The sequence below is a fragment of the Panthera pardus genome, unplaced genomic scaffold, assembly GCF_024362965.1.
Source record: "Panthera pardus isolate Hobbes unplaced genomic scaffold, ASM2436296v1 HiC_scaffold_15, whole genome shotgun sequence".
NCBI classification, from domain to species: Eukaryota; Metazoa; Chordata; class Mammalia; order Carnivora; family Felidae; genus Panthera; species Panthera pardus.
The window spans coordinates 75,369,576-75,441,664 of NW_026526710.1; the positions used below are offsets into that span (position 1 = coordinate 75,369,576).

Here is a 72,089-nt window from a genome sequence, read left to right on the forward strand (position 1 = left end):
TGTGTCTCAATTTCTCAACCATGCAAGTAGGTAAATGGGACTTCATATTAATAATCAAATATACATACTCATTCTGTTTTTCTGCATGTAGATGACAGTGAACTCAAAAGTCACTTTTCTACTGAAACTCTTTTTACTAAGACCCCTGTAATTTTCAGGCTGCGAAAAAGAATGTTCTTTAACATCTAGGGTGTGGCTCATAGAGGTACTCAAGTAGCCTCAGAAACCATCTACCCAAAATTTCATAATGGTCAAGGTTCAGACACAGCCTGAGTAATCTGTCCACAAGGAACTCAGGGGAAATGGCCTATGTGCTACCATTCTAGGATAAGTCTAAAATTATTTGACTCCAGAAATAGGTTTAGAACCAGAAATGTTAAAAATGTAGAAGATGCAATGCAAAAAATGGAGCTATGGCCACAAGTGATATGGGTACTGAGATATAGTTCTCAAAGCCCATGTGGGAATCCAGTGTGATAAAGTACCCATTTATCATCAACACTATACTTCTATACCATTGGGTCATGTATTTTATCAAATTATTTAAAATACTTCCTCAAAACAAATTCTAGATTTACAAAAAATTCTGGATTTCAACTATTAATTATAATAACATAGTTATGTGAATTCTCTTAGTATAATTAATAGCAACACTATATAATTCCAAGGCTGATAAAGAATATAAATTATCTTACAAGGCAGCCACAAAGAATTACGTTAGTCTGCCAAATTAATTCCAAACTCTCACAAAAAAGTTGCCGAAGAATGGAGTTTTCAGGGATACATTCTTACTTAATGATTTCTAATGATTTCTTTGTACGTAATCCATTCAGATACTATTTTCTTCCATACAGGAGATCCCAAAATAAAGAAGCATACACAGAATATAGCCAATAGTAGGTTATATCAATTTACTTCACTAAGAACAGCTTATTTCAGGCCTATGATTTCCATTTAGTATCAACAAAAACAATCTGTACAGAAAACCGAAAGGCAACCAGAAAGCATTATATGTAAAATGTGCAAATATACTTTAAAATGCGAGTTACTCTATAGCATTTGCAAGGTAGAACTTTACAGTAATTAAGGAACCTATCTCATTCCAGCTAATGTAATAATCCTTTTGCATATATAGCCAATGCAAATGCACAAGGCACAACTTAGTGTTGATGCTAAAGTGTCTAACATACACCCTCAGATTATTTATTTGAAGATATTAAAATAACGTATCATGTTTGTATTTTATTATTTAATGAGACATTAGTTCATTTCTAAAGCTTCACAAGCATTATACTGATAACATATGTGTGGCCAAGACAAACTATTCCCTGAACTTAAAAGGTAAAAGATAAAACCCTTGGTAGCCTATATTAAAAAAAAAAAAATTATATATATATATGTACACACACACCCACAAGAAACTTGCCACAATTCAAAGGGAGGCCATTCCTTTTAGCAAAGGTTCCCATTATAGCATTTCATGACAGAGTTATTTAAAAAGTATGTATTTATTTGCCATCTGTTTTGGTCAATCTTGCTACAAAAAGACACTGAAATAGACAATTTTCTTCTTCAAGATAAAGACAATGCCTAATTTAGAAAGTCTTTCTTTTGAGACTGCACAGTGAAAGGTATTATTTAATTAAATATAGAAGCCCATTGTTTTTAAAGAAATTACTGAAATCTACACAAAGAAAAATGTCAGCCTATCAAAACTCAATGAGACCCGGCTAGAACACAATTCAAAATCTTTCAAGCCCAATCACAGTGCTCTTTGCTAGTATTGCCCATCCCTGAGAATAAAGATTCTATCATTTAATAAAGTAAATAAATTTTACATTGAAGCAAATGATGCTTAAGAATTTTTTTTTCAAAATATAAAATAAGCCCTATTACATTCTGGTAAAAAAAAAAAGAGAGAGAGAGAGAGAGAGAGAGAGAGAGAGGAAATAAAAAATAAATGCTCTTTGTAAAGACCACCCATCCTAAATATTGGTATCTCAATCAATTTTAATCCTCTTCTTAACTGGGCAATTCCTATTTTTTGCCATTCATATATCACCGATCTCTTTATAATCCATTATTTTATCATTTTTGTTAACAGGAGCATTTAACTGGTAATGGAGCAAAGGTACATATAAAATTAAAGGGACTCTGGAGTGAGATCTGTATTTTCCTGTGGTAAAAGAGTTTTACTGGAAACAATCTGAATGCCATTAAGAAAGGCAAAAGTACCTACGAAGGAAAGAACACACATGGTAAACGTCCTCCTTGTTATCTTTGGTTTAGCCTTCTTGGCCAAAATCTTCCGTAAACTTCTTCAATTTCAACAAGTCATGTTCATTGACTGTGGGCTTTGTGTTAGACAGTGACCGTAACATATCCGACTGTCAGGGAAAAAGAAGGGAGGTGTTAGTAATAGGTTTAATCAACTAAAAACCATTGTGTCATCATTATTACTACTGACTTTCCATCTAAGGTTAAATCTAAGTATTTGCAGTGTGCCATAAGTTATTCACAACAAACTCTCTTATTCTTCTAGAGAAAATCTTTGATCATGTTATTCTTTTGCACAGCAGCTTTCAACTGGTTGCCTTGTTCTGACCACAACTTTCAATGGCTCCCCACTACCCATCAGAAGTACAATCCTGTTAATAAGCCTGAGGCTCTCCAGAATAAGGCCCTCCAGAATATGTCCCTGATCTCTTTCCTAGTCTTACCTGTTTTTCTTTCTTAAACAAGAGAGTTCACCAAGTGCAATTCAAAAGGAACATAATCATTCACTTACAGAAATCATTCACTTACACTTATGTGAAACACAATACCATTTAATTAAAACCAACTATCAGAATTTTTTAGCTATTAGTCAAAATTATGATCAAATGGTAAGAAAATATGCTAATATCAGGGAGTCATTAAAAAATTAAGTTCTAGGCTATGTCTCTTATATGAAAAAGGATCTAAAGAACAAAATCTTTAAAAAATAATATAGCAAGGACTGCAACAACTGAATAACTTATCAGAGAAGCAGTATGGTTAACACATAAATATATCCACAGACATACTTATGTACTTATAGAGGTACATGTACGTCTATAGATATAGAGTATATACCATGTAAGTAAGTTTTTTTTCTGGAAGTTACTGTTAATTCTGACACAAAGCTCTTTGCAAATATGTAACTGAAGTAGAAGATTTAAAAAAAACTGAACATTCACCAATAAGAAAACATAAAAACAGTAAATGTAGCTTTTCAATCACAGTAAGCTTCCTATACGTTACAAAATAAGTCTTACAAATTATTTTAATTCCTCCAATAAAAACTACAGAAATTTAATTTTTTATCATAAAAACTTGGTTTCAGGATTTTTTTTCAAGCACTATAATATTTAAACTTTCTATGAAGCCTGAAGAAGTAAAACAAAAATACCATCACGAATACTATGATACATGCATTAGGGTTTCCAGATATTTTACAAAATCTTAGAATCCCCGGAAAAGAAATTTTCAACAATTCCACTTTTTATTAAGTCTTGACAATAATTTATAGATAAGTCTTTTGGTGATCGTATCCCAGCTGTAAGACCTATAAACTTAGAAACCTGTTTTTGAAAAATAGCTTTTTCACTTAAAATTAAATTTTCCTTAAAGCCCAAGAAAATATTTTAAAGATAATTATTTGTTACATTTTAAGTTTAATTACCTTTACAACTTTTTAACTGAATAGTTAGTATTACACACACTAACAATTTCCTAGCTAATTTTACGTAAAATGTTTATCTTTGTCTCACAAATTACGAATTATGTTTTAAGTTTTTTGTTAAAAGCAAACAAAATGTCAAACCATGCAAACAACTGGCTCCAGAAGTTTATCCCCAGGGACGTCCATCCATGTCATTTCAATGGCACCAGGGTCACCTGGAGAACACGGTGTTAGCAGATCATCTACTATTTTGTTAGGATCAGCTCGTGAAGGTCCGCGAACCTGGAATAAATAGTAATCTGAAATATTTACTTGAACAAATTAACAAAATTAAGGTTTAGGCCATTATCAGGAAATGTGAAAATGTACCATTCTATACTTTGTTAAAATGTTGACTTCCACAAATAAATAGAATATACAACAAAATGTAGCTAGCTGTCTTTGGGTGATGGGATAGGTTTTGCTTAGTTTTAATTTTTTTCTTGATGCTTTCCTATAGTCTGAAATTTCCTACCATAAATTACTTACATGATCACAAGGAGAAAATGAATTAAAATTAAAAAACAAAACAAAACAGGTACCCGTGATTAAGAGTTTTCTTTTCTTCTCTAATGCTTATTAAATGCTCTTAGAGACCAAAAAAAAAGTATCCTCAATAATTCTCCTAAGTTTCTCTATTTTCTAAAGCTGAGAAAGTTTCTGTGATATTTAGATTTATTAGTGTGAAATCACCGAATCTTTGTCTTTTTTAACAAAAATTTCTTCTTTAAATATAAGCACAAAAATAAATGCTAAGTATAATTTCAGTGCTATTTTGTGATTCATAACTAATTTAAAATAAAATTTTAATAACACCCAGAGAGAGAACCTTTGTGACAGAGTCACACGCAAGTATTTTTTAGATGGCAACAAATCTATACCAGTTGGGAGCTGCTTTCACACTTATTTATTTGATGATCAATCTTAAGTATTATCCCAGGATTAGGGCAGGTGCAGAAAAATAAACATTCTAACTTCACTTATTATGTCTATTTTATTGTCTGTCTTTCCCCACCAGCCTTTCAGCTGCGGGGATTTTTGTCTGTAGGAAATGTGGTGCCAAAGAGAGCACAAGGGATTTTTGTTTTGTTTTGAATTTTTTTTCTTAATGTTTTTATTTATTTTTGAGACAGAGAGAGACAGAGCATGAGCAGGGAAGGGGCAAAGAGAGAGGGAGACACAGAATCGGAAGCAGGCTCCAGGCTCTGAGCCATCAGCACAGAGCCCGATGTGGGGCTCGGATTCACACACTGTGAGATTGTGACCTGAGCCGAAGTCGGACGCTCAACCGACTGAGCCACCCAGGTGCCCCGGGATTTTTGTTTTTGACTGTGGTGCTTCCTGACTTACCAGTACTTTAGACATTTGACAAAATAAACAGGCAATCTTGTTTTTGATTGAAATAATCATCCTTCAAAATGGGAGTAAAGCATGGAGCCACGGAGAGCTCTACCATAGCTGGTGATGCAGAGAAGGCCTGGTGTTAACCCTGATTCGGCTGCTTTGCCTTTGTCCTCCTAGTAAGGACCTGGCTTCCGGGTCGTGTAGCCTGTCCCGGTAGTAATACAGAGAACGGAATGAAAACTTCTGGGCAAGAAAGGACTGGATTCCTAAAAATCTATAGTTTCTAAATGGCAAAGAGAATTTAAAAGAAAATAACAGTGGCTGAGACTAAACTTGACCCTGAGCCTCCTGTATTTCCCTCAGTGATGAAATGGCTGAAGAAGTGGAAAGAGCCGTTTCCTGGGCTGCTCAGGTACCAGGACAGAGATGCTGCGTGAGAGCTGCTTCACTCCTCTCGCACAGAGCACTTCGAGGCAGTGTTGTCATCTCCACTTTAGAGAAGATACAAATGAGCTTGAAACGGGTAACAAAATGTGCTCAAGGAGATGTGACAAGCAAACTGTGAACTCAGGCTTTAAATTCAGGTTTTAATTCCGGTTCATCCTTTTCTTAAAATCTTATTTCATTGTGGGGTTAACAGACATACGTATGTAACTTACTCATGATGTAGTAGTCTTGTCATAGATTGCTGGATTAGGTTTACTAATAGTTTTTCAGGATTCTCACATCAATGTTCATGAGTAACATTGGACACTGCAGCCCTTAGGAACAGGGTTAGTCCATATTACCTACTCCACTGTTACTTACAATGGACGTCCCAAGACCATGGTCGTTGGACAAAACACTATATGCTCAACTCATTCATGCAGACAGAATGGTGTATGGGAAGCAAGGCTTCGCATTCCGAAGTACACGTGACCTAGAGAAAAATCACACCTCTGCACCCCTCCGGTTGTACCCCGGCAAACCGGGTCAGCGTCCAAGCCCCAGTTTTATCATGTTAACACCTACGTCTCAGATTAATGATCAACAGGTGGCGAAAGGCACCTCCTGCAGAGTTTTTGTGAGGACCCAATGCAACAGTAAGATAAAGAATAGAACACAGCGCCAGGCATGGGAATATTTAGTATCAGCCATTATTATTTTTACCCCCTTTTTTTTTTTATGAGACAGAGAGCACAGTGGGGGGAGAAAGGCGGAGGAGTGGGGGAAAGGGGAGGGAGAGGAGAAGGGAGAGAGGGAGGGAGAGAGGAGGAGAGAGAAGGGGGGGGAGAGAGAGCGAGAGCGAGAGAGCGAGAGAATGAATCTCAAGCAGGCTCCACACTCAGCGCAGAGCCCATCGCAGGGCTGGATGCCACGACCCCTGGGACCACAGCCTGAGCAGAAGTCAAGAGTTGAACACTCAACTGACAGAGCCACCCAGGCGGCCATTTTTGTTAATGAAGTATAAATGCACCAGGTTCTGCTCAAAGATATTCCTTCTAGTTACATCAAAGGTAACTATATACTTAAAAGTATATACTTTTAAGTACTCATACTTTCTATACTTACATCAAAATAATAAGTACTTAAAAAAATCACTGCACATAACATTTTAAAATACTTTAAGGCTATTAATAAACTTTGCGGGAGAACTTATTTGCAATGAAATGGAAATGTCTATTCTATAAACGCACTTTAGTTTACAGAACTGAAACCTTCCTGAAACTCTCTGAAGACAAATTAATGATGGCCTGACTTTAAAAACCTATGAAAGGGTGGATCAAAGTTCCTTACCTTTTTAAAATGAGTAGCTGACTGTACTTTTCTAACAGGCTGCATGAGCGCATCACGCACAATGATACTTATGTCTGCTCCCGAATAACCATCGGTTTTCTTCCCAAGTTCTCGGAAGTCTGTTTCCGTTAGACTGTTCTGAGTGGTGCCCAAGTGCAATTTAAACATTGCTGCTCGGGCATGGGCCTCAGGCAACGGAATATAAATTCGTTTCTCGAATCTTGAAAGAAAAATTATACCAAGAATATTACTACATATATTTAATTTCAGTTGAAAATTCAGATTTTTCAAGAAGAAACAAGATACTCAGATGGTCTCATATATACAAAGCTAAGCTGGTTGATTTCTATGTGTCAGAGCTAAAGATATATATTTTGGTTAAACAGTGGGAAAATATCCAGAACATGTTAACAACTAACAAGTAAAACCAACATAGTCAGAGAACCAGTTTGGAGTGATTTAATCTTTCTCACATGATTTTTGGGTTATTTTGGCCATAGTCTTTGTATGTCTAGAGGTCACAACCTGGTATGTCTCACAAGATTAGCTCCCCATAGATTTATACTCTGAACTCCTGATCAAGGGATTATGGTTCATCATATGAAATAAGAGAGGACAAAATAATTCTCCAAATCCGAAACAGTAAAATTACTCAAAATCTTATATAATAAGCATATGTTGACACAAAATGTCCACTTTATCATAATAGGTACATTCAGAATAAACAGTTATACTATCTCATAAACACTGTTTTATTAAGAATAATTTTGCTTGCCTTCTTAGACAGCATTTGGAGACAGGAAGTAACAAAGGCCAATTTAAGTGGCTGTGAAGATTGTTCTCCCTTTAGGTAACTCTCTGTGGCAGTAAGAAGTTTAAGTTTCCATTATCTACAGACATGCATTTAGAACTAGACCAGTTTGCAAAAGTAACGGGCAGATTTCCTCTCTTGATACTGGACAGTAACCTAGCATCTTGGCAAAGCATCAAGTGAATGGGGTAAAAGCGGCAGGAACTGATGCTAATTTTTACCATGCAAAATTCAGTGACTGAAATAGGGAACTATGTGCATGAAAAGTAACGAGACTAGGGGCACCCGGGTGGCTCAGTCGGTTAAGCGTCCAACTTCGGCTCAGGTCGTGATCTTGTGGTTTGTGAGTTCGAGCCCCACGTCGGGCTCTGTGCTGACAGCTGAGCCTGGAGCCTGCTTCGGATTCTACGTCTCCTCCTCTCTGTGCCCCTCCCATGCTCATGCTCTGTTTCTCTCTGTCTCTCAATAAACATAAAAAAATAAATAAATAAATAAAAGTAACAAGACTATATACCTTCCCTGTAGCTCAAGTTTCGTATGCAACTTAAAAATTATAGACAAATTTCTTTTAATTACTTCCTTTTTAATGTTTATTTATTTTTGAGAGAGAGACAGAGCGTGAGCAGGGGAGAGGCAGAGAGAGAGAGGGAGACACAGTATCCAAAGCAGGCTCCAGGCTCTGGGCTGTCAGCGCAGAGCCTGACACGGGGCCCGAGAACCCACATACTGCGAGATCATGACCTGAGCCGAAGTCGGACACTCAACCAACTAAACCACCCAGGTGCCCCATAAACGTAAATTTTTTTATGAAAATATATCTTGGTTATCTATCATACTTTAACCTATGTAACTGTCATTTTGCTAAAATTTTGTGTGAAAGTTTTCCATTGAAATATCAAGCTATATTTGTAAATTTTAGAAGCATCAGTGCCCACTAAGCATAGTCTGAATTACAAGTTAAGCATTAGGTAATATATGTTCCAATGTGAAAGATTCGTAGGTGGCTATCTTGTAACTTTAATATAGCAAGCAAACAAACGCCTGCCTCTCTTCCTCCGACACTGGGGGTCAGCAGGACTAGGGCACACCAAAAAAATTCTAGGGGCGCCTGGGTGGCTCAGTCGGTTAAGCGTCTGACTTCGGCTCAAGTCATGATCTCGCGGTTCGTGAGTTCAAGCCCCGTGTCGGGCTCTGTGCCGACAGCTCAGAGCCTGGAGCCTGTTTCAGATTCTGTGTCTCCCTCTCGCTCTCTGACTCTCCCCCGTTCATGCTCTGTCTCTCTCTGTCTCAAAAATAAATGTGAAAAAAAATTTTAAAAAAAATTCTGAAAAGTTTTCAGAATGCCTCTTCACTAGACAAAAAGGGAATTGCTACTGACTTGTTACATCTGTAGTTAGAAATAAGATCTTCACTATATTTTCATACCTTCTTCTAATGGCAGAATCCAGAACCCAGGGGATATTTGTAGCTCCCAGAACCAAAATTCCATCATTGTCTACACCAACGCCTGCACCAAAATAAGTAATATTTTAAATAATTTTCCGTTTTAGTGTTCTTTAAACATTGCCTATACGTTCTGTTAAGAATGTGGGGTTTTAATGTTATAGTGCCCCATCTTGAGAGAGTCTCTTTGAAAAATCAAATATCACATTATTAAAATATAATGCAAATATTCCCAAGAATCAAATCTGCTAGACTGTGGGCAAATACTACTAATATTCTTTTCAAAATATTTCTTGAAAGATTTCATTTGAAGTCTACAAATTCCTTTTGCTGATACTGTTCCTGGTATGATGTAAGTGAATATGCAAATCTTCCTGTTTCTGCCAGAGTACTGCAAGATGATTACACCATGGAGGACGACCGGAATGAAGCTTGGCATAATCAAACATGTGGTCTGCTAAAATGAAGAAATTCAGCTAGAATTTCACTGTTTCATTATTGTGATGATAATGGTGATACAGTAACAGAAGCTATGTGAAAAGCCAGTCAGCCTACCTTGCATTTGAACTAAGAACTCCGTCTTAATTCTACGGGCAGCTTCACTTTCGTTTTCGCTTCTTGAGCCACACAGAGAATCAATTTCATCGATGAAGATGATGGAAGGTTTACTCTCTCTGGCAAGCTGAAATAAGTTCTTAACTAGCCTAAAAATAAGAAAAGCTTTCAGCTTCTTAAAAGAATAGTAAATGACAAAGGACTTAATGAAAAAAAAAAAAAACACAACACATATACAGTATTATAAGAACTCTACAGATTAAAAGGTCCAACTATGTTTTGGTCTAGAAAATAAGAATACTACAACTGGATGATTCACTTTATGATTTACTAAACTATGCTATATATAACTATACATATGCTACCTTTTTCCTATGAAATAAATGTCAAACTAGGGACTGATCTGACAACGAAATGAATACTTATTTCATATTCAGACACTTCTCTGAATGTCTATTCATGATGTAGGAAGCCTCTTCCTTTATATACTGATATAGTGACTACCTGGCAAAGAAAAACTAAAAAGCCAAAAAAACCAAAAAAACAAACAAAAAAAAAACCCCCACCAAAACAACAACTTACTACTTACTTTTCACTTTCTCCTAGCCACTTAGAGACAAGGTCAGAGGAAGATATTGAAAAAAACGTTGAGTTGTTTGCTTCTGTTGCCACAGCTTTGGCTAAATAGGACTTTCCTGTTCCCGGTGGGCCAAATAACAGAATTCCCCTCCAAGGTGTTCTCTTGCCTAAAATTCGCATGAGAAAAATAACATGAGAACCTAAGACTGTTAATTTCAGTTACTAGAGACATCACCCATACTGAAGAATACTGTGGAGAAGTTTTCACTCTGCAGCTAACAGTAGTTTTTTTTTTTAAATAAATCAATCTAAGGTAAGTATGTCTTAGAAGTATTGTATTTGCTTTTTCTAGAGACCACTTTGTCCAATGGGTTTACATAGATATATAATCCTTCTAATAGGAAGCTCAACTGCTTGCTCACTCATTCATTCAGCCACTATGCACTGAAACCACAACGTACAGACGGAGAACTGTGAATACAAGAGGATCTTGCAATCTAGTAAAGGCAGACTCGTTCAGCTAAAACGTACTACCTGATGGTCTACTGTGTATGATCCTTAATACCAGAACACTGTAGGACAAACTATATCCGTAGGGCAAGGGCAGCTGGAAACATTTTCTTTTAAATATTTGACGCTTGGGGGAATGAAACTAACACAGTTTGGGTGATCCCTCGCAAAGTTCTATTCAGTTCCTGATTCCACAAGGAGGCAAAGGTTACTATTACAGAGAGCCTATTCTTGTATTCTTGTTCAAGCGGTTGGGTAACGATAAGGGGACTCTACCTGAAATCCTAGTTTTGCCAAAATATAACAAGTGAGCAAATCAACTCTGTATTTCGATTTTCCTAATGAGAAATCATAACACTGCCTAAAATAAAACAGGCTGAGTTACATCTGGCAAAAAAATATTAACTATACACTTAAAAAACTTCTAGGTGCAAACTGGATGGGTACATGGTATCCATAGGAGAATGGCATGTGGGGCGCCTCGGGTGGCTCAGTGGGTTAGGCATTGTGGAAGCTTGATTTCTGCTCAGGTCATGATCTCACGGTTCATGAGATCCAGCTCTGTGTCTGGCTCTGTATGTGGAGCCTGCTGGGGACTCTCTCTCCCTCTCTCTCTGACCCTCACCTGCTTGCATGCACTCTGTCTCTCAAAATAAATATATAAACTTAAGAAAATAAAAAAAGAATAAAAATAAAAGAATGACATGCAGATTACTAATGACAAATCTGAGTATTGTTACATAAGCCTCATCTTTGACTTGAATTCTATCTTCCTATTTTAAATGTCTACAATTGTAAGTCAGTGTTCCCTTAAATGTGGTACATATAATTAGTGGCATATGAAGTGCTTTCTATGCAGCACACAAATACTTTGTATTTAAATAATTTTTAAATATTAGAAAATTATTAATTTTTTTCCATTTATAGCAGGCACAAAGCAATCTTTTAAAATGAAGTTAATACAGGGGCGCCTGGGTGGCTCAGTCAGTTACGTTGCAGACTTTGGCTCAGGTCATGATCTCACGGTTCATGGGTTCGAGCCCCATGTCAAGCTCTGTGCTGACAGCTCGGGGCCTGGAACCTGCTTCGGATTCTGTGTCTCCCTCTCTCCGTGACCCTTCCCCATTCATGCTCTGTCTCTCTCTCTCTCTCAAAGGTGAATAAACGTTAAAAAAATTTTTTTAAATGAAGTTAGTACATAAAAATAAGATGACTTAAAAGTTCAAATACAGACAAAACAATCTACGGTGTTAGAGGAGTCAAGAGAGTGATTACCTTTGCAGAGGAAAGATTTGGCAGAGGGAGACTTCTGGGTTATTGGTATTATTTCTTGATCTGTGTGATGATGATTACATAGATATACTTACTTTCTGATAACTTATGAAGCTGAACACTTACAGGTTCCTGCTGGTCTCTGTATATTTAGGCTATACAAATTTGCTCTATAAATGAGTGATTTAAAGAAAAATTTAAAAAAATAATAATGGTACACATATATGGAAACAATCATAAAGAAGATACATAAATGACGTGTTTGCAAAATAGTGATGTAAGTAATATAAAATGATCTCAACCATACTTTTGTGCCTTTATAGAATCATGATGTCAGCTTTTAATTAAAAAAAAATTTTTTTAATGTTTATTTTTGAGAGGGAGACAGAGTGCGAGAGGGAGACACAGAACCCGAAGCAGGCTCCAGGCTCCGAGCTGTCAGCACAGAGCCCGCCGCGGGGCTCAAACCCACAAACCGTGAGATCATGACCCGAGCTGAAGTCTGACACTTAACAGACTGAGTCACCCAGGCGCCCCCACGATGTCACTTTGACACTGTTAACTTCCTATTTCTGAAGTTAGGTTGTAAGTCATACCTTGCTAGGTGGACCGCTGGGGGCCCACGGGTTCTCTGCCCGTCACTACTCTATACGACAGTACCTTCTGGAAGTGTTCAGCTTGAGGCCAACAGCACAGATCCGCTCTCTACATAAACCAGCTTGCTTCTAAAAGGGAAGCCCTGTTTCACTGTGACACTGTGGGTACAGCCACAGCACAAACACAGGCAGGCTCTCGGTCATACACAGGACGAAATGAAGGAAAGGTGCAGCACAAATCACCTACTGCTGGAGCTGTAACTTCAACGACACCCAGACGGCTGGCTTAGCGATATTCTGTCACAGTGAGAAGCAGCTGTCCCTAGAGGTAGGTACTTCATCCGAAAATGGTAAATAATTCCTATTCCTCTTTTCAAGAAATGGAAGAACTCTCATAAAACTAGTGCGTGGCCATTGCAAAAACTTCAGATGAAAGTTCAAAGAAGTCAAAATCACCCCTAATCTTATCACCCAGGCATAGCCTTAACATTTTGGTCGGTCTACTTTTACTTCCCTGCACACACATTTATTTAACAAATATAGAGACATACCACACACGTTTATAACGTGGGATTTGACCTTTATCATACACGTGGGCATGCCTTCATGTTAATAATGTAGATCTGTAAATGTGCCCTATATTTTAGTGAGCACACAGCACTCCACTGCATGTCGGTGATCACCCTACTGGTTGACATTTACATTGTGTGGCTATATATCTATATATGTACATATTACAAATATGCGTATGAAATAAATACCTTTGTGTAAAGGTGTATCACCACCTCATAACAGAACTGATGTAAGCTGTTACCTTATAATACGGCGACAAAAATTCACAACACTCTACTTCAGTCATCAATGACTTTTTAAACAATGACCAAAAAAATATTTAACATTCATCTCACCTGTAAAAAGATGAGGAAATTTAATAGGCAAGATCACAGCCTCTTTCAGTGCCTCTTTGGCTCCTTCAAGACCAGCAACGTCGCTCCATTTCACATTTGGTCGCTCTATAACAATGGCACCTACAAAAACATTATGTCACCTTTAAATTAAGGAAGACTATTCTATCAAATGTAGAATACAACACGAAATAATGACGTTCAAGAAACACGTTATAAAACTGTCTGGAAAAGTTTTATCTATTAAGAACCTTTTAGAACTCGTGTGACAAGGAAGTAGTTATTAGGGCGGAGTCAACAGGAGTCTGGAAGCTGGGGTGGGCGACTAGATCACCTCGGGGAGGTCACTTAGCTTTTCTATTTCCGCTTCCTCACTGTAAAATGGAAATAACACTATCTGCCCAAACTACTTAAGATGGGCTAGTGTAAGGATCAAATGACATAATGAATACTAGAGTGTTTGGAAAATCACCAGACATTACAGCAAGTGGCGGTCATGTTTGAATGCACTAAAGTATCGGAAGTACTTGTTCAATGGGGGCTGATCTACTAGTTCTTTTTTTTTTTTTTTTTTTTTTAACAAAAACACCCAGTGATCTAATGCTCTCCTTAACCACAAAAAGAAAAATGTCCTCAAAAGTTTTAACTGATGACAGACAGATGGATGCACAGATAAATAGTAGGGAGAAGGGAAGGGAAGGGAGGGGATGATGGAAGAGAGAGAAGTGTGCTCTTGTAGATTTGCAGTATTTTCCTAAGATTTGCCAAATTTTCTTTTTGGCTTCTAAATAGACCTACTTAAAATTTTTGTACATTAAAAAAGCTATCTAAATGATTTAGTTTTTCTGTATAATATATTCAAAGGCGACACTAATTGTTGCAGTAAGAATCCACAAAAGATTTCTTCTAATATAGCTTATTGGCAAAACTTTAGTTATTCTTTTATCAAAAGCTTTTCGAAGGCACCTTTGTGGCTCAGTCGGTTAAGTGTCTGACTTCGGCTCAGAGCCTGGAGCCTGCTTCTGATTCTGTGTCTCCCTGTCTCTGTGCCCCTCCCCTGCTTGCATTCATTCTCTCTCTCTCTCAAAAGTAAACATTAAAAAAAAAAATAACAACAAAAAAGCATTTCCAAAAGCCAGTTCTAAGGTGATATATAACTGTTTTAAGTATAACAAAATATTACCACTTACACAGTCTGCTGATTACCAATAAATTTAGTTTTATGGCTATTTCTTCTTGTTAGGAAAGATCATCTATTATTCAAAAAGTAATTATATTACACAACCTACTTAAATTATGAAAATCTTTAGCTATAGATCTAAATTAAATGAAACTGGGGTGCCTGGCTGGCTCAGTCAGTGGAGCATGTGACTCTTGATCTCAGGGTTTTAAGTTCGAGCCCCACGTTGGGTGCAGAGATAACTTAAAAAAATAAAATCTTGGAAAAAAAATTGAAATGAAACCTTAAACACTTTCTACATTCTAAAAGTTTACAGTAAGTATAAGGTAAAGCCAATTCACTTTTTCTTTTCTATGTTCCACTCAGATTAGTAAGGAAACATTTACAACACCCCATAGGATTTTGTGATAGGTAAACAAAAGTAAATTTACTTTAAATTATGTAAATATCATCTGGCCAATTAAAGTTTTTCCTAAGTATGAATTTTCTAAATATGCCATAATTTATCTTAACACTTAATTAATACTTTTCAAAGTTGAAAAGTGACTTTGGAATGTTTAGTGATAAAAAATTCAGATAAAAGTAACATTGACAAAAGTAGTAACTAAAAAGGAGGAGAAGGATTATTGGGAATACAAGCCAAATGATTTGTTTTCCAATTATATAAATTCATCCAGTCTTTGACTCTACTCTTTATTACACTAATGTTATTTAACCTCAAAAAAAAAGTCCGTGAGCATCAAAACAGCTAACAGAAAACTCAAATCATAAATTATTTAATTTTAATAATCAAATATTACATTTAAAATCATAACTTAAAACAGAAGTAAAAGATTTAAAATACTCTTTCAGGGAAAAGAGGCAAGATTCAAGAAAGGCTATTTTACAGTGAAATCCATGAGCAACTCTTAAATGAAAAGACGGAAAAAATGACTTAGATATGAAAGGATAGGATTTCATACTACACTTCATCCTGAAATTCCAAATAAATGTTCTCATTTATGTGTTTTCAGCATTTGTATTTTTGTACATCTCTGGTCCTTATCATTACTGGTTTTTTTTTTTTTTAACGTTTGTTTATTTTTGAGAGAGACAAAGACAGAATGGGAGTGGGTTAGGGGCAGAGAGAGAGGAAGACACAGAATGGGAAGCAGGCTCCAGGCTCCGAGCTGTCAGCACAGAGCCCGACGCGGGGCTCGAACTCAGGAGCTATGAGATCATGACCTGAGCCAAAGGTGGACGCTCAACCGACTGAGCCACCCAGGGGCCCCTATCATTACTCATTTTTAAAGAAAAATTCCCTATTAAAAATTGGCTTGTATCTTTTCCAAAACTAAAGATACCATCCAGTTTTTACTTTGTGGGGGAGAGAGGGGAAACAAAAGCAGGACAGAAAAAAATGTCTTTTGCCACCTGGCACAGACCACGGGGTTGTCCAGCAGAGCTCACCGAGTAGCAAGCGTGTGCTCGCACCGCTCCAGGCAGTGCTGCTGTGGCAGCAGAAACTCGGCCTTTGCTTTTTGATTTTATCCACCACTCAAGCTCTCAGACGTACAAGTATCCTCACTAACGGTAGCATTTCCAAGGTGTTACCCTTAGAGTATTCTCCTAGATGTCCCAGTGCGGTTAGTAAGACAGGTAACAGAATAAAAATGAAGAGACCAGTTAGTGCAGTAAGATTAAAAGACTGGCCAAGCAGGGTGCAGTCACCATTCACTCACCAAGGCTGTGCCTATATAATGGAAATCCTTCCCAGCTATGCATCTATTCGGTAAGATCCAAATTAACAAAATACATAAAACTCAATCCAAAAAGTCATCAGCTAACATATCAAATGATGATCAAATCTCAGTATATATAGTCAGCAATTGAGTAGATGCCATTTTAGATACACAGAATGACTACCATTTACTGAGGCCCTAAAATTTGTCAGATATAACATTGTCAGGTTTTACGCTGCCATAATCTTTTAATTGCCCAGAAAAGAAGGTATTGTTAATTTCCATACTAGAGCTGGGGTCTTCTACTCTGAGAGGCTATGGAACCTGCCCAAGATTAGACAGCTTTTCAGCAGGAGGCCCTGGAGGGGAATCCAGATCTGAATGGAACTAAAAATCCATACCCTCCCCATCACACCGCTATACTACGAGCACAGGAGAACGAACAGGCTTTTACAGGTGTGGAAGGTAAAAACAGAAAGCTGGAAGAGATTAATGTAAATGGCAACACTGAAACAGAATAAGAAGCTGATGCGAAAGGTCTGGAAACATGAAATAAACCATCAATGAATACGCTACGGCAACAGCACTAAAAGCCAAGCGTGAGTCCTAACTCCTTCGGTTCCTCTGACAGTTTGGGAATTTTAATACCATTAGATTTTGCAGCATGCTACTAGCGTAAATGCGACCTTCTCTAGAAGGGGGCAAATAAGACAAAATGAAAACGAGTAAGTTGACGGACAGGCTTCTAAGGCACATATAAAACCAAACAATATTTGACTACATAGAAAAAACAACCTAGCTGAGATCCTACGGAGCAAATCCTGTGAAAATGGCCTACACAGAGCCAGCATGGGGCCACTGGGAACCAAAGCCAGTTCTTGAACCTCATTTGAATACAGGTGGAAAAAGCAATTCAGATAGACAATTCACTATGAGGTTTTTTAAAAAAATATAAGATAGTAAATTTAAAAATGAAATCTAAAGCAACCTTGAAGTTGATTCTGTAGTTTCTTTTTTTCAGGATCATCAGATTCTCCTTCCCCATCACTGTCATTCCTAATAAAAAGAATTTAATATATTCAAATGATCACTCATTGCTATCAAAATAAGGCAAAAATGAAGGAAAAATTAATCTGAAATATTTGTACTTTAAGTGGCAAAATAAGACATTCGTATTAAAAGTTATCCTTATTTTATTACTTTTAATAAGAATATATTAACCAAAATAGTAAGCAGGCATGTTATCTGTCAATATGGAATCATGAACAGGAAAGGGGCAAAAAGACCAGAATGAAGTCAGGAACCAGCTCCAAATTCCCATGACATACCTATGTATGTGCACATTTATAAACGCATGCCCCACACCTCATTCCACAAAAGACTTTAGATGAGTTACAGGAGAGTTGTAAACAACATAAAAACACCAAACCAGGCAAACTATGTATCAGAACAAGAAGCCATAACCAGGAGAGAAAAACCCCGAATATTAATTATTTAAGGTATCAAGGTCTGTAATCCTTAGGTTGGGGGGTTCCAAAGAATAGATGAAGCTTTTGATGAACATGAACTGAGACCAAAAGACAAGTAAATCAATCCAGATATTTCATATCTAAGAATTTATCCTGAAAAAATAATTTAAAATAAGTTTAAAGAGTTGACGACAAGGATAATCACGCCCACACTGTTCCCAAAGGGGAAAAAATTAGAAATAGAGTATGCTTAATTATAGGGATTAGTATATGATAGAACACATTGCAGTATTTAAAAATGATGTAGAAATAGTTTATTGGAAAGATATTTACAACACGATGTTGAATGAAAAAGTGGTAAAGCAAAAAATATGGCATTACATCATTTTTTACATATCAAATATAAAGGGGGATTAAAAAGCTAGACATCTTTTCCCCCAAATGGGACTGGCTTGGTTATCCTAGGATGGTGGGGTTACAGGTGAGGTGGAGACCGCCAAACGATTCACCTGACGCCTACTCCAGCCTCGTCCCACCGTGCTTTCTTGCACAATGAAGACGGTGCTTTCACACAACTGCCCTGCCCGGGGTTCCTTGCAGCTGGGGCCCCACAGGAGACTGAAGTCCCTCCGAGAAGGCGGAGGCAAGCAGCTGAGGTGGCCGCTGCGTGCAAGGAGACCATGCCTGCGAGCGAACTGGGCGGAGGTCCTCCTGCCTGGCACCAGGAGGCCTCGGATCCTTACCAGAACCACCCTGGGGGAGGCGGGCATTTCTCCTACGGAATCCAAGCTGGATTCCCTGCCCGCCCTCCCCCAGATCTATAAGGTTAAGACTCTGTAATAAATCCCTTTTTGCTTAAATTGGCCAAGATGGGTCCTGCTATTCAATACAGAATTGGAATCCCCCTTCTAGGGAGCCATCTCAGGAGTGGACCCCACAGGGTCCTCAACTCACAGGGAGGAGAGGACATTTCTCCCGGCAAAGGAGTCTCAGGAAGAGTCAGGGGGTCATTCGAGGTTAACTAAAATTTTTCCAATGGTTTCATTAGTCTGCCAGTAAATGGCCCAACTTTCATGTAAGAAACCCTGAAGTTGATTCCACGTTGAAATGCAGTAATCCGCAAGATCAGGTGGGGTCTGGTTTTTGTTATGTCAGTGCTGTAGGTACAGAAGAGAAAATATTCTTAGGTGTCACAGGAACCGCCGATTCCCTGACCATGTCTTCAACAGAGGATATAAAACGCTGAATTTGCAGTTTTCCTCAAACCCTTCCGTGCAGTCTGAAGCAGCCAGTCACCTCTAGTTCTTCCATTCCTTATGTCTTTTAAAACGGCCTTCGGAAGCTGCCCCAAAGCCCTGCCTGCAAGGCACTCCCTTCCCGGCGACCACAGGGATTACCCAAGTAACTTGTGCCACTGCACACCACGAACAGTGAGCATCACAGTCCGTACAGCTGACCAGAACCTCCTGCCTGCAAACCCAACCAGGCCAGATAGCAAGGTCCCACAATCTCATTTTCTTAGACGTAAGAGACTATGTTCCGGTAAGACTTTGCTTACAAAAACTGGCAGCCGGTCAGATTTGGCCTCTGAGTCCTGGGTTGCCAACAGCTGGTTTAAACAAAAGAAACGGATTTCACAAGTTAAATGTAGTTTTCTCGTTTAAGTAGATATAATAAAGTCTAACACTCTAAAATACATACCCTTTCTCCTCCGCTGGATTCGGCTGTCCCTCTTTCACTGGCTTCTGTGGAGTTTTCTCTTTCTTTTTCAGGTACTCCTTTAGTTTTTCTGCTCTATCAAGATACTCTGTACACTTTGCCCTGATACTCTGCTTGGCTTTATCACCCTGGGCTTCATCTATTAAAGGCAAGTGAGAGAGATTTTTCCATTAGTCTTCTACATGGACAGGTTTAAACTCTTAGACACACTTTTGAGACATGGACAATCTAGTTTGGGGGCGGGGGGAGGGAGGAAGGGTATCTCTAAGCCTCGTAACCAACCATCACCAACTCTTGTCTGCTTCCCTCCAGCACGGCTGGAAGCCAACAGCGGGTCTGAGGCAGAAAGAAATCTGAGCAAGACACTAGGATATGTTAAGTTAATGCTAAATAATAAGAAGAAATTATGTAATATTCTGTGGGTTTTCTATTCTTCCTTTAACATTTTGTGCGGACAGCTGAAAGCGGCTGCTCTCGCATAAAACCAATTCTAAGACCAACAAAAGTAATATCAACCGTTTCCATTAATGTCTACGTAAGTTTCATCTCATGGTAGAAGAATGCCGGAAATTCCGTATGTTACAGGTGCCCCCAATACAGTAATTTTACTCCACAAAGGCCTCTGTGGGAGCTGTCTCAAAAGCCGACTTGAGCAGTCCATGCAGGGCAATTATCAATTGCAATAATCAATTATCTTAGGATTCATTTTTAGTTTCACTTTTATTTGACAGAAAACCTCAACATGAAATGAAGAAGCTCAAAAGAAAATCCTAAATTATCCAACCGCTGAAGTTTTCAGTAAAAAATAACTTTCCGTTTGCCAGAGAGACACTTTTGTCGTATGCTCAGCTTATGCTGAAGAGCCACGGAGGCAGGGTTTTTACCCACTTTCCCCTCACCGTCGCATCCCGGTGCCTAAAACAGTACCTGGTGCGTGGGAAACATGCAGTACGTATTTGGAAAACATACGAACAAAATGGCTCCCAACCTATTTTTTTACAAGTACTTAAGAGAGTATTTTCAGAGACGCTTAGAAAATGTGGTTCGTACATAATGTGGGTATATCGCCAGTAAAATAAAAACTATTTACATCGATTATATGGCATTTTAATATTTTTAGGTAGACAAATAACAATAACTAGGATAGCTATGCACATTTGTTTGCCGACTACTTAAAAATTATTAACAAGCTACCGGGAATATTTTGCAAATGGATGGTTTGGAATTTTCTGGCATTATATTTCAACTGTTATAAAAGAAACAGAATAATCTTTTCCTTTAACTTTTAAAACAGAAAACAAACTATGGCCTTACATTTAACTACATGGAGAAAATACTGAACAGCGTGTTGGTAGAGTTGAAGAGCTTCCTCATAGTTCCCAGCTTTGTCTTCCTGGGCTGCTTTGCTAGCAAGATCTATTGCTTTCTGTTTGAAGGGAGGCAAAATCATATCATCAAAATCAAATAAGCAACAACACTGTGATGTAAATGATCATATTGAACGTGTTTTTTTCCTTTTCTTTTCTTTTCTTTTTTTTTTTTTTTAACTAAAAGCAACCTCAGGGACACCTGGGTGGCTCAGTCGGTTGGCTGAGTGTCTGACTTCGGCTCAGGTCATGATCTCACCGTTCATGAGTTCGAGCCCCGCACGGGGCTCGCTGCTGTCAGTCTGTTAGCGCAGAGCCTGCTTCAGATCCTCTGTCCCCCTCTCTCTGCCCGCCCCTCCCCCCCGCCCCGTGCTCTCCCCAAAATAAATATTTTTAAATAAATAAGTAAAAGCAATCTTAAAACAAATCCACCTGTTTTCCCTAAATCTCAATTGCATGTTACTATACATTATAATGATTTACAAAATGTAAACTACATTTGTTAAATGGGTAAATGCTGACTACTACTTTTACCTAGTACCAATCCCTAAGATTCTCATTAATTTTCATTCAACATAAGTCAAGCTTAAAGCTAGTAAGGAATAATCAAATAATATGAAAATTCAAGTTAAAAGTATTCAGGGAAATTCTCAGAAATGCAATGTTGTTATAGATAAATCATATAACAACAGTAAAATGTAAATGGTGTAAAACCCCCTCAGAAGCAATGGGGCAATGAAATTGCAAGAATATGAAAATGCCCAAATCTTTTAATCCAGTAAGACAGTAACCAGAGGGGTCTTTTTAAAAAACAAAAACAAAACTTGGAAACATTAATTTTACACAGCAAACAGATGCCACACAATGGAATATTATAGGATCATTAAAATAATATTAAACCATTCACAATAACATGGAAAAATGTCTATAATGGGATTTTTTAAAAAGCACAATACAATTTTTACATGTAGCAGGAGTTCAGCTATTTGAAACAATAGCAAAAACAAGCAAAACCCAGGAAAAAGATGTAGAGAAAATTTAACACAGCTCATTTTTGATAAGACTCAATTTCTTCTTTTTCTGCTTTTTCTCATCTTCTAAAAGTGTCCATAATGAACATGGACTTTTGTGGTATTTAAAAAAAAAGCCAAAAAACACAAAACCCCTAGAAATAGACCCATACAAATATGTCAACGGACTTTTGACAATTTGCAAAAGCAAGTTAATGGCAGAAGAAACAGTGCTGGAGCAATCAGACATCTTTAGCAAAAAAAAATTAAGACATAAAAAAAGACAGAGACAGAGAATCTTGACCTAAACCACAAAAATTAACTCACTACACTGTACACCTGTAACTAATGTTACACTGTATTTAACTAACTAGAAATTAAATAAAAACTTAAAAAAAATCCCGTAAGTTCTTAAAAGCAGAGAATTTTCTCTAGCTGGAAGTAGGAGACAGGAGGCAGGAGAAGTCAGAAAGAATAGAAGCCTGATGAAAATCCACCCGACCACACTGGCATCCAAGCAAAAGAACCTGGCTGACAACCACATGAAACTGAAGTCTGCCAACAACACGCATGTGTTTAGAAGCAGACACATCCCCAGAGACTTCATGAACAACCACCAAACAGACAGACACGCAGCCCTGCTGACACCTCGGTCAGCCTGGTGAGACTCTGAGCTAGAGCCCCGCTGAGCGATGCTCGACCTGGACTTCTAACCCACAGAAACGGAGACAGTAAGTTAAGGTTGTTGTAGGTTGAAAAAAAATTAAATCACAATGGATTGTGGACTTTAATATAAAATATGAAACCATAAAATCCTTAGAAAAAACTGAAAATCTCCAGCATCTAGGGCTAGGCAAAGTTCTTAGACTATATGTGCCAAAAAACACAATATATAAAATGAAAACAACATGGGACTGGCATAAAGACAGACACATACATCAATGGAACAGAATAGAGAGCCCAGAAATAAACCTATGTGTGTACAGTGAATTAACTCACCACAAAGGAGTCAAGAATACCCAAAGAGGAAAGGACAGTCTCTTCAATAAATAGTGTTGGGAAAACTGGACAGCAAAATGCAAAAGAACGAAACTGGACCACTGCCTTACGCCATCCACAAAAATTAACTCAAAAGATTTGAACAGAACACCTGACACCATAAAACGCCTTGAAGAAAATATAGGCAAGTTAAGCTCCAACTCCAGTCTTGGTGATGATTTTTTGGATTTGACACCAAAAGCCAAGGCAACAAAAACAAAGATGAACAAGTGGGACTCCATCAAACTAAAAAGCTTCTGCACAGCAAAGGAAACCATCAACAAAATGAAAAAGCAACCTACCACATGGGAGAAAATATTTACAAATTGTGTCCTGCTAAAGGGTTAATATCCAGTGTGTAGAGAGAAGAATTCATAAAACTCAACAGCAAAAAAACCAAGCAACCCAATTAAAAAATGACTCGAGGATCTGAACAGATATTTTCCCAAAGACATACAAACGCCCAACAGGTATATGAAACAGCACTCGAGATCACTAAACGTCAGGGAAATGCAAATTGAAACTACAATGAGCTGTGACCTCACATCTGTTAGAATGGCTATTATCAATAAAACAAGAAATAGCAAGTATTGGTGAGGATGTGGACAAAAGGGAACCCTTGTACACTGTTGGTGGGACCGTAATTGGTGCAGCCGCTGTGGAAAACACTATGGAGGTTCCTCAAAAAATTAAAAATAGAACTACCATATGATTCAGCAATTTCACTATTTATCCAGAGAAAACGAAAACATGAACTTTGTCGAAAGATACACGCACCTCAATGTTCAATGCAGCATTATTTAAAATAGCCAACTTATGGAAACAACCTAAGTGTCCACAGACGAATGGATAGAGAATGTGGTTACGTACACAATGGAATATTATTTAGCCATAAAAAGAAGGAAATCTTGACATGTATGACGACATGAATAGAATTAAGGGCATTACGCTAAAGGAAATAAGTCAAAGAAAGACAAATACCATACGATCTCATTTATGTGTGAAATTGAAAGAGAAAACATCCACGAATAAATCCAAGCTAATAGATACAGAGAACATACAGGTAGTTACCAGAGGTGGGGAAAGGTGAAACAGGTGAAGGGAGTCCAAAGATCCAAACCTCTAGTTATAAAATAAATGTCATAGGGATGTAATATACAGTATGGTGACTACAGTTAATAACACTGTGTTGCATATTTGAAAGTTGCTAAGAGAGTGTCTTAAAATTCTCATCACTGGAAAACCATTTTTGTAACAATGAAAGGTGACAGGTGTTAGCTAGACTTACTGTGGTGTCATCTCACACCGCATACAAAAAAAAAAAAAAAATGAATCCTGTTGTACACCTGAAATGAATATACGTCAATTATACCTCAAAAAAAAAAGAAAAGAAAAGAAAAGAAAAGAAAGAAAAGGAAAATGATAAATTGGACCTCATCAAATTATAAAAGTTTTACTCTGTAAAAAATCCTATTAAAAGGATGAAAAGACAAGCTACAGACTGAGAGAAATATTTGCAGACTACATATTTATAAAAGGACTAGTATTTTAGAATAGAAAGAACTCCCAAAACTCAACAATTTAAAAACAATCCAAGTAGAAAATGGGCTGAAGACATAAACAGACATTTCACCAAAGAGGATATACACATGGTAAAGTAGCACACAAAAAGATGTTTAACATCACCAGCCATTAGAGAAATGCAAATTAAAACCACCATGAGGTATCTTGAAACATGTATCAGAATGGCTTTAAAAAAAAAAAAAAAGTGACAATAATACCAAACGCTCCAGAGAACTGGATCACTTACACATTGCTGGTAGGATGTAAAATGGTAGAGTCACTCTGGGAAACTGTTTTGTTTTTGTTTTGTTTTGTTTTTTTTCACAAATCTAAACGTGCAGCTACCATATGAACCAGTGACTGCACTCCTGGGTATTTACCCCAGAGAAATGAAGACTTCTGTTCACACAAAAATTTATACATGAACATTCCAGATGTCCTTCAACCATACAGCATGGTTAAACAAAGTGTGCTACACCCATAACAAGGAGTACGGTTCAGTTACAAAAAGAAACTACTTTGATACACACAACATGAATGGATCTTGAGGAAGAACCGATTCCAGAAAGTTACATATCCCAGAAAGTTACATATCGTATGATTCCATTTATGTAACTTTCTGGAAATGACAAAACCAGAGATGGAGAGCATATTAGTATTGTCAGGAAACAGGGATGGTGGGGGGGGGGTGGCGAGAAAGAGAGGTGATTGTGGTTCTAAAAGGGCAACAGGGGGCTCCTTGGTGGCTCAGTTAGTTAAGCATCTGACTCTTGAGGGGCGCCTGGGTGGCTCAGTCGGTTGAGCGTCCGACTTCGGCTCAGGTCATGATCTCATGGTTCGTGAGTTCAAGCCCCACATCAGGCTCTGTGCTGACAGCTCAGAGCCTGGATCCTGCTTCAGATTCAGTGTCTCCCTCTCTCTCTGCCCCTAACCCATTTGCATTCTGTCTCTGTCTCTCTCAAAAAAAAAAAAAAAAAAAAAAAAGTCTGTGTAAGCATCTGACTCTTGATTTCAGCCCAGGTGAGGATTTCATGGTGGTGAGACTGTGCTGGGTGGGGAGCCTGCTTAAGATTCTCTCTCTCCCTATTCCTCTGCCCTGCCCCCACATGCCGTTTCTTTCTCTATCTCTCAAAAAATAAAAATACACTAAAAAAATCTATAAAAGGGCCACAGGAGGGGTCCCTGTGGGTAGAACTATTCTGTATCATGACTTTGATGGAGGATCCAGGAACTTACCCATATGACACAGCTCTGCACACACACACACACACACACACACACACACAATATACATGAATACAAGTAAAACTGGAAAATCTGAGTAAGACTGGTGGAATGTATCAATGTCAACCTCCGGGTTATACTGTACTATAGTTTTATAAAATGCTACCACTGGGAGCAAATGGGTGAAGGGTCCACAGAACCCCTCTATATGATTTCTCACCATCGCATGTGAACCCATGGTTATAGCAAAATAAAACCTTCATTAAAAAACCAACTTTAATATTTAAACACACATACACACATGTAAATAACAAGCATGGTTTATTAAAACATTCCACCTGGATTAGTCTAAGTAGTAAAACTGTATTCAACAAAAGAGCCAGTAGAAAAAAAGGATCATGGTTATGCTATATTAAAAATAAGCATATAAGAAAAAAAACCACTCAAACAATCCCAAACCAACCATACGTGAGAATATTATATTTTGAAGCAGTTGCTAATGGAATGCATAGATGGAATGAAAGCTGTAAATAGGGGGAACAGACCTTCCCTCTGTTGTTGCAGGAGGGAAAAAAAAATGGTAGAGTTGATAAGATGTTTCACAGTTCAAATAGCTGAATTTGATGGTGAATTTTCAAAAGTCTGGTAAGCTAGGTGGGATATAAAGGGTGAACTCATAGCACTCATACGTGTGGGCAACCGGTGGACTGGGGCACCTTGTCACATAAAAATGCACCTAGAAGACTCCACGGCTAAGCCATGCAGGAGAAATAAGTTCTTTCTTATTCTAGCTACAATTTTCTTCTATTATTTTGAATTGTTGTGCCGCTCACCTCTCTAGCTATATGTTCTCCTCATTTGCAGTCAGTCCTATTTTCAGCACCACAGTGATGGTTAAGGAAAACTCTTACAGTTGGTATTTAATTACCTAGCTCCAAATACGGTAACAATGACTTTAAACCAGCCCTTCTTTGATGACGGACAGGCCTGTATTTGCACTGTCCAACTGTGAGCCGCTAGCTACAATCGGCTTCTGAGCACCCATGGCTAGTGTGACTGACGAGTTCTATATTTTGAGTAAAATTTAAATTTAAATAAAGGTGCCTGGGTGGCTCAGTCGGTTAAGCGTCCGACTTCCAGCTCAAGTCATGATCTCACAGTTCTTGAGTTTGAGCCCTGCAACAGGCTCTGTGCTGACAGCGCAGAGCCTGGGGCCTGCTTCAGATTCTGTGTCTCCCTCTCTCTCTCCCTCTGCCCCTACCCTGCTTGTGCTCTGTCTCTCAAAAATAAATAAACATAAAAAAAATTAAAATAAATAAATAAATTTAAATAGTCACATGTAGCTACTACTGAACAGCGCATGTTAAACCTTTAATCAAAAATGATTTGAGGGTATGTATCTCTTTTTCCCTTGCTGAACACCCCACTTCAACCTTGGTTCTATCAGCATTTTTCATCTGAAATGAAAGTGACTGTGTCTGGTGTGGTTTGGGAGTGCCAGTTATTCCTAACCCCGACCACTTCCATCACACGTGTTTCAAAACTACCACCGAGCCTCCCGAGTGGTCAGCCTGCTTCCACACTCAACACCCTGGCGTCCACCTGGCAGCCAACGATGGGCCCTCTTCGGTGGGTTCGCACGGTAGTTAATAAAACCCAGATGCTGGCTCATGGTCGACAGGGCCTTAAATGACCTGTGTGTGCCCTGGCTCCTTCCGGATCTCACCCCAAACCTGTTAGTTCACCTTTACTCAGGAAGCCTGCGCACGGCTGATCCCTCGGCCTAGAATGTTCTTCCCCAACAGGCACAGGACAGTCTCTTTTTCACAGTTCAAATGCCAAGTCCTCAGAGAGGCCCCCCCTAATCTACCGCAGAGGCTGCACTCTGCCCCTGCTCTCGGTTCTCCCCCCACCCCAGAGCCGGTGCCTGGCACACACATTGCCGAATGAAGGAAAAAAATCCCCTATTGCTTTCTCAGAATCTTCTTCCTTTTGGTTATTCCACCCCTACCATCTCTAACAACTTTCCTCCACTGGATGTTTTCCTGCCTGTCCATGCTATTTCTCTCCCCTGGCTCTGGAGACCACCCCCATCTTCCTTCTCTGACATCCACTCTATGAATCACATGCCCACTCTGCTGCTCTCCCCAACGTAACCTTTTTTTTTTTTAATTGGGGCCTTCCTCAGCATTAAAATATACGTAAAGTCCTACCTCAGGCTCATATCTCCAAAACACAAACGAAAACCCGCTGGCTCTCCCCAGTTTCTAGGTTCCTCCCTGGTTAACATCTCACTTATCTCTTCACCTCCAGAGCAAAATCCCAAAGAGAACCCTGAGTGCGTCATGCTTTCTTGACTCCTCCAGTGCTTCCTGCTGCCTGCCAGGCCTCGCAATGACCTAACTCTGTCCGCAGCATTCAACCCTCAAAGCAGACATCTGGACTCGGCCTCCTCCTCCGGCCTCCATGGCACCCTTCTCTCTCAGTTCTACTCTTGACCGTGCAGCGATTCTTCTGCAGGCGCCCTTTTTTCTCTCCTTCTATGCCAATATTGCACAGCGTTCTTGTTCCTCCTCATGCTATGAACTCTCCAAGATACCCTCAACCTCTGCTACCATCTGTATGCTAATAACTCTCCAATGCTTGTTTCCAGCTCTCTCCCTCTAGTTCTACACATATGTCTCCAACTGCTCATGGAACATTTCCACTTGGTTGCCCGTACATGCATTTCAAACCCAAAAAGTTCAAGATCACCTGCGCCCAAATATGTGCCTCTTCTTGTAATCCCAGACCCAATTCTTCCCCACTGAGATATCCAACCCAGGAAGAGGGGCGAAAACTCAGCCTCCTCCGCACCCCTCTTTCTAAATGCAGAGCCAAGCCTGACTTCTTCCTCTCCAATCTGTCTTTGATTAATCCTTTCTTCTTTAAGAGGTACTACACTACTTTGGCCCTCCCCATCTCCCATCACACAGAACCCTGCCTCCTAACTGGTCTCCCATGTTCCCAGGGTGGCTACCGGTCTGGCTGTCCCCCATGCACGCATGGTAGTTTCCTTCTAAAACAAAACCCTGAGCATATTACCTTCGCAGACTCCTGACTATAGCAGGATGAGGACCAATCATCTCTGTGTTAGCACACACCCTTCCATGGCCTAACTAGGCTTGTCCACTCACCTTATGCACGCAGTTCCAGTCATGCCAAACTGATGGGACAACTGAGACTTTATGCCTGTTTATAGTGTACTCTCCACCTGGAATATCCTATCCAGTTATCTCCCCACATAACTCCAGCTTCTCTAAGACTCGGCACAGTCACGGTCCTCCTGCTGCAAAGTGTCCCTGATACCCCCAAGTGGCCTACCCTATGCTTCCTCTAAATTTCCACTGCCTCTGTTACACATTTCCAAAGATCACACAGTATCCCTGTTAGCCACTTAAAAATATTTTTTAATGTTTATTCATTTTTTTGAGAGAGAGAGAGAGAAAGAGTGGGGGAGGGACAGAGAGAGAGGGAGACACAGAATTTGAAGCAGGCTCCAAGCTCTGAGCTGTCAGCACAGAGCCTGACACGGGGTTCGGACCCATGAACTGTGAGATCATGACCTGAGCTGATGTCGGGCACTTGACCGACTGAGCCATCAAGGCGCCCCAGCCACTTTATATGTCTTTTCACATCAGAATGTAAGCCCTTGGATTTCAAGGATGATATATTTCTTTTATGATTCCCTAAGACTTAGCAAAATGTATGGCACATTTAGGACTGAGTAAACCTTGAGTTCTACGTATACCGCATTACTCGCAATTTCTGCCAACCCTCTCTAAGGTTTATTGCACTTCTAGACTGAGGCATATATTCTTTTTCTTTACCTGGAATGCATCCCATTTTCTGGTCCAAGAAGGCATAACTTCATAGTGAAAAAAGTACAAATGTATAACACATAAACCTGGATTCAAAACTGTCTTCTATACTAACTGCATGTCTTGGGTTAAATCATAACCTTAATACACTTTGGATTCTTATACCATGAAACTGAAGTAATATTCACCTTGAAGAGTTGCTTTGAGGATTAAGATCACACCAAACACCCGGTGGACAGTTAGTGTCGGCACCTTACACATTATCTAAGCTCACATCATCTCCTCTGTGGAACATTTCTCAGTTACCTTTGAAGAGTTAGATAAGCCCTTCCTTTCTGCCCTCCTATACTAACCTTTAATTCTATCATAGCACTATTGTGTTATTTTATAATTGTGAGTTTTAGTTATCTGCATTCCTCCATTAGTTAAGAGCTCCTGGTTATGGGGAGTTTTGCCTTGTTTGGTGGGAAAGTTATTTGCTATTTAAGAATATTCTTCATCCAAATTTCCTAGAAGGTTAAAAAGGTTTGAATGAGAAAGTGCACCTATGACCCAACCACCATAAAATTAAACATCTCTCCCCGTTTAAAACTAGCAACGTGCCTTTCATTTGTGTCAGCCTCTAGCCGATTCATTAAGGAACATCCAACAACCCAATTCAAATATGACGCAAACTGACCATAAAACCAAAGTGCAATTCTTGCAAAAGAAAAAACAGGGGCGCCTGGGTGGCTCAGTGGGTTGAGCACCCGACTTCGGCTCAGGTCATGATCTTGCAGTTCTCAAGTTGAGTTGGAGCCCAGCATCATCGGGCTTGCTGCTGTCAGCCTGTCAGCGCAGAGCCTGCTTTGGATCCCCTGGCCCCCTCTCTCTTTGCCCCTCCCCCACTCATGCTGGCTCTCAAAACATAAAAGCCTTAAAAAAAAAAAAAAAGGAAAAAGGTATCAGTAAATGGATGAAAATTATGTTGCAGAATGTCCAAATTACATGCAGTTTTGACAAGCGAAAAGCTGATGAAATAAAGAGTTAACTAAAAAACCAACAAATATGAAGACAAGACAGTACTTCAAAAGAAATCACTTTTGATATTAAAGAAACAATACTTTTATCAAAGAAACAATACTTTTTCCAAAAACATTTACCAAAAAGACCCTTTCTGAATGGGCTACAAAAAAAGTCAACGCTAAGTGGAGATTGTTATATCTTAGTCTAATGCAACCCTGTTGGAAAAGATACACACAAAAATCAATACATGACTTATTCTTCATTCTTAAAAATTTTTTTTTTTTCAACGTTTTTTATTTATTTTTGGGACAGAGAGAGACAGAGCATGAACGGGGGAGGGTCAGAGAGAGAGGGAGACACAGAATCGGAAACAGGCTCCAGGCTCCGAGCCATTAGCCCAGAGCCTGACGCGGGGCTCGAACTCATGGACCGCGAGATCGTCGCGGGGCTCGAACTCACGGACCGCGAGATCGTGACCTGGCTGAAGTCGGACGCTTAACCGACTGCGCCACCCAGGCGCCCCTTATTCTTCATTCTAAGGAATAAGCCATAGTTGCAATTATAACATTCTGAGACACATAAAACATTTATTTTCATAATCTTTTGGGTTAATTTTCAAGGTAAAAATCCCAAGAAAGGGACGCCTGGGTGGCTCAGTTGGTTAAGCGACCCACTTCCGCTCAGGTCATGACCTCGCGGTTGGTAAGTTCGAGCCCCACGTCGGGCTCTGTGCTGACAGCTCAGAGCCTGGAGCCTGCTTTGGATTCTGTGTCTCCCTCTCTCTCTGCCCCCCCCCCCCCCCCACGCACATTCTGTCTCTCTCTTTCTCAAAATAAACGTTAAAAAAAAAAATCCCCCAAAGCTCCTTCCTATCCTACCTCTTTCTGTGTGTGAAATTCTGAGTTCTATTTTAATGTATCTACTTTCAGTGGTCTTTCTTGTCAATTACCCAGGTTTGAGCAGGTCCTCCATTATCCTTAGTGCTTGTACTGGACACTCAATGAATGTCTCATCAACGACTGCAAGACGAAGACAAGGGTTCAATATTTTATGCTGATCTTTTGTCCCAAAATGACCCAGTGGACTGGGAGTCCTCGAGGCTAAGTCACATTCTAAATCCCTCTGAAACCTCAGATCCCTTCTGGGCATCGGAGGCACGATTTCACAAATTTCTCAATGAATCTCACAGATGTCCAACAATCATGTCTAAAAGTTTAAGGTTCTACGATTTATGTACAAAACACTGTACTCACTGCGGTAAGGGTGGGGAGATGGAGCCACAAAGCTTAAGAACACTCCCTGATTTTATATACATTTTGGGAGCCATGGCAGAGTGCACATGAATGCATAGCTCAATGAACTGACGGATTCCTCAAATTCCAAGACTGTCCTCACGTTTCTATTCACCTGACAGCTAAAAGAGAAGGGCTTTGCTACACCAGCTTGAGACGGAGAACTAAGATCACCAGTGCTTTGCAAACATTACGTTCTTTCCTCTCTGTCTTACAGTGATTGGAGCGTCTGTGCCTCCGGTTCAAAGCTCTGCCCAGTTCTGTTCAAAAGAGGAAGAAAACCCACCTCAACAAAAGTGAAGCGTCTCGCACAGCGGGTGGGCTTGGGAGATCCCGGAGCGGGCGGAAAGCGCCCGACCCTCCCACCTGCGGCTGGGCGGGGGCGCCGCCCTCCTCCGTCCGGCACCAGGGGCGCGGCCGCTTCCTCCCTCCTCCCCTGTCTCCAATCCTAACCCCGCGCCGCCCCTCGGCTCCGGCTCTCCAGGACGCGGGAGAACAGTGATACCTGGAGATTGGACGAGGTGGATGCCATGGCGGAGATCCGAGGCGGCTCCCTGGGGAAGAACTAGGGCAGAGGAAGCCAACAGCGGCAACGTCGAATCGCGCCCGGTGTTGCCTCAAACGTGCGCAGGCTGGTAGCCCTCGGACCCGGAGCGACGCCTCCCCTCCGCGAACTGGTTCCAAAACCGCAAGCCGCTCCAAGCGCCGCCGACCCTTCTCAGAAAACTTCCGCAATTCTGAGCCCCCTCCGGGCTCTCGTCCCGCCTCTGGCCTCGGCACTTCCGCTTTCGTCATCAGCACGCGCGCTACCCAGTCTCCAGCCATTCTGGTCTCGTCTCGGCCCCGGGATCTCGCGATGCCGGGAGCCCGGAAGCGCTCCCGGGCCTAGTGGAAGTCAGGCTGGGCGCAAGCGCACTGAGGCTCTTACGTAGGGGCGGAGATGCGTCCTAGAGCCAAGACCTGTTACGTTTTCTTCTTTTTCCAGATGTTTTACACTTGAGGTGAATTATTGGCTCTGGCTCCTTTCAGTCCACATCATGGAGCGTGCCCTGGAGTTCTGTGGCTTTTGAGTGAAAAAGTCATCCCGTCCCCAAGACCCACCATGTGGGGACTTCGGGCTCGTTTACTGTGTCTCATTCATTCCGTTTTCTCCTCTGTAAGACGGGGTTAATTATATACAGTACCCACCTCAGGATTGTGAAGAATGCTAGTAGCATGCGCTGGCATAGTGTTGGGTGAACAGTAAGATCTCAGTAAGCCTCAGCGTTTATTACTCAACACTGTACACTTTATTCAATAAGTTGTCATGGCTCCGTGAGGTCCTGAGAATGTTAGTAAAAGACAGGTGTGGTTGCTGTCCTCTAGGAGCTCACGGTTTGGTGGGGAAGCAGGCTCCTGAACACAAGTCTTATGAAACTGGCAGATCAGATTATCTTTTACACCATTTATAAGGAAGGTTAATGACAGAGGTTAAGTGCTTTCTGTGAGATCACATGTCAGGGATTAGTCGCAGACCTTCAATAAGACCTTGCGTCAGCCTTTCTATCGTTTGCAGTCAAAATCCCCTTTTTCTTCATCCTTATGTAGGTAAGCTTCCCCAAGGAAAGTGAAATAGGTATTTAATCATTCCTCCATTTTATTTCCTACTCACTCCCTAATTCTTCCCGATCATCTGATGTCTCCTACTAAAGTTCTTCCCTCGCCCTTCTTACTAGGTATTGTCAACTACCCAGTTCTTGAACTCTCACTTGTAGAGAATCCTAATATTCTTTGTCTTTCTCCTTCACTGTCTCCCCTTCTTTAAAAAAAAAAAAAAAATTATTATTTATTTTGAGAGCAAGCGGGGGAAGGGCAGAGAGCGAGTGAGACAGAATCCCAGGCAGGCTCCATGCCATCAGTACAGAGCCTGATGCGGGGCTTGATCCCAAGAACTGTGAGATCATGACCTGAGCTGAAGTCAGGAGTCAGATGCTTAACCGACTGAGCCACCCAGGTGTCCCACTGTTTCCCCTACTTATTCTTCTCTATCTGTAGCGTTGTGTCAAGAGTCATGTTCTCTTTAATCAAACTACTCCATCCCTGCTCATCTTATCCCCTTCCTGGACTTTATATAGCGATATAATAGAAATGACTTCCAATCTACATCTCTAGGCCTAATGCTGTCTTCTGTCTTGCATTCATAACCTTCCAGAGATCTCCAGAAATCACAGGACTTTCCCACAAGACAAATTCAACACATTTGTAGTCAAGTTAATGATCATCTACCCCAAACTTCTCAGAATAACATCACGAAAACTCCACCATCCAGGCTCAAAGCTCAAAGTCAGCCCTCCCTCTGCCTTCATCTGCCAGTTCACCTTTCCACCCCTCTGTTCCCTTCCACTTACTGAAAATGCTGTAGGGATCGCAGCCCTTACGGTGTCAGCACATCATAGACATTTAATAAATACTAAACCTTTTAACTGAGCTGCTTAAAAGAAATTGCTAGATCCTTAATGACTATTGGATAAACCTGATTTTCCCTGAAGATACAACTAGACTCCAATTTACCTTTCACCTCAATCCCTAAGAGTCTATGGAACACCCACTAAATGTAAGTCGACTAGGCATTAAAAAACTACAGAGATGAATATGGTATGGTCTTTGCCATTCAGGAGTTTACAATTTAGTGGAAGACACAGACACATAATAGTGAAAAGAGAATCCACTGATATAAATTACCACCATGTGCCAGGCTGCTGTGGATATTGGATATGAACCAAACGGTCAAAAATCCCTCTTTTGTCACTATCAACAAATCGTGTTAGTATCACGTACCCTCAATATTCAAAGAGAAGGCTATCGTCTGTAAGGTATTTTCAAAAATCCATAATTTTAGTCTACTCGTGAGAAAACACAAGAAAAACACAAATTGAGGGCTTTTCTACTTCTAAAAAAATGCCTAACCAGGCTCTTCAAAAATGTCAAAGTAATGAAAGATAAGAAAAGACTGAGAAACTGTCACAGATTGCAGGGAACTAAGGAGACATGACAACTAAATGCAATATGGGATTCTGGGTTGGATCCTGGAACAACAACAAAAGACATCAGTGGAAAAACTGATAAAAACACAAATTAAGTCTGGATTTTAGCTAATAGTACTACACTGAAACAAATTTTATAGGGTTTTTATGTTTACTTATTTTCGAGAGAGACAGAGTGCAAGTAGGGCAGGAGCAGAGAGAGGGGGAGACACAGAATCTGAAGCTGGCTTCAGGCTCTGAACTGTCGGCACAGAGCCCAATGTGTGGCTCGAACTCACAAGCTTAGATATCATGACCTGAGTGGAAGTCGGATGCTTAACCGACTGAGCCACCCAGGCACCCTGAGTTTTGATAAATAAACAAGATAAGATGCTAACAGTAGGGGATATTGGGTAAAGTGTATATGGGCAGGGCACCTGGATGGCTCAGTCAGTTAAACGTCTGACTCTTAATTTTGACTCAGGTCATGATCTTGCAGTTCGTGGGATCGAGCCCTGCATCGGGCTCTGTGCTGACAGTGTGGGGTCTGCTTGGCATTCTCTCCCTCCCTCTTTCTCTGCCCCTCCCCTGCTCATGCTCTCTCTCAAAATAAATGAATAAACTTAAAAAAAAAAGACTATATTGGAATTCTCTAAATATCTTTGCAACTCTTTTGTAATTATTTTAAAATAAAAGATTTTTTTTTTTTAAATTCCTGCTCTTTGGGAGTTTGCATTACAGTGGTATAGAAACTTGTTACTTTTTCATGTTGAAAAATGTAAATCTAAAATTGTTACCTGTATCATGGTTTATAAAATACTTCCACATACATTATCTTATTTCTTAATTCTGTAAAGTGGATCTTAAGTATCCCATTTTTACAAATGAGGAAAACAGCCTCAGAGAGATAGATGGTCCCCAATCCATGCAGCTTCTAAGTGATAAAGCTGGAGTTTGATCCCAGGTCACATGACTCCAGATGGGATGTTAGAAGACAGACAAGGACTCATAGACACAGGCAGTTTGCACCATGAGGGGGGATGCTTAATTTGGAAGGAGCGGTGAAGAATTTCTCGGGGAAGGTGTCAGTTAAACCAAATCTTAAAATCTTAAACTGATTTGGACAGAATGTAGGCCCTTTTGAGCAGAAGGAAAGCATGAATAAAGGCACAGGAGAATAAACATCTGGCATGTTTGAGGGAAGGCTAGAATGGGGGAAGCGACAGGCGCTCTGGGGAAGGAGAGGCAGGAGGGAAGCTAAAAACGCACCAGGAGGCACTGCCAGGTGCTCAAGGCTTTGAATGATAAAGAGTTCAGACTTGGTTCGGCAGGGACTAAGGATTCATCGGCAGGCTCCCCCGCCCCAGCCCCTTTCTCCTGCCCTTTGTCCTCTCCCTTCTCTGTAATTTTCTTCCTTTTGGAAGAAAGTAGAGTATATAGAATCCTGATTTCGTTCAATATTGGTTTGATGAAAATGGGTGTCACAGTTTGTAGGGTGCACCAGGGGGAGAGAGGAGCCAGGAAGATGGAGTAGGAGGCGACAGCAGCGGTGTTCTGGTTTAGACAACAGGACGGGGAGAGCCCAACAGCCTACGTCCCATTCCTGAAGCCCAGCACCTACTTGGACCATGATTAACACGTCCTCTTTCCCACAATTGCTTTCTCCATTTCAACCTGGTGAAAATCATACCTATTCTTCAAGGGTTCGTTCCGATGTTAGTTCCTTGAGAAAACATCAAAACCTCTCTGAACTTTCATAGCACTTTTGACCTTGGATTGTCCTTAGGTCACGCATGCTAAATCCCTAAAATAGGTCCCGGAGCACTGCGGGTGCACCAAAAATGGCTCGTCTCACTCACACGGCGTCCATCCTTTCTAGACGGTCAAATCACCGAGGGCAAAGACTTCATCTTATTCACTTCTGTAACCCTCCCTGTGCCCTGGCTCCCCACATGTCCATACAGGATAGGTGCTTGACTAGCCAAGGCTCGTTGAACAAAATGAAGCCTCCTTGCTCACGATCAAGGGTTTTGGATATCAAGACGTTCAGTTGAGTGTTGAGCGACATTTGTGGATTCGGGCTCAGCAGGGTCTCTCCAGGTCCGTCCAGGACCAAATCCATCTCATTCCAAGCATCTTCAAGGAAATGCCTACTGGTAAAGTCCTCATAGCCTGCCCTGCACAGCCATTCAAGTCCACCCAGAAGTGTCGTCCCAGCTTGTTGAGTCACCAGCTTCCTCCCTGCAGCATGACTATAAGGAAGGCGAGGCCCTGGCAGTGCTGATCACGTGAAAGAAGTGACAAGGGCCGTTCTCGGGCAGGAAACCTGTTCTCCATATCGGGCAGCATACCTTTCTGAATGTACCCGGGGAGCCTGGAGACCCAGCCCTTCCTCAACAGCTGTGATTCATTTTACTCCTAGGAAGCCACAGAGAGTTTCTGGACTGATGGCCACAATGTCAGTCAGCCCCTTGAGGGAGGGTGTGTCCATCGAAGCAGCCATTCCTGGTTGTTGATGACCTCGGGGCAGGTGCACCCTAAGGCTTTGGTGCAGAAGGAAAGCTGAGGCACCTGTCCTCAAGATGTTTACAGGCCACCACCACCATCCCCCAGACTGTAAACACTCGGAACACGGATAATGCACTTAGAAATAACGGATTTGAGGGCGCCTGGGTGGCTCAGTCGGTTGAGCGTCCGACTTCGGCTCAGGTCACGATCTCACTGCTCTTGAGGTCAAGCCCTTCCTGGGGCTCTGTGCTGACAGCTCAGAGCCTGGAGCCTGCTTCCGATTCGATTTGGTGTCTGTCCCTCTACCCCTTCCCCCACCCGCTCTGTCAAATATAAATAAGCATTACAAAAAAAAAATTTTAAAGAAAGAATTGATTTCAAACTCCTTTCCCCGCTACCGTTCAACCCGAGTCTTTTCCTGAACACTTTCGTCTAAGAATGCCTCCCGCGCTCTTGTGCTAGATTCAGCATTCAAGCAGTTGTGGCTGAAGGCTGAAAAAGGTCAAAACTCCTTTTTTCCCCCCCTTTCAGACAGTATCAGGTGTGAGCTGTATTTTTTCCGTGGCTAGGATGGAAGTGTGTGCAAGTGTGTGTGTGTGTGTGTGTGTGTGTGTGTGTGTGTGTGTGTGAGAAACACAAGCGGCCATGACTTGCCGCCTTGATGACCATCGCTGGGAAGAGACTGCCCGTTGAACCAGTCTTTCCACTTTACTATAGGTTTAAAATTCTCCACAATAAGAGGTTTTTTGTTTTTTTTTTTTAAATTGTATTTCCATGTTTGTGTTGAACTCTGTTCAAATTCTTCATCCAGTTTTCCATTCTGGTGCTCACCTTTTCTTCCTTCTTTTATTGATTTATTAAAGTCCTTTGTATGTTAAGAAAGTTCTTTTGGTATATGTGTTGCAAATATTTTCCCATTTTGTTCTTTGTTATTACTTCTTTTGGCATGAACATTTACGTTTCAACACAGTTACATTTATCATTCTTTTCCTTTTTCTTTCTTTCTTTTTTTCTTGTTATGCTTAGAGAGATCTTACCCACGGCTAGATTGTTTAAAACAACAACACTATACCTGTATCTTCCTATAGTACTTTCAATATTTTGTTGCATTAAGTCTTTGACCTCTCTGGAATTCATTTGGATGTAACAATTAAGGCCAAGATCTAGCTTTGTTGTTTCTTTTTATTTATTTCAAATGGATAATCAATTGTCCCAATATCATTTCTTTCTAAATTAAAAAACATTTTTTTTTAATTAAATAGGCTTCCTGCCCAGCATGGAGCCCGATGCAGGGCTTGAACTCATAGCCCTGAGATCAAGACCTGAGCTGAGATAAGAGTCAGAGGCTTAACCGACTGAGCCACGCGGGTGTCCCCCAATATTATTTATTTAGCGCCCGTTTTTTCTCCACTCATCTGAAAGACTACCTTTCGTGTAGACCAGTTTCTCACAAGGGTTTGTCTGAAATCTTGATTACGTTTCAACTACTCCTTTTCATCATCTATTCTTATGCCAGGAAAATAGTTTTTATTACTGTAGCTTTGTAATTCACCTCAATATTTTGTGGAACTGCCTGATTCATTCGAGGCAGAAGGGAAAACTAAGGATTCAGGCTCTGATGTAGGAATGCTTGGTTCAAACCTCGGCTTGAATGGATATCAGATAATTACTTACCATCTCTAGGATGCTGTTTTTGCTTCTATGAAACGAGGATCATAATACTACCTGTCTAACGGGGCTGTGCAAAAATTAGGTGAGCCTAGTGTATAGCAGAATTGGGCTTGGAACATGGTTTATACCCACCAGGTGTGAGCTATTAATCATTTTCCGGGTAGTTATGATTTTCTTATATTTATTCTTCCCTGCCAACTTTGGTATCCCTTTGTCAAGTTCCACCTAAAAAGCTTATTTATTCTGAAATTGGATTGGTAGATTAATCGGGGCAGAGGAACATCTTTATGATATGGAATTTTCTCAGATTTCCAAAATATGTCTTAATTCAAGCCTCCTTGTATGCTTCTTAGTAGAGTTTCATTTTTTTTTTCTTTATATAGTTTCTGAGCATTTCTTCTAGGCTAATTTCTAGGTATTTTGTTGTGTCATTGTTGCTATCATAAGTAGTATAATCTCTTCTCTTTATATTTTTTGTAGTTAATTGTGATTCAAATGTAGGAAACCATGAATATAGGTAGATTAATTTGGCATACGTGTTGTTTCTGATAGATTAACAATATCTCTCTTGGGTTTCTGGATGAACAGTGAAAACATCTGCAGACAGTGATACCTTTGTCTCTTTCCTGTGTGATGTCGAAAGTGTCGAGGGCAGTCATCCTAGTCTTTCTTCTTTTTTTTTTTTTTTTTTTTTAAATTTTTTTTTTTCAACGTTTTTTTTTTTTTTATTTATTTTTGGGACAGAGAGAGACAGAGCATGAACGGGGGAGGGGCAGAGAGAGAGGGAGACACAGAATCGGAAACAGACTCCAGGCTCCGAGCCACCAGCCCAGAGCCTGACGCGGGGCTCGAACTCACGGACTGCGAGATCGTGACCTGGCTGAAGTCGGATGCTTAACCGACTGCGCCACCCAGGCGCCCCTAGTCTTTCTTCTTCCTGACTTAAAGGAATGCTTGTGGTGTCATAAATAATTATTTTCAACCTTATTGCATACATTATCATTGCTTAAACACAGCAGCTTAAAGCAACACACTCTTGGCATCTCACAGTTTCCGTGGATCAGAAGTCCAGGCACGGCCAAGCTGGGTTTTCTGCTCAGAGGCTCACAAGGCTGAAATTAAGGTGCAGGCTGGGCTTCGTGTTCTGGAGACTCAACTAGGGAAGGATGTGCTCCCAAGCTCCCTGAGGTTGTTGGCAGCATTCGATTTCTTTTCTCTGTAGAATTCATGATAGCTGGCTTCATCAAAACCAGGAATACACACGCACGTGTGCACATGCACACACACACACATGTGCACACCCACACCCACACCCACCATCTCTGATGCTTCAAGTCTCTGACCTCAGAGAAGATTCAGATTCTCTTCTAATAGGGCTTACCTGATTAGGTCATACCCACCCAGGAAAATTTCCCTTTGGATTAACTGCAAGTCAGATAATTAGGGACATTCATTATACCTATAAAACCCCTTCACTTTGGCCATATTCTATTGGTTTGAAGTCACAGGTTCTGTCTGTACTTAGGAAAGAGGATTATTCAAGGGCATGACTCATTGGGGGGTCTTTGGGGCACTGGGTCTACAACAGTGATACTCTAGAAGACATCCTTATAAAGAGGAGAAATTAATGCTCTGTTCTTAGTATAAGAGAAATATGTAAGATTTCATATTATAAATACTACCAAATAAATAAAGCAACTATATAATTTTTGTTAGTAGTCTATATGCATATTGCCATCTCTATCTCTATATGTATGTAGATAGGATTTCTTTTACAGGACTATGATAATTATTACATTCATTAAGATAACAAAAAGAGATAATAAAAAAAATGCAGTGACTAAATATAGATGCTATAAAGAAGATCTTTCTGATGAGTTGCTGCCTTGGAAAATTGTACGGAGCAGAAGCATTTGGTTTAGAAAGAGGAATCGCTTCTCTGTACCTTTGAAATATGCTGACCAATACATATTCTAGCAGTGAAATGACTTGAACCTAGAAGCTCTCATTGTCCACTGGGAGCTTCTTCCCCAGAATCTCATTCCTGTTGTCTTTGGAGCAGGCAAAATGTCCCAAGATCTCTACCACTAAACCAACACGGAGATCTGAGGTGAGAGTGTTGGGGTGGAATCATTTTTAGACCAAGAATCAGCCTCCATTTACTTCTCATGGACTAATTCCAGAAGAAGGACTTAGGAGAATTTAGGTTCAATCTCAGGACAGCCTCTAGCACCAGATAGCACAATCTTCCAAACAGCGACAATGCCATCGTCAAGCTAATGACTGTCTAGATTAGCAATGAAATTTTGCATTTTGTTATCTAAATGAACACTTTCCCTGGAATTACAGTCTAAATCAGTTGTTCATCGTCCCACTTGATTGCTAAATTAAGTCAGCTCAACAACAAGATTAAGCAGAAATAAAACGAATACACCACGGGAGTAGCAATGACATGTTGTACCAGACAGGGCTTGGACATGATGTCTGCTTAGTAGTCTTCTGAAAATAGTATAAAGCTCCCTTCACTCTTTCACAAGCTCATTAGTATCAACTTCAAGCAAATCTGTCCAGACCTTAAACTTTACTTCCATCTTCATTTTCTTCCTTTTCAGGCTTGCATCTGCAAACATTTTCAGAAAGGTATCATTGTGTCAGAAGAAAAAGTTGGTTGTGGTTTTGTGTAGAACATGTAGAGAAGTCTCATGATTTAATTACTAGCTACACATTTAGTAAATGGCAGGACTGTAAATTTCTAAGGAACAAATGTGGATAGTACTCTGGGGAGAGGAGAGTGTGGGGGTTCAGGATTGGACCCCTAAGTAAAAGGTCAGCCTGACCACCTTGAAACTGAAAACGAGCTGGCAACTTTCTTCTTTGCGATTTGTCAGTTTCCCTGTTTAGTATTTAAAAACAAATTTTGGGGGCGCCTGGGTGGCTCAGCCGGTTGAGCGTGGACTTCAGCTCGAGTCATGATCTTGCAGCTTGTGGGTTCGAGCCCCGGGTCAGGCTCTGCATTGACAGCTCAGAGCCTGGAACCTGCTTTGGATTCTGTGTCTCCTTCTGTCTGCCCCTCCCCTGCTCTCTCTCTCTCTTTCTCTCTCTCTCAAAGACAAGTAATTAACATTAAAAAAATTAAAAAAAAAAAACAAATTTGGAAATGATGTATGTCAATGGTGAGATGGTGAGCCAAAAATTGCCAGACCTAAAAAATGTTTTGTTGAAAACTGCTGTTTTAATGCACCTTCAGGTCAATGCATTAACTAGATAAGACCTTTAATACTGTGTCTTTCCTACTCTATTTGAAAAATTTTTATAACTTTTTAAAAGTTTATTTATTTTTGAGGTGGGGGGAGGAGCAGAGAGAGAGAGAGAGAGAGAGACAGAATCCCAAGCAGATTCCAGACTGTCAGCGCAGAGCCCGATGCAGGGCTCGAACTCACGAACTGCAAGATAATGACCTGAGCTGAAATCAAGGGTCTGACGTTTAACCTACTGAGACACCCAGGCGCCACCCGCCCCCCCCCCCCTTTGTAATTGTGTTGGACTTTGGGATCAAGGCATGTTACATGGAATTCTTATTTATGTGTGTAAATAGATATAAACCCAGGGGCTCTAAGAAGACACAATAGAATTGGTGATATGCCTATGCTTGAATCAACAATATTTTTCTTAAAACTTTTTTTTTTTATTAAGGGCACCTGGATGGCTCAGTCGGTGGGGCGACCGATTTCGGCTCAGGTCATGATCTCACAGTCCGCGAGCTCGAGCCCCGCGTTGGGCTCTGTGCTGACAGCTCGGAGCCTGGAGCCTGCTTCGGATTCTGTGTCTCCCTCTCTCTCTCTGCCCCCTCCCTTGCTCACGCTCTGTCTCTCTCTCTCTCTCTCTCAAAAATAAATAAATATAAAAAAATTAAAAAAACATTTTTTATATGAGTCATCTTGAAACACAATGTTACATTGGTTTCAGATACACAACATAGTGATTCAACAACTCTATGTCTTCTGCTTTGTTCACCACAGTGTCACTAACCATTCGCCATAATCACATCGATGACTATGTCCCCTATGCCTTGAACCATCAATATTTTTTAATCACTCAACCAACTGGTGCTGACAGAGCTTCAATTAAATATGCAGCCCCCAAGTCCGATATTTAAATTTTTTAAATGTTTTTTAAAATTTATTTACCTCGAGAGAGAGAGAGCATGAGCAGAGAAGGGACAGAGAGAGGGAGACACAGAATCCAAAGCAGGCTTCAGGCTCTGAGCTGTCAGCACAGAGCCCGATGTGAGGTTTGAACTCATGAGCTGTGAGATCAGGACCTGAGCTGAAGTCGGACGCTTAACCAACTGAGCCACCCAGGCGCCCCTGGAATCTGATATTTAAATGAATCCACATGAGAAGTCAAACGCGGCCCCTTCTCCCAAGAACTGCTACTATAGTTGGAAAAATAAAGCAGTTGCAAACAGGAAGCAGTCTTCATAGGTCACAATGCATGATAAATACATACAAATATGTGTAAACAAGTAGTGAGAATTATTGGCTGCAGTGATCGCGGAAAAGGCTGGGCCTGAATAGTTGAGTGGAGAGCAAATTTAGATACAATGAAGGAATTTACACTTATTCATATAAAGACGCTCTGTGCTTCCGAGGAGAGTTGTCCTTTCATGTTATTCAAATTATAATTACAAAATGGAAGTCTTGAAAGCTTAAGTGTTTATTCATAATCTTGGCCAAAGTCCACCTTGGAAGAGTAAGGATAGGTTAAAAGCCACAGCCAATTCAATTATTTAATTTCACTGTATTAGAGCTCAAGGTTGCCAAATGATCTCATTACCAAATTATATCCTAAGGTCATGCTGGGAAAATAAAGAGATTCTATGCCAGACAATCTACTCCCAAGGGCAATTCCTGGCCAGTGATATTGTGAAGTTGCAAAATGACTATGTTTTTCATTGGAAAATTCCATCCTCCACCCCTCCGTGCTCTAGGAGAGTTCCTCGACTTACCTAACCTAGTGCAAGGAAGCACTGGGCCAGACAGTTATGTAAAAGACACCCAGGTACACACGAATGACAACTGGTAGCGGTCTGAAAAGCAATTTTGTAACAGGTTTTATAAAGAGATAACCTGGGTCTATAAAAATCATAGGAGAAAGCAGCAAATTGCAGCGTTAATGACAGGTGCTTTCCATATGTTGTCATGATCGGGTATTCACAGGTGGTTAAAATACTGCAGTAAGAGATGTCATGCCTGGGGAGGTGACAAATAACGTGTGAAAAGACGGAAATGTTCAGCTTGATTGTTCCTGTTCTCGGGTCTGTTTTTGAAATGGTGGGACTTTTAGAAGCAAAAGGCTCAAGTTCTTTCTTAAAAGAGAAAGTATACTACGCCTATCAAGGCAAGGAATACCCCCACAGAAAGTGGTTTATTGTGCCAGTGAGAAATTCCAGAAAAGGGATATTATAAGAGCCTCCAGGGGGCAGATTTAGGTCAGGGGAAATATATACCTTGGAGAGAGATGGAGACATTAACTTATTTAGAAGTCGACTCTCTTCAAAGACCCCGCAGTGTAAAGTATCATGTAATTGATCCAAGAGGACAATATGTCAATCAACAAATCTAAATCGAGCTATTATGTGAAAGGGATCTAACCCTCCAAGCTCCTTCTAAATTTCTCAAATGAAAAGGGCCAGCATTGTGCATTGATTGTCTAACTAATGGGTATTACAAGACAAATATATTTTTAGACGTGCCAACAGTGATGTTGTAATTTTATAGGGTGGCAGAAAGAGCTCTCTCTGGGCTTGGAGTCTGATGTCCCAGGTGTTAATCCTGACTCTCCCAGTCGACAGCTCGTGGGCCTTTCTTAGCTAAGAGAGGGGCTCTGATGAGACGTGTTGTGATTGAATCAGAAGATCCTGCTTCTATACCCAGCTACGCCTCTCCCTTGCTTTTGGATCTTGGATAGGTTCTTAGTTTCTCTTGTTTTTCATTTGCTTGTTTGTGACGAGGTTGAGCTAGATCGTCTCTAAGATCTCTTGCTGCTTTCAGCCAGTCTGTCGAAGCACAGCATAATTATATTACTTGCAATCACTGTGGGTGCTTAGACCTGCTTCTTTGTTTTCACGTCAGATTGTTGAGGCGCTGTGGTATACCAGAAAGAGGTTTTGATGTGAGACCCAAGGTCAGGCACTTAGCTGCTCTGAAACTTAATGTTCTTATCTTTAAAACTGGGCTAATCACACCTACTTTACAGGGTTCCTGCAAAGATGAGAGATAATGAACCACGATGTCTGGCCCGTAGTGGACGTTCAGTAAATGACGGTGCTTTTTATTTTTCCCTTTATGAACTAACTACTCGCTGCCAAGGTATAGCATTATTCCCGCGGGAAAATAAGACGAACTGTATCACCATCCACAGTTTCTAGGGCATCGCTGCGGCTAACACGGCATAATGCTATCTTTTGTAATGGTGCTCAGGTAGGAACTGTTAGAAAAACTTACTAATGGACTCCGGTGGGAGTCCATTACTTTGCAAAGGTATTGGATGTTACCTTTGTAATGTCGCTTACCCAGATCTCACGGTCTGGGATTCTGACACTTAATGCCCACGGTTGGGCCAGCTCAGGCAGGCCCCGAGCTGACCTACGGGCTACACTGTGGTCCAGATGAAGCTCCGTCTTGGCTTGGCATCTTCCTCAATGATTCCTTGCAGGCTTCTCTTTCCGCCGCCATCCCTGGCATGTGGGGTAGCCACTGCTCCGCACTTCTGCATTTTTGCCACATCTGGATCCTGCCTCGCGAAACAAACAGAACAACACACAGATTCGTGTCGACCTTGACCACGTCCCCTCATCTCAGGTGCACCGACAGCGATCGTTCCAAGGTGCAAAGTTAGAAACCCTTTGAGGGTTACACAGTCGTGTGTGATTCAGGAATCTACTTCGAATGAATTAATTTAGCTCATTTTTGAGCACCTGTCACTCCCTGTTTTGGGACCTGGGACTTCTTGTCAGTGTTCGCACGTGAGCGTTGAGACATAGCGTCTCCAGCTTCCACGGTTTCGCCGTCAGCCCCCTTGTATAAGGCACCATCCCTGCTCTCAGAGATTTCACGGTCGGTTCCTGTATTAAGAGATCAGTAACAGACAGTCCCGAGAGGCAGGCGTGAGTGGGAGAAGAGCTCACCGTGAGCTGGGCCAGGCCGGCTACTCAGGGAACAAACTCCGGAGCTGGCTCTTGGCTGTGGGAGAGGAGAGGCTGGGTCAGGTGTGGGGGCAGGACGAGGGCTGACCCCTGGTTTGTGCAGATTCTTTCTCCGAGACGCCCCACTGGAGATTCTGATTTCCCAATGGACTCATCAGCTCATCTTTGCTGTGGATATTCTTTTCAGCCTAGGACACGGCAGAAAAGTGGGTGTCCTGTCCCACAGGCCGCGAGCTTGGCTAGACCGCATGTCTAATCCTGATTTTCTCAACAGCGACAGCCAGCATCGAGGGTTAACGTGACCCTTAAGATGGAACCCATTTTACTGAGAGGGAGCAGTCCCTTGATGAACGTGAGGTGTCACCTCTGCCTCTGCTCCACGGAAATCTATCTGTGACAGGTGGAAAGGGTCATATTTACGGCTACAGTTCATGAGTTTTGTGTTATAATTGATTCACAAATTCTTTAACATATTTAGGTGACTAAATCCAAAGGTAGGAGATCTAAACGTTTCCTGGCTCTTTGTTATTTCTGGAATATTTCTCTGATGGATTGAAAGAATAACTAGCAAATGATTTTAAGGAAATCTTGTCAAACGTCTAAACACAGAAAGCAGAGGATGGTGGGTGGGGTTTCTGGTGGCCCAGCTTCCAATGACCTTTCCTGGTTTAGGGGACCCCTGGTGTGTTAGTCTCCCCGGGCTGCTGTAACAAAGTGCCACGAACTTGTGGCTTCAAGCAGCAGATAGTTACTCTCTTGCCGTTGTGGCGGTGAGGAGTCCACGTCAAAGTGTTGGCAGAGCTAGGATCCCTGTGACGGCTCTAGGGGAGGAACCTTGCCTGCACCTGGGTCTCCTACATCCTGGTGGTTTCCTGTAATCCTTGGTGCTCCTTGCTTTGTAGACAAATCCCTCTAACCTCTGCCTCTGATGTCTCCTGGTGCTCTGCTCGTGTCTGAGCCTCTGTGTCCAGATTTCCCTTTTCTTATGAGGACACCAGCCATCTTGGATATGGGGCTCACCGAATTCACTACAATCTCTTCTTGACTTGATGACTTCTGCTTCTCAGCGTGGAGGCTGGGGTAGAGGCTGGAAGGGGCAGCCTCCTTGGTGGATAGAGCGTGAACCCACAACCCCAGCTTGGGTGCTCTTGTCTGCGCGTTTGCATCCTGAGCAAGTGCCCCAAAGCTATTGTGACAGTGAACTTGGGCTCCACAACCTGGCAGCGAATGGGTGGCCCTGTGTGTCACAGTGGCCAGAGACAGTGGCACACAGGTGGGTGGGTGGGCTTTCTGGTCTCCTCTAGTTGTGCTTAATTCCTGAACTTGACTGCGTGGCCTTGCCTTCACTTTTATAATCGTCCTAACATCCTTGCAACAAATTCCCTCTCCTTCGTTTAAATAAGACAAAGTCAGCTTTTCTTGTTTGCAGGCAAGAACTCTGAGTAGCAGCAGTATGAACAAACTGATTTATTACCCAAGTGTTACCAGAAGGTCCCAAGGAGAAGCAGAACCCAGGGACAATTAGCCTCAAAAGCATAACTTCCATTAAGAGCATTGGTTATGACAGGACATTAAATATTGACTCCCTAGTCACCTTTTATTGTAAATATTTTATACAAATGACAAAGGATATAAAGCTCATTTATAAATAGTTACATCAGGAAATATTGGAATTTTACTCCTCAATGTCTAGGGATCTGAAAGAGGAATACAATTATCCTAAAAGTTGTAATTCAAAAGGATTTGAGAAAACTAAAAGAGAAGTTGAAACATTGCTTCTTAATGCTTTTTGGGCTGTTGGAACAGTTCCCTGATATCAGAGCCATCTGCGGATCTCAAAGAATTTCTCCCACTCAGTATTAATACATTAATTTTCTTAGTTCAATCAATCTGTTAATTAACAACCTGGAGTTACTGAAAAAGAATTTGTATTTCAGAGCACGCACTGTTTTTCAGTCGTAAGCGTGATAAGAGGTCCCTCTAGTGGTTACTTGGGGGAAACTACAGTTCTCTACCTCTGCAGCTGTGGCTGATTCCCAAGTAAGCCATTTACCTTTGGTGGTGTTCCCTCCTTGGAAATTGTCAGAGGTGGTAGCCTCAGGGCAGGAACAAGAAAAGGCACAGATTAGGAAATGAGCCATGAAGCAAATCATGGCCTACAGATGTCAGGGTTGAAATGTAAAATGCTTCGCTATAGAATAACGTTGTCCAATAGACAAGTAATTCAAGGCACAAATGTGAGCCCCATATATACTTTTAAATTCCCTAGTAGCCACAGTGAAAATAAAATAAAATGAAACAAAGTTAATTTTAATTATGTGTTTTTATTTAATCTAATATATCCAAAATATCATCACTTCGGCAATCAATATAAAAAATGAGGCTTTTTTTACACTCTTTTGTGGCACTAGGCCTCTGAAATCTGGGATGTATTTTGCACTCAGAGCACATCCTAACTCAGACTAGCCATATTTCAGGTGTTCAGTAGCCCCACGGGGCTGGTGGTTATTTAGCCCGGGACTAGAGAAACTCCAAAAGCAAGAATAGGAACTCGAAGGAAGGATATGGTGTTAGCTTTTTCATAATTTACAATTCATAGTTCAGGGCAGCATCTTATGGTTTGTCCAAAATCTGTTTAGAAGAGGACCATCAAACGTTAATAGACTGGCTTGCAGGGGCCTAGAGCCCAGGGGTTCATGTTTTCTGTGTGTCCCTGCCAGGGGTGCCTACATTGTATAGGGCCCTGGAAAGTGGTTTGATGTCATGTTCCCAGAGCTTCCAAACATTTAGATGCTCTGGGCCGATAGTTGCCCTTGTGGGAATGGTAGCAGCGGGATGTGAGCGCAGGCGGCTTGGATCCCTGCCCCGCGGGCCCTCTTGGACAGTCGTAATGGCTCTTGGAGTCCCTGTCTCTGGGCTCTCGCTCTCGGGATGGCTGCAACCCTCCGCCGTCAAGCTCCACCCACACCCCATGTCAGGGCCCAGGAACCTGCGCAACCTGGAGCCTGCTGGTCACACGCTTGGCTTGCTTTCCCTCCCCTTCCTGTGGGGTCCGAGGCTGGGTGGGCTGCTTAAACGTAAAACGCATATATGAAATTACACTAATGAATCAACATATGTAATTTACCTCATTAAAATAAGTCTATAATTAAACTGATGACATTTACTACTGATCATGAAGGTCTTTGTCCTCAAGGGCATTTTTGTTGGGTCTGATTAGAAGAAGCCATGGGTTGTGGTAGAAGAGAGTGGCTTTTCTAACAGAGTCTAAGTCTTTCTGCCCCAGAATGGGAATCTACCCTAGGGGCCTAATCAAAGATGCAGAGCAAGAGATCTGCCCGGTGAAGCTGTTCTACGTGGCCTTGTTTTGTTAGGGAAACACCGAAGCAGCTTAAACATTCGACATTTGGTAGTTGCTTGACCATGTATCTCCATATGATAGATATTATGCAGCTTTCCAGGTAAGCTTTCCATGAATGTTTTCCCTCCTCTTCAGTTTTTGGTTTTGTCAGTGATACCCAAGAGTTTTGGACGGTTTGTTATAGAAAGCATCAGCCCCACCCCCCCTTTCCTTCCACCTTTTCTGTTCCCACTGGCCTCCTCTTTCAGCTTTTCTGAACTGGCCATTTTAGAGTTTATTTCCAGTTCTCCAAAGAGCGTCCGTGTATTTCTACTTCTGGATTTTTCAGCTTTACTTATCATCTTTCGCCTTTCCACTCTGGAAGGTGAGAATTTAGCCCTTTCCCTCCCTGTCTCCACCACAAATGCTCACCTTTCCCATTTCCCAGCCCTTCTTCCTCTCGGAGAGTTTCTGTCCCTCCTCAGCCTGGCTCTGCTCTCATTTTACCCCCTGTGCTGCTCCGTCCTGTCACGGGCCCCATATTAGATGGTAACTATTCACTTGGTTCATGACCCCACTGGGAGTCTTTGAGGATAAGGTCTTTGCCTTTCTACTCTGTGTCTTGGGGGTTGGACACCTCCTAGACAATGTTGGAGGAATACATAAATCAAACATGGAGCACGGCAGTAGTGGATTGCTCCTTCAGGAAGAGTATGAAACGCCGATGGCAATGAAAGCCTCCCCACGAGGAGTTCATTAGGCAAGGGACTTCTGGATCTCTACACCTGTTACTATATCTTAACCAGCACCCCGTCCCTCCTCCTCAGACTTTGCTTCCATATTGGGGTTCCTCTTATTTCCCCCTCTTTATATTGGCCAACTTTGTCTCCACGTCTGCCTACCATTGGGAGAGCTAAAAGTAAATCACTAAGGTCATTTAAAATGAGCATTCTCACTCAACTATCCCAAGTGGAACTGTGTTTTCTCCTGCAAAAAAGATAAAGAATTAGGACAGTTTTAACTTAGGACAGTTTAAAGATTCAGGATGATGCCCAAAGATGGAGACGGAGCTTTTTTTTTTTTTGCAGAAATGTGTCCCAAGGAGCAACTGGTTGTGTCCCAAGAAAAGTCACCCATTTACTTTCCCTGTAAATGAACCGTACTTGTATTGGACGCTAGACCATAATTTTGTTGGTGATTAGACCCGATACATTCTTGCCTTCCAGAGGAGCTTGTACATTCCTGCGACGATTTTGTGGGTTGCAAGTTTGTGAGTAGAGTTTGTGGAATCTGCCAGATTCCACTGAATACCCAATATGGGATGGGCACCATGCTGGATGCTGGGGATAGATGCAGTCAAAAAGACACAGATCTTACCGTCCGGTTGGTGAGATAATCAGAGTAATAAATAAATACTAAAATAGGTAATCACAGACAGTTATAAGTGCTATAAATGCTGTGATGAGGACATGGTAAGGAAGGAGGGAGGGAGCCATGGAAGGTGTTCCTAGAGAGAAATGATGAAACTCACCTTCCACTGGAGAAGACTGTAGGGATGTGATGTCAGTGGTTAAAAGTCAAATTCCAAGTACTTTAATGGATGGAGATAGAACAGGTATGACAAAGAAATAAATGTTTGGAGATACAATGCAAATTATGCATTAGTGTGATGCACTTTCAAAAATCACACATAAAAATATAACTTTTTGGATAACTGAATTTAGTTCTAATACAGAGAAAAGAAAATAGCCTGGGTATTTATTTCTTTTTAAATGTTTATTTATTCTGAGAGAGAGTTTGTGTGTGTGAGCTGGGGAGGGGCAGAGAGAGAGGGTGAGAGAGAAAATCCTAAGCAGCCTCCACACTCAGCAAGGAGTCTGATGCGGGGCTCAAACTCATGACTGTGAGATCAGGACCTGAGCTGAAATCAAGAGTCAAATACTTTTTCAGATAAAGGGTTAGTATCCAAAACCTATAAAGAACGTCTCAAACTCAACACCCAAAAAGGAAAAAATCGTCTTTTTAAAAGAAGACATCCAGATGGCTAACAGACACATGAAAAAATGCTCAACATCACTCATCATCAGGGAAATGCAAATCAAAACCACAATGAGATACCACCTCACATCTGTCAGAATGGCTAAAATTAACAACTCAGGCAACAGCAGATGTTGGCGAGGATGTGGAGAAAGAGGAACGCTTTTGCGCTGCTGGTGGGAACGCAAACTGGTGAAGCCACTCTGGAAAACAGTATGGAGGTTCCTCGGAAAACTAAAAATAGAACTACCCTATGACCCAGCAATTGCACTACTAGGTATTTATCCAGTGGATACAGGTGTGCTATTTCGAAGGGGCACATACACCCCAATGTTTATAGCAACGCCATCACCAATAGCCAAAGTATGGAAAGAATCCAAAGGTCCATTGACAGATGAATGGATAAAGATGTGGGAGATATATATATATATATATATATATATATATATATATATATATATAAATGGAATACTACTTGGAGATCAAAAAGAATGAAATCTTACCAACCTACCATTGTTCGGTAACAATGTGGATGGAACCAGAGGGTATTATGCTAAGCGAAATTAGTCAGCCAGAGAAAGACAAATATCATGTGACTTCACTCATAGGAGGACTTTAAGAGACAAAACAGATGAACATAAGGGCAGGGAAGCAAAAAGAATATAAAAACAGGGAGGGGGACAAAACATAAGAGACTCTTAAATATGGAGAACAAACAGAGGGTTACTGGAGGGGTTGTAGGAGGGGGGATGGGCTAAATGGGGAAGGGGCACTAAGGAATCTACTCCTGAAATCATTGTTGTACTGCACTGTATGCTAACTACCTTAGATGTAAATTAAAAAAAAAAAAAAAAAAAAAAGAGTTGAATGCTTAACTGACACCCAGGAGCCCCTAGTCTTGCTACTTGTAAGTCAGTTCAGTTACATTCAGTAATTTTGAGGGGCACACCTGATTTAAGAGAGTGTCACTCCCAGAACAAATGTAGTCGCGTTCAATCTTATCCTTCCGGGCACTATTCGCTTCTCCAGGGTAGATGTTAGGATGTGACGGGTTTGCATCCTAGCCCCCTGGGAGAAGGGGTCTCCATGGCCGACCCAGACGCCCTCCCATGCTACACACACACACGTGGATTGCCATTTCCCCCCGTTAGGGCTGCTAACCCTGGGGAGGACCCCTCTGCGCAGCCTGCTGTGTCTCTGGGCCTCTTCCAGGACCTGAGGCTCAGGTCCTGCCTGTCGTTGGATTCTGAAACCTCAGTGGGGTCTTTCCCATGTGCTCTTTCTCCTTCTTCCACCTCTGACCTGACTTGCCAAGGGAGAGGCAGATTGTGTGGCTCCCACCCTGAAAATGACCTTCTTGCTTCTTTTCCACTTTCCACCTCCTTCTTCCCAAAGGAGAGGGTCTTCTGTTTTACTGGAGCAGGAGTGGGGGCTGGGGAACCAGGTCAGCTCTTTCCTTCCTCCTTTCACAGCTTTTCTGCCTTCCTCCTTTCAACGTCTTTGTTGTTTGGTAATTCAGGCCACGCGGGGGCGGTTGGGCAGGCTCAAGAGGTAAATGAGAGATGTGGGTGGAGGGTGGGAACCACCTGCCATCATAGCTCATGAACACCGTCTCTGTTCACAAGAAAACAGGGGTTCCGACATGACCCCGCCTGGGAGCGTCGTGGGTGGGGTGATGTGGATCTTGGGGAGGCCAGAGCTAATCCAGACAGAGCAGTGAGCCCGGGAAGAAACAGAGTCAGAGGTCTGTACAAAGAACCAGTGATGGTGGGTATTGGAATTGAGGGGCATTGAGTCAAGTTAACTGTCCTGCTGGCGGAAGTGGAGGAATTCAGAGTAAACAGACCTTCGCCTATATTTCATTTTGTACCCTGGTTCTAAAAATTCCGTTTCTTACTTTTTTCATTTTTTTTCAACTTCAGTGTTGTAGTTGGAAACATGATCGCTTATTTTATTTCTTGGGCATTAAAATGTACTCTCTTTTATCCTTGAGTAAATGCTTAGACATTTGAAAATGCAATAGATTAAAAGCATGTGGCAGCCCTCTCGAGCCCAGTGTGTCGGAGTGGGTCAAGTGGAGTGTCTCCTTAAAATGTGCTGAGTGGGGCGGCGGTGATGTCACTCATTGGCAGTAAACCCAGGGGGGCCACCACTGAGCCTGACAGGAAGTTAGAAAAATGAGTCCCCAGGGAAACCTGTTGCTCTGCCTCTCGTTCCTGGAGGTGTAAATAGGTCTCTGGAAATGCATACCTATATGCGTTATTTCTGATCACCACGTAAATATTTATCCCCAAGGGAGAATGACTGTCATGATGGATCAGTGTGATCAGCATTCATTCTTCAAAGGTACAGTTCAGGAGACCCATTCCTGGGGTGGCGAGGATCTAAGATATGATCCTTTTTAAAACCGTCCCCCTAATCACCTCCTTGTCCTTCCTCCACACGTGAGTTCGTTGCGTCGAACCAACATTCAGTGAGGACAAGGCTTGCTCCGTGGCCCGAATGAAATGTTCTTTTCAAATGTGTAGCAAAGATACTCATTCCTACCTGCATACGATCCGGTGGGTGGTTCTCTTGCAGGGACGTATTTGGGCGGTCCACTACTAGAACAAATCCCACGAAGCCGTGCCCGGGGCCCGGGCAGAGAACTTGCCCACTCACATCTGCCTCCAAGAGCCAAATGTCTTGTGAAGAAATGAACGAGTTCTCCTAGAGGTTTTATGATAACAGTAGAGGGGGTGGGCTCGATGGAGGTGAGAGGTGGTGCATGTTTTCAGTTTGTCCCGCTACTGCTGATGTTAACGTTAACCCCTTGAGTAGGCCTATTGTTTAATATTGGTTAAAAAAAAATTTTTTTTTAAGAGCAGTGTTGGTTTCGTAGCAAAATTGAGAGGAAGGAGCAGGGCTTTGCCACATACCTCTTGTCTCCACACACGCACAGCCTCCTTCGTCGTCCACATCCCTCACCAGAGTGGTGCATTTGTTACAATTGACGAATCTACACGGACACGGCATAATCACCCAAAGTCCGTAGTCTATCCTAGGGGCCACTCTTGATGTTGAACTTTCTGTGGGTTTGGATAAACTTACAATGACATGCATTGATGGTTATAGCATCATACAGAGTATTTTCACTGCCCTAAATATCCTCCGTGCTTTGCTTATTCATCCCTGCCTTCGCCTACCCTCTGGTTACTGTTGATCTTTTTATTCTCCTTATAATTTTGTCTTTTCCAGAATGCCGTATGGTTGGAATCATGGTATATGGTCTTTTCAGATTTTTTTCACTCGCTAATATGCATTTAAGTTTCTTCCATGTCTTTTCACGGCTTGATAGCTTTCTTTTTAACACTGGATAGTAGCCCATTGTCAGGATGTATCACAATGTATTTATCCATTCACCTACCAAAGACATCATGGTTGCTTCCAAGTTTGGGCAATTATGAGTAAAGCTGCTATAAATATCCATGTGCAGGTTTTTGTGTGCGCATACATTTTCACCTCCTTTGGATAAATATCAAGGAGTGTGATTGCTGGATTATACGGCAAGAGTACGTCTAGTTTTGTCAGAAATGGTTCTGTAGTTTTCTCGTAATGTCTTTGATTTCGGTATTAGGGTAACGATGGCCTCAGAGAATGAGTTAGAAAGTATTCCTCCTGTTTCTATCTTCTAGAGGAGATAGTAGAAAACTGCTATAATTGTTTCCTTAAATATTTGGTAGCATTCATTAATGAGCCCATTTGGTGCATTCTGTTTAGGAAGGGGTTTTTTTATTATTGATTCAATTTCTTTGTTAGATATAAACCTCCTCAGATAGTCTGTTTCCTCTTGTGTGAGTTTCGGCAGATTATGTCTTTCAAGGAATTGGTCTGTTTCATCTAGGTTATCAGATTTATAGGTAGCGTCTCTTGGCCTCAGTGTACCCTTCTGTAAAACAAGGAGGCTAATTGCTACCTGCTTTCCTCGTGAAGAGGCAGGATGGAGGATTAATAGCATGACCTTCTGACAGCACAGACACTATATACATAAAGGCTTTATTCTTGTTGGTAGTAACGCTCTCTTTGTGTTTTCTGTTCTTTCAGTGACTTCACATGAAGACCAAAATTTGTTTCTCTCTTGCTTCAAAGAGTCATGAGGCTTAATAGGGCTCATAGGTTCTTTCTTGTCCTTTCTTGAAAGGTGCTATGCAAATGGTAAATTGCAAGTACAAGCAAGCAACAAGGTCAGCTTCTAGGCTTCCTTGTCCACTGCCTGGCTGAGTAAATTCAGGCAGTTGTTAATCTCTTTGGCTCTCAGTGTCCTCAACTGTGAAATAAGGAAATTAAGGTTCTGTCTATTTGAGAGCAGTGACTGATCTAGTCCATTTCTTTCCCCTTTTTATTTATGTTATATTAATTCGATTACTAATGCACAGATTTAAAATCATGTTATCCAACAATAGATTCATCTAGAGAGATCACATTTCCCCAGATTCATGTTTCTGAAACAATCTGATTCAAATGCTTTTGAATATCTTTGCATCAACGTCGTCTTTACCAGTGGCACCACTTCCTGAATCAGAGCTCTCTACGGCACGTCACAGCTTTCATCTGCATTGTCTGAAAGTCGGGCTCTGTGTGATTGCACTTCAAACTGTCCTGGACCCCAAGCCTGACAGTCTTTTTCATCTGTTTTGTAGGTACTGTAGCTGTGACCTCCGCTAGGCAACCGTATAAGTTATTGCTTATTTTTGAAATTTAATTTTCATTTTTATGCCTGTGCATAAACATATGCATAGTTTAAAAAACTCAGATGGTGTTAGCACGCTCACTCAAGTAAGTCCTTACTCCCCAGAAGCAATTGCTTTCAATTCTTTCAGGGCCCTTCTCTTGATACAACTCCCCATCTTCTTCCCTGCATGTGTGTTTTTGTGTCCAAATTTCCCTTGTCGAATAAGGACACCAGTCATACTGGCTTAGGACCCATCTGAAAGACCTTATCTTGACTTGATTACATCTGCAAAGTCCTTATTTCCCAGTAGGGTCACATGTAGTTACTGCGACCTCAAGAATATCTCTTTGGGGAGCACAATTCATCTCACAAGACCTATGACTTCCTGGTTCAGTCCACATGACATTTTCATTCTCGTAACACTGTGAATGTTGTTCATCACCAAAGCAAATAGTATATAATATAGTTACATTTCTTTTCTTACAACTCATTTTGTTTTTCTGGGAGTTTATATAAGTTCCCCACCCCACCCCTGCCTTTTGTTTTGTTTTTTTGGTTTTTTTTTAGTGTCTGGCTACTTTCCCACACCTTTCAAGGGTCCTCAAAATGCTTCCGACTAAAATTTTTAATGTGACCAGAAGTATCTAATGATGTATGAATTCCATGGATCATTGTTTGAAATCCTTCTGGCTCTTGCCTCTGTGGTTCTAACAATTCCTTAGGTCCACTCTCTATATTTTGGGAGCTGTAGTAGGCAATATTTCATTAACTACAAGTACAGCTTGTAAATGTCTAGTATACCCCACAGGGGACTTGTAAGAATGGAAGCAGCATCTCCTAGAGATAACACAGAGACTGTTGACCATCTTGAGAACAACTGATCCCTGTGGCGTCCTATGCTGAACACCTGCTGTGGGGGGGGCTGTGCGGAGGGATAAATACTTTAGTTTCTGGTGGGGAGAGGGAACAGAAGAAGGCTGTTGGGCCAGTAGTTATGGGCGGAAGACTGTTTTCATTTGAGCTAGATGTTAAAGGTGGGGAGGTGTTCACCAGTGGAAGGAGGGGAAATGGAATGTTCCAGGCGCACTGGTGGAAATGGCAAAGAGCAGGAAAACAAGTGGTTTATTCAGGGAACCATGTGTTCCCCTTGACCAGAATATGGGCTCTGGGTTGATTTAAGTCAAGTCAACTCAATTCATTGATGGATCCATTCAGTGAAGAAATATTCTTGAATGAATTTGATGAGTATGTGTGTGTGTGCGTGTATACATATGTGTGTAAATAGGTGCATGTGTGCATGTATATGTGTATGCACATGTATTAGTGTATGTGTGTGTATGTGACTTGGTATATATACATGAATGTTTACTTGTAATATATATATTAGTGAATCTGTTCTTCCTGAATAAATACACGATTTTTCTGTCTTTTCTCTCCTTGAAGCTGGGGAGGTGTAGGCAGCTTGAAAGGGAGACAGAAGGTGGGGAATCCCAACATACAAACTTACATCCCTTCCCAAGTGAATAGGCAGCTGTGTCTCCCACATATTCTCTCATGTTAAAATGTGAGAGCTAAACTGGTTGAGGAATATCCTCATCCTGAATCTGGATCGTGTATCAGAGAGTTGGTCCTTTGTATCTGAATGACAGAGGTGCCGGAAGTCTAGATGAGTGAGTCCCAAACTTCAGACACGTGAACAGATATAAAAACAAGACGAGGTCATCTTTTCTGGGGGTGGGGCTCAGAGAAATGTCCTTTTAATCCGATTTGGGAAGCACTGGTCACGCTAGCCTCCTGCTCCTCCCGGTCTTCATTTTTGGTGTACATTCTAATTACCGGGGAAGTTGTTAAAAATGGTGATTTGGGAAGCTCTACCCGGAAATCTGGCTCAGTAAGCATAGGGTGGGGCCCAGCCCCCAGAATCCTCATTTTACAGCCAAACCTGGTGATTCTATTGAATCACAATTTGAGAACACTTCTTCCTATCCAATGATTGCCAACCCTGGCTGCTGTTTGGAGTTGCTAGCAGCTTTTTGCAAATGTATGATGCCTGCCCTACCTCCTCCGGATCAATTACAGCAGAATTTCTGGGGGCAGAGCTTGAGAACCGTCTTTGCTAAAATGCTCTCAGGTTAATTCCAACTTGTAGTTTGGGCAAGGAGGGTCCGAGCTAGACAATGGACTTCTAGGGTAAAGTTGGCATTCAATTGTGTACATGGGGAAAATTGTGTTTCCTTACAATTTAATGTGTGTGCTTTTTTTTTTTTTTTTTTTTTTTATCTCACAACAATCTATGAGTTTGGTATAATTATCCCCATTTAAAGGTAAAAAAGAACCTGAGGCTCACAAAAGTTATATAATTAATCTGAGGACATACATCGTAGGAGTATTGGAACCAGCATCGGATCCTGAGGCCACAGACCTCTTCTAATATATTTTGCTATCTCCTTCCACCAAGAGATGCTATGAAAGAATGAAAACGCATTCGATTCAACTTTGAAATGCAAACGAACTGATGATCAAAATGGCTTCATGGAAAATTGCCCCCACTAAAATCTATTCTTACACATTGTTTTATAACCTAGGTGGTCTCAGGCATGTAATGGGATGAATGATGGACCAACCAGTTGTCCACAACCTTGGCAATGGATACGGCATTGCTGATTTATCAGGCCAGCTGTTCTTGTAAAGAAGGGTCACATACCAGTGACTCACACTCACTGCGGCCAGAGACCCCTTCCAGATAAGTCAGTCGGTTCCTACCAAGCAGATGCTGCCCAGAACAATTGCATTTGGAGTCTCAGTGGGACGTTAATTCGTGTACAATAATTGAAAGAAAGTACTTAATCGCTCATGCCCTCATTTGCAGTGTTTCGCACCTGATCTGCCACAACATCTAACAAAGGGTGTGACCCCAGCCGTCATTCTGCTTCTTCCTGGCCTGTGACATCACTGGCTGCCAGACTAATGGGGCTTGGCTTTGACGTTGGGCGACTCACGCTTACTCACAGAGAGCTTCCAGTAGCCCGGGGCTGTTGGACCCTGCCATTAACTGCCCCACCCATTGCTCCATTAACTCCTGATTTAAGAGAGGGGCTTTTGGTATAGCGATTCCTTTTTTTTTTTTAATTAAAAAAAATGTTTATTTATTATTAAGAGACAGGGAGAGACAGAGCTTGAGCAGGGGAGAGGCAGAGAGAGGAGGAGACACAAAATCCGAAGCAGGCTCCAAGCTTCGAGCTGTCAGCACAGAGCCTGATGCGGGGCTCGAACTCACAGACCATGAGATCATGACCAGAGCAGAAGTCGGACGCTCAACCAACTGAGCCACCCAGGTGCCCCTAGTGATACTTTTTTTTTTTTTAGTTTGTTTATTGGGGGAGAGAGAGAGAGAGAGAGAGAGAGAGAGCAAACGAGTACAAGCCAGGGAGGGGCAGAGAAAGGAGAGAGAATCCCAAGCAGGCTCCATGCCATCAGCACAGAGAGCCCCAGGGCTTGAACTCACCAACCATGAGATCCTGACCTGAGCCGAAATCAAGAGTTGGATGCTTAACCGACTGAGCCACCCAGGCACCCCTGTATGGTGCTCCTTTTAATTAAATATAGGAATGTTATGTATTTTTGGCATTCACATAAGGTTTACATTTTTCTCGGTAGACCACAACACAAAAACTTTGCTACTGAAGGCAGACTTTGAGTTTGAAAGAGAGACTAATATTCTAGGTTTTAGATTTTTCACTAGTGCTCTGGAATGATATCCAGAAGGCTACTGAGACGTGTTGCTCCTGTATGATGTCGCAGAAGAAACCCCTCCCCGGCGTATCTGTGCCCAGTGCGACTTTTTCTTTCCTCCTCTGGCGGGGTCTGCAGCGACACCTTCGACGCAAGGGCTGGATGCAAGCCCCTGATGCACGGGCTCTACCCACTCGGTCTTCCAGTGACACAATCTGGTTCATCTTGTCTGTTTTCTTACCTCTAAAACAGCCCTAGATTCTCTCAAGGAGTGTCAGCAAAGCACGATTTTCCTTTTTCCTGCAGCTGGTTTGCTTCTAGCCTTTATGTTTTACTACGACTTCCCCGAAGGAATTCTTTTTTAAAAAACTGCTTTATTGAGATCTAATTCATATTAGAGCTCACTCTTTTAAGGTGTACAAATCAGTTTCCCTTAAGCATATTCACAGAGTTGCGCATCTACCATCACTACCTGATTTCAGACATTTTTATTATCCCTAAAAAGACCCGGTACCCGTTAGCGGTCACTCCCAGTTCACTCCACCTTCCCCTCTCCTAGTCTTAGGCAACCACTAATCTACTTTCTGCTTCTGTAGATTTTATTCTAGGCATTTCTTCTGGACCCACTCATACAATATGTGGTCCTTTGTGACTGATCTATTTGCTTTGCGTCATATTTTCATGATGCGTCAATACTTCTTTCTGGTAAAAAAAATTTAATTTAAATGTTTATTTATTTTTGAGACAGAGTGTGAGTGGGGAGGGACAGAGAGAAGGCTAGAATATCCCAAGCAGGCACTGTCAGCGCAGAGCCCGATGCGGGGCTCGAACTCACGAACCATGAGATCATGACCCGAGCCGAAGTTGGATGCCTAACCGACTGAGCCACCCAGGTGCCCCAGTACTTCTTTCTTTGAAGGCTGAATAAGATTCCATTGTATGAATGTGCCACATTCTATTCATCCATTCATTAGTTGGTGTACGTTTGGTTTATTTTTATTTTTGGCTATGATGAATAATGCTGCTATGGACGTTTATGGTCAAGTGTTTGTGCACATGTTTTCGTTTTGGGGGCGTATATATCAAAGGGGGAGATATTTGTTTTTCTTCAGCATTCTAGAATTTTCCTTCACACATGAATGTTTTCTAATACTATGAATTGCTATATATTTTGGCTACAGGTGAGATTATGCAAAAGCACCACGCACCAGAGGTGAAAAATCACAGCTTACACAAATGGGACTTTAGGTGTTAACACACATGTTTCTAGATCAAAACAAATACCGAGAACCCGTGAGTAGTCACAGTGGCTCCCTATTCCTTTCCTTCCACGATGCTTACAGTTCCAGTGATTTATGAATTTATCCACAGCTTTTTTCATAACTGTTAAACATTCTAACTATAGTATTATAAAAGATGAGACTTAGATTTTGTTTCCCTTATGTTTTTCACCCAATATATGATCATTTGCATTGTCTCAATAGAGTTCTGAGAAAACTCACTTTCATATGCATAAAGGATTCCTGTAGGTTTATGTTCAAGCTTTACATAAATTTTTAATTTTTATAACACATCCAGGTATTATAGTCATACTTAGTATATATACATTTTTACCTAGAATATCTTCTTTTTTAAATTTTTAATGTTTCTTCTTCTTTTTTTTTTTTTTCTGAGAGACAGAGAGAGACACAGCACAAGTGGGGGAGAGGCACAGAGAGAGGGAGACACAGAAACTGAAGCAGGCTCCAGGCTCTGAGTGGTCAGCACAGAGCCCGACGTGGGGCTTGAACTCACGAACTGTGAGATCACGACCTGAGCTGAAGTCAGATGCCCAACCGACAGAGCCACCCAGGTGCCCTTAGAGTATCTTCTTGAAAGCCAAAAGCATCGGTTTCTGTTGTCACTTGTGCTGTGCAGTGTTAATTATAAAAGCTATGTATGTTAATTGCAATGCATTTGGAAATACAAGAAAATGAAACGAATTGCAGAAACATTCCATGAAGAGTAGGTACTTTTGATCTTCCCCAGATTACATTGCTTTGGTTACTTTCATCCTTACCTTTCCTGCCAGGTTCCAGAACTTCCTCTTGACACTTCCGTGGGGGTAAGGAGAACAGGGATGTGGGATAAGGAGGTCGGAGAAGGGAGCTTGGTTTCCCCAGAGCTAGACTTTGGATGGAAATGACTGGCTCCTGATTTGGCCTCACCCTACTCTTGTTTGTTGGAGGAAACAGCTCCTTCAGACCCTGACCAGTGGACCACCCTGGTTTTTTCTTGCCTAGGTGGGACCCCTTAATTCTTTGGACTGGGGTTCTGCTTATTTGAATATTCTATCTCAGGTCCAAACATTTGATTGGAAGTTCCTGATTCATTTGCATTACTGTATAAAGTGAAATCAAGTCACAAGTTTTGTTTGTTTTTTAAGTCACAAGTTCTAGTTTTACAATTCCACTAACTCCAAAATTGCTCAAATTGGTTGTTTCTTTTTAACTTCTTTTCGGACTTCTGGAAAAATTACAATAATAGTACAAGGAATTACCTTATATTCTTCACCTAAATTCTCCAAATGTTATTATTTTACCTGATTGCTTTATTATTCCCTCTCTTCCTCCACCACTGAGAATAATTGCATGTTGTCCTTTCACCTCTAAATATTTCACCGGGTGTTTTCTCAAAACAAGGACATTTTCTCCCATATCCATAGTATAAGTATTTTAGTCGGGGGATTACAATTGATACAATACTGTTATCTAATGCACAGATCTCATCCAAATTTTTCCAGTTGTCCCAATATTTCAGTAATGTCCGATAGAGCTAAAGAACATGGATATTGGGGTTGTTTCCTTTGTTTTCTCTTACAAATAAGGCTGTTATTAATTTTTTTGTGAGGATGTATATTTTGATTTCTTTGGGTGAAATTTCTGGATTTCTGCTCCTAAAATCTCTTCTCAGTACCTAAAATCTTCTGTCTTTAAGATTAACTCATTTTATTTAGCAGTCTCCCCTGTTTCTTGTATTCAGAGCCTGTATACTTTTTTCCTTTTAGATTTTTGACTTTTTACTCTTTTTCATTTTTAAATTCTCTCCCATTCTTTGAAAGCTTTTATTGTGGAATATTTCAAATGTGTTCAAAAGTAAAGAAAATCCTATCATGCACCCTTGTTTTATCCGTATAAATATTAGAGGTATATCTAACTGAAGAGGAATTACAAAAATTGTAACCCTGATATCACAGTTACACCTGACATAAATTACATCAGCCTTTTAATATCATCAATATCCAGTTAGTATTCAAATCTTCTTGGATTTCTAATCCTTATTGTTATCATTGTTATTATTTTTACAGTTTGTGTGAGCATGCTCTAAATAATTGTGATTATTTGGCATTGCATAAATTCCTTTGAATTTACAGGTTGCCACTTGTTGTTCTTGAAGTTTATTATTATTATTAATTATTATTTTAACGTTTATTTATTTTTGAGACAGAGAGAGACAGAGCATGGACGGGGGAGGGTCAGAGAGAGAGGGAGACACAGAATCTGAAGCAGGCTCCAGGCTCTGAGCTGTCAGCACAGAGCCCGATGCGGGGCTCGAACCCACGGACCGCGAGATCATGACCTGAGCTGAAGTCAGATGCTTAACTGACTGAGCCACCCAGGAACCCCATCTCGAAGTTTAAATATTAAAGAAAATAGATCATATGTTTGTAGATGTTCCTGTTTTCTGGATTTTGCTCTGGACTCTATGGTGTAAAGTTCTCTTCCTTATATTTCCTGAAATCCATAGTTAAATAAATATAGAAGGTTGATCCATATTCAGGTTTGATTTGTTTTGGTTAGACTACTTCAGAAGGGCTGCTGTTAACTTTCATCAAGAAATACACAAGGTCCGATTGTGTCTCTTTTTTGTGACAGTATCAGCCATTGATGATGATGATCAGCCATTGATGATCAGGAACTACCTGTGCTCGTTCATTTGGGGTTATAAAGTGGTGCTCCAATCCTATCACTTCTTTATCCATTAGCTGGAATACATTTGTTCAAATTTTTTTGTGTGTTTATGTTATTGCTAATTTTTGAGAGAGAGACAGAGTGTAAGTAGGGGAGGAGCAGGGAGAGAGGGAGACACAGAATCTGAAGAGGCTCCAGGCTCTGAGCTGACAGTACAGAGCCCGACGCGGGGCTCAAACTCATGAGCCGTGAGATCATAACCTGAGCTGAAGCCAGACGCTGAACCAACTAAGGCACCGAGGTGCCTGGCTGGAAAACATTTGTAAAGAGAAAACTCTTTATCAGCTGCTTGGTTATCCGAGATTGCACAAGAAAGGCAAAATAAATCTTGGGTTCTTTCCCTTTTGTGTCCATTCTCAAAACAGTAAACTGGTTGGGAGAGTGTATTCTTTAAGACAGTAGAAGAAGGTAATTATAGACTATGTTTGCTCATTGGCCGAGAATTGACCATACAGCCTCTTTATGACAGTCTCGTCTTTGGTTTTCCTAAAGAACATGCCAATGCAAGTGGAAAATTCGGCATCTTTTGCCAGGCATTGAGCACAAAGAGCGATGTGGCACTTTTCATCTTCAAAGCATTTCAGGGATAATTATTTCTCTCATCTCCCCAATAGGTAGGTGTTATTAACCTCATTTTAAAGATAAGAAAATAGAGACTTGAAGAAGATGTGAGAGCAACTTGCCCCAAGCTAACAGGGCATCATGAGAGATAATATAATTTATATATGGCTTAATTTAGAATGTCATGCTGGGAAGAGAGATACAGGGAGCGTCAGAGGAAAAAGGAGTAGAGACCACTGAATCAGTTCTGACACCATGTACTGTGTAGGGTGCAGAAATTTGAGTGTTGGCTGTGCCGTGGGTATTATCAGAGGAGTATATATCATAACGCCTGATACATGGCAGGTAACGAGCAAATGCTTGTCAGATCACTAAAAACAAATAGCTTGCTACATGTTGCCACTGTGACTATCCTTAGAGTATACAAGGACAGGGAAACTCTCCACTAGATCCAGATTCCTCACTGATTGCACACCCGGCATTTGCCAGACGATGATTGTTTTTCTCTAAGTTGGAATTGTGTAGTCTACACTGACGATTTTCCGTGTGAAGGAAAGATAGTATTTGTGTTACACTTTGAACATAGTTCCTGCTGCGAGATCACATGTCGTCGTGAGCTGGATCAAGCAAGACATGATATAATCCTTCGGACTCAGTCTTTTCAACACCAGGGTTGGCACTCAGAGTTTTCACCACAGAGATGATGAAGTTAAAATAATCCCAATACTTCGGAGCTGGAGCATCCAAAATTTGTGTTCTCCACCCAGACTAATTGCCCCTCCAGCTCGTAATTGCTTAGATCTCTGGTGAGCTTGCCTCATCAGCACAAACACGGCTGCCAGTGGTAGGAGAGTGAGGTGAAAAGCGAGGCAGCAGAAGGCGTTTTTCAAAAGGAAGAAACCCAGGAGCCTCTTTCTGACATTAGGCTTGTCTGATTACTTGCCTAACAACACCCCCTAACCTAAAAGCCATCTGGCGAGTTTAATGATGACCTGGGAGTTCATCTCCTCTTTGAAAAGAAAATAAATATATTAGCGTATATTCCACGTACTGTAGATTTTAGTTCAGGAATCAAATGCTACGTGTAAGACTTCCTGGGTGAGAAATCTCTGTTTAATTGACACTTCACATTTCTTCTCTCTCTCTCTCTCAAAAGAGATTTCTAAAAAGAAATCTAAATCTAAATTTCTAAAAGGAAATCTCTCGCTCTAAAAAGAGCAAGTGGGGGAGGGGGCAGAGGAAGAGAGAGAGAGAGAGAAAGAGAGAGAGAGAAAATCTTAAGTAGGCTTCACACACAGCGTGGAGCCCAATGTTGATCCCACAACACTGGGATCATGACTTGGGCCGAAATCAAGAGTTAGATGCTCAAGAGGCTGAGCCACCCAGGCGTCCCTCTTCTCTATTTTTAATCCTCAGTTTGTGCGTCAATAAAGCTGTTTATTGTGAACTTCCATCAAGAAATACACAAGATTCGACTGTGTCTCTTTTTGGGATGGTATCTACCATTGATGATCATGGCCTACGTGTGCTAGTTCATTCAGGGTTTTTTAGGGAACTGCATTAGCTTTTCTTGGCTTTTCTCCTTCTGAGTTGAAAGAAATAATATACACAAAATTGCTTTGGGGAAAAGACTGGGTGTGCAATAAGAACTTATAAATTGCAAAGTATTATAGGCTGTCAGGGATAGTCACAATAAATGTCTATTATCTGATATAAAATTTAATATGAAATATTAATTATATACTCCCCTCTTCAAAGTCTTAATCTTCCTCTCTTACTACCAGTAAATTCCACTTTTATTTTTGTTTTTCATATTTATTCTTTGGCTGTTACTTTTTGCTATTTATAAAAAAACCCAGGCCTAAATGTAGAAAGAGCAAACCTCATATAAATTGGGCATGTATATTTGGGTACACGTGTGCATGTGAGTGTGTGTATGTCTGTGCACGTGTGGGATACAGCCAAAGATTCTTAATTCTTCTCAAGCTTTATAGACTATTAAATTTTCTTCCATTAAAAAAAGAACCTCCTCTTTTTTCTCTATATCTACTATATAGGTAAAACTAATCTCTCTGAGGTTTGTAACCTTGCGACAGCTTTTAGCAAGGAAGAATCATGATGGTTAACATTTATTGGACTTTTATTGGTGGCAGGCACTATTCGAAGCACTTGACCTGTGTTATCTCATTCAGCTCTCATTATAACCCTAGGAAGAGTTGCTAACATCACCCCATTTTACAGATGAGGAGACTGAGGCAACGTGAGTTTAGTACTTTGTCCAAGGCCACGGAGTCAGTATATAGCGGAGCTGGGAACCAGTCAATCTCCTTTCAGAATCAGCGCTAACCATTGGATGGCCTGTGTTGGCGAGGAGCCCGACAGAAGCCTGTGATTTTGAAAGGCTGATCTGTGAACAACCAGCCCTGAATCTGAAAGGAATTCAGATTCCAGGGCTTAGGCATATTGAGTCACAATGTCAGGAGATTTGGATTGGGGAATCTGTAATTTGACTGTACTTCCTTTCTTGTCCCCCTCCCCTCACCCCCTCCCATTTCCTGCCCCCCCCCCCCAAGATTCTAATGCACAATGGCATCAAAGAACCAGTAACATAAGTATTTTGATCTAATTAGATAAAAAAAGACAATTTGATTTGTTTACTACAATTTTCAATTCTTTATGTTTCAAAACACTAGAAAAGCAACTCTCTTTCTTGGAATTGGACACCAGTTGCTTTCATGGCGACCATCGTCTGCACCCGCCATTGCTACAAATAACTTACTGCTTTCTACTGCTCGATTTCGGCTCATGTGTTGTTTTACAAATTTAAGAGATGTTTATTTAATGTGATTGTGCAAAGCACCGTGTGAGTTCTAGGAGGGGGAGAAGGAATGTGTAGATAAATAAAGCAGCCTTGCTCTCATGTGGCCTGGGGCCCAGGGAGGGACCAGGCTCAAATGCACAAAATAATGTGGGTGTGAGTGAAGAAGTATGTGTACAGAATGGGGCTCAGTGAAGAAATGCCAGGTTTCAAGTGTCCACATTGGGAGGATTTGGAGGCACAGTAAGCGAATCCTGGAGTCGCCCAGGTCCAGGGAGATGACGGCACTGGATAGAACGTTTTACCTTTAAATCCCATCTTCGGAGGCAGAGACCAGAACTAGAATTCTCATATGAAGAGCCTAGCATGCATAGTATAGGTTGATTCATACATTTCTCCCCCGCCCCTCAAATTCGTGAGTTTGAGCCCCATGTAGGGCTCTGCCCCGATGGTGTGGAGCCTATTGGGGATTCTCTGTCTCCCTCTTTCTCTGCCCCTCCCCCATCACACGTTCTCCATTTCTCTCAAAATAAGTAAATAAACTTAAAAAACAAAAAAGCATAGTGTATTTGTTAAGAGCACCACCTGGATTTAAATCTGGAATCTGTTTCCACCATTTACTAATGTTGTGACCTGGGGGAACTTATGCAACAGCCCTGTGCCTCTGTAGTTTTTTCTTTTTCATTAATGAAAATGGAATAAAAACAGAACGTGAAAAAAATGATTGTTACAAGGCATGCACTAAAGAATCTTGCATCACCTTTAAAAGTGTGTACGCAGGGGCACCTGGGTGGCTCAGTGGGTTGAGTGCCCGACTTAGGCTCAGGTTGTGATCTTGCGGTTTGGGGTTCAAGCTCCACATCGGGCTCGCTGCTGTCAGCGTGGAGCCTGCATCAGATCCTCTGTCCCTCTGTCTCTCTGCCCCGCCCCTGCTTGCGTTCTCTCAAAAGTAAATAAAAAACGTTAAAAAAAAAAATGTGTGCACAAGGCACTGTGTGGGCTTAAGTTTCACCATTTGCACACAAGGGACTTGGACTTGGTGATGGCTGAGTTTCCTTCTGAAGTGTCAGCTTCTCCCGGACAGGCTTTAGTTGCATCGTGTAGGAAGGCGGAGAGCAAAGCCCGCAACTGAGTCAGCACGGCGGCAGCTGATGCTGTGGAGGAGGAGAGGGAGGAGGCTGGAGGAGGGAGAAAGAGGGTCAGGCCAGTCTCCACTTGCAATCCCCTCCCGGGGCCTGGGGCAGGGATCCTCCTGGAGGTGTTCCTGGGCCCCAGGGCCTTGGGCTCCTGTTCTCCTTGGTCTGGCTCATCTAGGGAGGGGTTGGGGCTGGTTGCTTGGCTCAGCTGTGACACCAGCTTCTGCTGGGCCGGTGAGAGGTCCTGGACCTCATCAAAGGAAAGTCTGAAATTTCTACTTCTTAAGAAACACAATTTCGGTTTTGAGTTGCCTAGCCTTTATCGGACAGCCCGGGTAATCGTTGGCTACGGCTAGAGATTTATTATGCAAAGGCCCAGTGGTGGCAGAGAGCTTTTTTTGAAAACAACTTGTCAAGAAGCATAACTTGCTAATCACAAGAAATAATATATGATGATTTTAGAAAGTTTGGCAGACACAGGGAAGTATGGAAAGAAAATAAAAGTCACTTGCAATTTCATCAGCCAGAAATCATTACTGTTAGATTATTATTTAAAAAAATTTTTTTTTTTATTTTAGAGAGAGAGAGACCACAAGCAGGGGAGAGGGACAGACGGAGAGGGAGAGAGAAAGAATCCCAAGCAGGCTCCATGCTCAACGTGGAGCCCGATGTGGGGCTCAATCCCATGACCCTGGGATCATGACCTGAGCTGAAATCAAGAGCTGGTGGCTCAACTGACTGAGCCACCCAGGCACCCCTTACTGATAAATTATTTTATGCGCGGTGTTTAAGTCTTCTGAGTATATGCACAGACGTAATTTGTCAACATGAAATCAAGCAACCCTTAAGTGCATTACAGCAAGACCCAAAAGTCTCTAAATACGTGTATGTATCTATATATTTCTTAACTTACTGTTACGTGACTTAATCTTGTGACCACTACCCTTCAAAAACATGTAGTTATTTTTCTTAAAGGTGGACACTCAGCTGGTTTCTGTTTTTCTGTTAGAAATAATATTATTGTGGATATTTCTGTACATTAATCATTGACTTTATCTGTAATTCTTTCTTTTTTTGTTTTGAGAGAGAGAGAGAGTGAAAGCAGGAGCAAGGGAGGGGGCAGAAGGAGAGAGAGAGAGAGAGAGAGAGAGAGAGAGAGAGAGAGAGAACCGTAAGCAGGCACCACACTCAGTGCCGAGCTCAATTTGGAGCTCGATCCCATGACCCTAGGATCATGACCTGAGCTGAAATCAAGAGTTGGACCCTCAACTGACTGAGCCTCAGGCACCCCTGTAATTATTTCCTGAGAAAATTTTCTAAAGGCTGTATTATTGGGTCAAAGGAGATGGACATTAAAAGTATTAAAAAGATAACATCCTGAGCCCCGCGTAGGTAAAGGGAAGTTTTACTCTCTGACTTTACATCTAAAAGGAACATTAGGACAACAGGTCCAACCTTTGCCTCTTTTTTACACTGCAGGAGCCTGAGGTCCAGAGAAGCTAAGTTTCTTGCTGATGACGAATACTTACGGAGCCATGAGTGTGGCTCAGAATCGACTCTAAGATGAATTGAATTCTCTTTCCCACACTGTCACCTTCTTTTCCTCTACATCCATCAACCAGATGCAAGTGATTTGATATCGAATTTTCTGCTTGGATATACCTTGACGCTCAGGATTAAGGATTATGTCACTTATACTATTTCCCTTCACTTTTTTCAGTGTTAGGTTTTTTGTTTTTTGTTTTTTCCTGTAAGTTTGCATCTTAGTAGAAATTTCATGTGAGTGATTTTCCATTACAGGCCATCATTTAATATAAAATTCCTTCTAGACAGAATTTTAGGCCTCTCAAATGCCAGATATCGGTAAATTGAGCCCGAAAGCCTGTTAAAGCTGTTGGACTCTTGAAATGGACATAGTTTGGGTGAAGGATTATACATCTGGGGTTTTGAACACATGGTTTTGTATCTCAGTCAGAAACTCTAAGGTAAAGTTGCCTTAACCATCCTGATTCAGTTTCTCCACATGTGAAAAGGAGGTGACAGTCCTCAGTGAGTAGCTGGGGGCCTTATTGTGCGATTCTGTGAGTAGGTGGAAACGAGCACGCTTCTCTGTATTCCTCTGTTGTACGCGAGAACTGTCGTGCCCATCGGTGGGAATCATACCCACCAGCGGTGAAAAAGCAAAACAAAACACTGATGATTTGTAGGTATCTGGGGAGCATACTCAAGAATTTGTGGCTGAAATTTGTCTTCTTGGAAGAGAAGAAAGAGGGAGAGACAGACAGACAGAGTGATTTTAAGCATGCTATAACAAAGCTCCTTTGAGAAGCTCCTGGGAGTGGCGGGGTGTGGTAAGCCAGCCCTCAGCCAGAATGCCGAGTCATCAAGTTAATAATGTTCACAGGGTTTCAGCCTATAGGTAAGAAAAGGCACACCAACCTACCAGTCTCCTAGGTTATTAAATATTTGGGCCGATGATTGCTTTCGTTGAACTAGAGAAAATTATGTTTGATAAAATTGTATGATGACTGAATGGATAATTCATTCTTTAAGCTGTGTTTCTTCTCCCCCCCTGCAAATATGTACCCTTCAATGGACAGCAAATAACATGGTTTTTGTGGCAAATGAAAGAGAAAGGGAAGAAAATTGTCGATTATTTGGGGGAATTAGAAAGCAAATGGCGCTTCTTACAAACCGGTGTATCATTTTCCACTAAATATTTTCAATGGAGTATTTATTTCCGACAGTCAGAATTACGGTCGGGCTTCCTGGGGCATTGCTAAATTCCTGTCACTGGAAGCATTTCCTTAAAAAAAAATTTTTTTTTTAATGTTTATTTATTTTTGAGAGACAGAGAGACAGAGCATGAATGAGGGAGGGGCAGAGAGGGAGACGAGGACACAGAAACCGAAGCAGGCTCCAGGCTCCGAGCTGTCAGCACAGAGCCCGATGCGGGGCTCGAACTCACGAGCTGTGCGATCATGACCTGAGCCCAAGTCGAAGGCTTAACCAACTGAGCCACCCAGGTGCCCCTCACTGGAAGCATTTCTGTTCAGGTTTGATAAGCACTGAGCAAGAGTATTACAGAGGAAATTCAAATACCAAAAGGGGGAATGGACAAAGCTCTCTGATTCAAGTGCACGTCTCTTAAAATCTTTGGGTCACAGTGGCAAGCAGGCAGCAGCTGCTCAATAAGTTATTGTAGAGACTAGGGTGTGAATATTCTGCACCAGGCTTTTGGCCATTATGATTATCCCCTGAGCCCGTGCCTGCCTGAGGAATAGACAAAGTGGTAAAATAATATCCACCGTAGTTAGGAGGCACACGCATATGCCGACACTTCATATGTTTTCTGTCTTCATGAATATGTGTGTC

General features: G+C 41.4%; 1 protein-coding gene across 1 annotated transcript; it reads right to left on the reverse strand.

Annotated features, from left to right (window-relative positions):
- Positions 1–887: 887 nt before the first annotated feature.
- On the reverse strand, positions 888–32,770 carry VPS4B (vacuolar protein sorting 4 homolog B). The gene is made up of 11 exons (XM_019463831.2): positions 32,487–32,770; positions 20,937–21,048; positions 19,605–19,761; positions 17,423–17,490; positions 13,537–13,656; positions 10,261–10,417; positions 9,672–9,820; positions 9,099–9,180; positions 6,863–7,082; positions 3,845–3,985; positions 888–2,387 (listed from the first exon to the last, which is right to left on the reverse strand). Exons 1-11 carry the CDS (start codon positions 32,511–32,513, stop codon positions 2,286–2,288), a joined length of 1,335 nt encoding a protein of 444 aa, XP_019319376.1. The 5' UTR covers positions 32,514–32,770; the 3' UTR covers positions 888–2,285.
- Between the last annotated feature and the right edge of the window lie 39,319 nt (positions 32,771–72,089).

What these genes read in the sequence shown, in the direction of transcription:
- VPS4B (XM_019463831.2), bottom strand. Translation starts at nt 32,513, where the DNA reads ATGGCATCCACCTCGTCCAATCTCCAG. An exon ending in TTTTCTCCATGTAGTTAAAT is followed by an intron (nt 19,762 to 20,936) that starts GTAAGGCCATAG and finishes TGCCTTTAATAG; the next exon opens with ATGAAGCCCAGGGTGATAAA. An exon ending in TGGCTAGGAGAAAGTGAAAA is followed by an intron (nt 9,821 to 10,260) that starts GTAAGTAGTAAG and finishes TCTTATTTTTAG; the next exon opens with GCTAGTTAAGAACTTATTTC.